Source organism: Choloepus didactylus, chromosome 15 (genome assembly GCF_015220235.1).
Source record: "Choloepus didactylus isolate mChoDid1 chromosome 15, mChoDid1.pri, whole genome shotgun sequence".
NCBI lineage: Eukaryota > Metazoa > Chordata > Mammalia > Pilosa > Megalonychidae > Choloepus > Choloepus didactylus.
This window is the reverse complement of record NC_051321.1, coordinates 15039745-15111833: the sequence shown is the minus strand read 5'-3', so window position 1 is coordinate 15111833 and position 72089 is coordinate 15039745. Positions and strand designations below refer to the sequence as shown.

Below are 72089 nucleotides of genomic sequence, written 5' to 3'. Positions count from 1 at the left end.
TTGAAGATGATTGTAAAACAAGGTAGCGTACAAGGGGTGACAGTGTGATTGCGAAAACCTTGTGGATCACACTCCCTTTATCCAGTGTATGAAAAGATGAGTAGAAAAATGGGGACAAAAGCTAAATGAAAAATAGGGTGGGATAGGGGGATGATTTGGGTGTTCTTTTTTTATTTTTATTTTTTATTCTGATTCTGATTCTTTCTGGTGTAAGGAAAATGTTCAAAAATAAATTGGGGTGATGAATGCACAACTATAGGATGGTACTGTGAACAGCTGATTGTACGCCATGGATGACTGTATGGTATGTGAATATATATCAGTAAAACTGAATTTAAAAAAAAACAAAAACAAACACAAACACAAAAGCAAATCAGTGGGAAAAAAGGCAAATCAGTCGTCTGGAGCTAGGAATGGACTGCAAATGGGACACAAGGAATCTTTGGTGGGGGGGGGTGATAGAAACATTCTATATCTTAACTGTGGTGGAGATTTTACAAGTGTATATAGCTGTTGAAACTAATCTAATAACACATTTTAAATGGAGCAGTTTATTGTTCATACAATGCACCTCAACAAAGTTGATTAAAAAAATCTAAAATGGACTTCTGGATACAGATGGTGGATGGAACTTATCCACTTTCACTCTTTCCACCAATTGTTAGTAAAAACATTTATTGGTGGTGTTGGTGTTGTTTTATTTATTTTTTTAATAATTCAATTTTATTGAGATATATTCACATACCATGCAGTCATACAAAGCATACAATCAGTTGTTCACAGTACCACCATATAGTTGTGTGTCCATTACCAAAATTAATTTTTGAACATTTTCATTACCACACACACAAAAGTAATAAGAATAAAAATTAAAGTGAAAAAAGAACAATTAAAGTAAAAAAGAACACTGGGTGCTTTTTTTTTTTTTTGCCCCCGTTTTTCTACTCATCCATTCTTACACTGGACAAAGGGGAGTGTGATCCACATGGCTTTCCCAATCACATTGTCACCCCTCATAAGCTACATTTTTATACAACCATCTTCAAGATTCAAGGGTTCTAGGTTGTAGTTTGATAGTTTCAGGAATTTGCTGCTAGCTATTCCAATTCATTAGAACCTAAAAAGGGTTACCTATATTGTGTGTAAGAGTGTCCACCAGAGTCACCTCTCGCTCCTTTTGGATTCTCTCATCCACTGAAACTTATTTCATTTCATTTCACATCCCCCTTTTGGTCAAGAAGATGTTCTCCATTCCACATTGCTGGGTCCAGATTCCTTCCTGGGAGTCATATTCCATGTTACCATGTTGGTGTTGTTTTAAAAGGCACATATCTACAAGGGCAGAAACACAGGAGAGGATCATTAGAAGCAAGATCATAATAGAAGCTGAAAAGAATGGAGCAGACTGAGATGACCAAATCCTAAGCTGGCAGTGGGAACAGCCAAGAACCAAGTCATTGCTCAAAGGTCTAAGAAATTAGTGGCCCCAGTTATTTCCGAAAGTGAAGGTAATGAGAGTTAGACTAAAATAAGAATGATTGAAAATCCATTTAAAACTATTCACTATGCAGATATTCTCCCCACCTCTCTCTGGAGAAGACAAAAGAGAGTGTCTGTGGATTTAGGGATATGAGACATTGTTGAGGGAGGGAGAAACATACCAAAACCAGGGGTGGTAAGGAAACGCATACATGCTGGAGGTTGAGATCACTGCCTATTTATACATTTAGGTCCCAGTCGGCTGGTAACCAGGCCTCCAACCAACAAGGAGGGATTGATAGAGTCTCCTTTGGATAATTTGACCAGTCTGAAAGGAAAGACCCAAAGATACTGTCCTTGAAGTTTTCCCAACTCACAGCCTGATTAGATCGTCCAACCATAGAGAAGGCCATTGTGTTTAAGTTTTCCACATGCTCTCAGAGCTTTAAATCAACATTTTAGCCTTCTACTTTTAAATATGACTAGATAACCATGATTAGAACGCTAAAATAAAGAAACAAAACAAATGAACATAAAAAACCAATTTGGTGGAAGCAGGAAGTATATGATTAGAAGTAAACCTGCAAAAGGTAAGAAAAGATACAGCAACTGTGAAACAAGAAGAGACTACCATTAAAAGAAATATTCTGAGAATTAAAAAAAAAAAGAGCTCTAAGAATTAGAAACATAGAAAACTGAAAACCTCAATTGAAAAAGTGGAAGATGAAACTAAGAAAATTTCCTGAAAAAGCAGGGGGTGGGGGTGGGGTTGCTGGAGAAGAGAAATAAAATATTTCCAGAAAATTTCCCATAATTGAAAGATGTTAGTTGGCAAATTGAAAGGGCCTTTAAAGTACCCAGGACAATGAATGAAAAAGTCCTTCCCAGGGCACATCAATATGAACGAGAAAAAGAGAAGAGATTACAAGCTTCCAGGGGGAGGTGGGGCGGGGGAGGAGGGGATGAATATGAGAATAAAAGAAGAAAACCAAAATGCAAAAACAAAAGAAAAAGGAAAACAAATACACAAAGAATCAGGAATCACAATGATTTCAGATTTCTTAACAACACTGGGAGCCAGAAAGTAATGGAACAAGACCTTCAAAATTTGGAAAGAAAATTAATTCCAGCCTAGAATTTTAGTGAGTCTAACTGTCAGTCAATTACAGAGTAGAATAAAGGCGTTTTCAATCATGCACGCCCTCAAAAAATATTTCTCCTCTTCATCCTTTCTCAGCAAGCTCTGGATGATGTGATCCATCAAAACAAGGGATTAAGAAAGAGGAAGATGTGGAGTACAGGTAATAAGAGCTCAACACAGGAGGAAGGGAAAGGAAATGCCTAGGATAATTGTATAGGGAGATCCCAAGGATGGCATGTTTAGTCTGTAATAAATAGTTGTTTTCCCTGTTAGAAGCTTGTAGTCCAAATGGCATGCTTTGTCATTAGTTAAAAAAAAAAAGAAAAAGAAAAAGAAAACCCTAACTACTCAGGCAGAGTTTTCAATTTTTTTTGTGCAAAAGAATCACTCAAGTACTTATTAAAAGTGCAGATTCTATTCACCCCATTCTAAGAGATTCTGAGAGGTCTGGGATAGGGACCCAGGAACTTACATTTTAACCATTTACCTCAGATGATCCAGTGCAGGTACATCTGCAAAACACTAGTCCAAACAATAGTACCAATAGCTGAGTGAATGTAAGCTCAGTTGTCAGATTTATGGTGTTCCCAGATTTACTCTTATTAAATTGAAATATAATTCACATTCAATAAAATTCCACATTTTAAAGGGTGTACCTCAGTGGCTTTTAGTGCAACCAGAATTATGCACCATCACCACCATCTAATTCCAGAACATTTTCATCATCTCAAAAAGAAATCCAGAACCTGTTAACAATCAATCTCCCCATATTTCCCTCCTCACAGTCCCTGGCAACCACTAATTTTCTGTCTCTGTGGATTTACCTATTCTGGAAATTTCATATAAATGTCTGGCTTCTTTCACCCAACACAATCCTATCAAGGTTCATCCATGTTGCAGCATGTATTAGTATCTCATTCCTTTTTATGTCTGGATAATATTCCATTTTATGGTTATGTCACATTTCACTTATCCATTCATCTTTTGATAGACATTTGAGTTGTTTCCAATTTTTGCTATCATGAATAATCCTGCTATGAACATTCAAGTACAAGTTTTTATGTGAATATTTTCAATTCTGTTGTGTATATGCTAGAAATGGATTTGCTTGGTCATTTGGTAACTCTGTGTTTAACTGTTTTCCATAGCAGTTGCACCATTATCTTTCCCACTAGTAATCTATAAAGGTTCCAGTTTCACTTCCTCTCCTTCTCCTTCTTTGTCATTATAGCCACCCTAGCAGGTGTGATGTGTTATCTCTTTGTTGCTTTGATTTGCATTTTCCTAATGAGTTGCCAGGATTTACTCTTACATATTTAAACCCCATTTTCCCCCTCCCATTTTTTTTGTCTGTCCTATACATACTTTGTCAGATCATGTAGCTAATACATACTAAAAATTCCCCTAAATGCTCTTTACTCTCATTTCGACAAGTAACTATGTATAGAATTCTCACCATCTGTCCTTATGTCAAAGTCTGTCCAGTATGAAGCTTCTTTACTAGATTCTTTAGAAAGAGCTCCTGGGTACAATAGCTCCTGAGTTTGTGCATGATAATTAGACTTTATTTATAACCTTTGTACTTGAAGATTAGTTTTGATAGATTTAAAATCCATAACTCACATTTTCTTAACTTGAATATCTTATGACATACAACATCACTTAAAAAGTCCAATGAAAATTAATTTTCTTTCTCTTATAAGTGATATGCTCTTTTTGCCTAAAGTTTCTGTGGTGGTTTGAAGCTATAAGTACCCAAGAAAAAACAAAACAAAACAAAAAAACATGTTCTTAAATCTAATCCATTTCTATGGGTGTAAACCTATTGGAAGTAGGATCTTTTGATCAGTTAAGGTGTGCTCCATCTCATCCAGAGAAATGGGCCTTAATCTTATTACTGGAGTCATTTATAAACAGAGTGGGGAGGAAGGGAAGGAGAGAGAGAGAGAGAGAGAGAGAGAGAGAACAAGTGAGTGCCATGGAAGCAAGAAGATGAAATCCGCAAAACCAGAAGAGAAGGGAGAGAATAGCAGACACTGTCATCTGCCTTACCACATGGCAGAGGCACCAAGAATTGCTAGCAGCCAGTCTTTGGGAAGAAAGCATCACCTTTATGATGCCTTGGTTTGAACATTTTCTTAGCCTCAAAACTGTAAGCTAATAAATTCTCCTTGTTCAAGCTGAACCATTTCATGGTGTTTAAACAGCCTGGGAAACTAAAACAGTTTCCCAAAGCAGTTTTCTTTTTCTTAAAGACTAGTAATTTCATTACTACAATTTGTCTTGGTGTTGGTCAAGACCAGTAATTTTATTACAGTATGTTTTGGTGGTGATTATTCTGGGTTGATAGTCTTAGGTACACAATATGCACTTTCAATATGTTGTTTCAAACATATTTTTTTCAATTTTTGGAAATCTCATTTGAAGTAGAGTTTTTAAATAGTTTAAATGTCCAGGTTGCCAATCACCACCCTCTCTGCTTCCTTTATTTATGTATCTGCCCCCTCCCTGAAGGTTTTTTGAGTTTAGAATTCCCAGTCTCAAGTGCTAGTTGCCATATGGATGTGATTTAAAGCTAAGAACTATGAATTTAAAACACAAATTCTAAATGGATACTTTTAACTAGTAATTTTTAATTCTTCAATCAACTTTACCTAATAGAGATACATATATTTCTATATTTCTGTGACTAGAAAATAAGATTGGTTTGCCTATGTCAGAAAATAAATCAGTACTACTGCTACACATATGGATATATCTCACAGACATAAAATGAACACAACAAGCCAGATGCAAAAAGACCACAGACTTTATGATTCCATTTATATGAAGTTCAAGAACATGAAAAACTATGTATGGTCTGAACGATGGTTTCCTCTGGGAAGGGGGTGGTGGTGATGATCAACTGGGAAAAGTATTGGAATGTTCAATACCTTGATCCACGTGGTTGTGGTTATGTGGGAATTACATATAAATTCATCAAGCCATACACTTAAGATTGATTAATGTTACTGTATGTATTTTGGATTTCAATAAAAATTTTGAAGTTAATATCATTTTATAGTTATGCTACCAATATATTCTCTGTCCTTGCCTCTGTCTATCTCTGTCTCTTTGTCTCTCTGTCTCTGTGTGTGTATACATTATATAGGAGGTTGTACAACAAGGCATTGCTCAGGACTACCACCACCAAGAACTTGAAAATAGGGTCGGTCCAGAGGATTAAACTACAACTCTATGCTTAAAATACTGGAACACAGACATGCAAAGCCACACAAGACAGGCCTAAAGGACAGGACCCCACTGGAAGTTATTGACATAGCAAACTAAGGTGTTTGTCAGAGACATACAGAAAGATGAGTCATTGAGCCTAAAGAAGGCAGGGCCATCAAAGCTCCATCAAGCAGGGACGATGTCCCAGCTCAAGTCCAACCTGTCATGTACCAGAAGGTAGCAGCCACATTCTTGTTGAGAAGATGCCAATAACAAATTATCTTTCCCACATACTAATGCACAAATTGCATAATTCTTTCCCCTTGCTCAGACTCCCTGCTCACTCAGTATTTTCTGATTGTGATTTTGGCCTCCTGTGCCATTTTCTTACAAGAAGAAACTCTGCAAACTGGTGGATGCAAGAGGCCCTTTTCCTAGGTAGTTTTTTTTCTCATTGAAAATTAATAAATTAGCATCTGGTTTACATAAGTCAGGCTCTTTTGGGTTAAATCAGCACAACTTCCTTGTGTGGGAACACTTCTGGCAAGGCCAGATGGCTGGGTCTGCAGAAGCAGGGACCAGACCGGGACTCTGGTGACTTGCCCAAAGGCCATCTGGGAAGACAAACCTCTTGGTGGCTGACTGGACAGCCTTCCTGGTGGCCTCTGCCTGCACCATCATGAACCCTGGACCTTCCCTGGGCAGTGGCAGCACCAGTGTTCTGCAACCAAGATGGAGAAGGAATGTATGCTCCACATGCCTTTGGGCAAGGGCCAACAGAAACAGGTGGCTTTGACTCTCTGGGAAAACAGTGTGTAAACCAGAGATGTTCTGTGCTGAGGGCCAGCCACAGGGCAGCTCCAGTGAGTTAGCTTTTTCAGGAATATTCATAAATATTCACCTTCAAGGCCAAATACCAGGTTTCGAGAAATTTTTATTGCAATTCAGAATTGCATCCCCCTAAAACCCTCCTAATCAAAAATGCTTTTCATTAACCAGAAATGGGAACAGTTTGAGCTTCAGTAAGGATGATAAGTACAATGGATTGAAACACACCAAATGTGCAAATCCCTGAGTTCATCATCGTGCTCAATAACAGATAACAAAGAAAAAACAACCTCATTAGTAAACTTTGGAAAATGCTTGGAGACAAACTCATTTTTCAACTGATTTAAGAACGGAGCATTTGAGAAAGAAACACACAGAGAAGTTTGGAGAGAGCTCAGAGAGGAAAGCCCCTGAGATAAGACAGGGCCCATAGAAACTCAGAGAGGAGGCCAATGGATCCAAGAGCCGAAAGCAACAAAACCCAGGAATGAAGGACCAGCAGATACCAGCCATGTGTCTTGCTATCTGATAGAGGAACCCTGGAAGCCAGTGGCCTTTCTTCAGAGAAGGTGACATCATTAACATGGCGAATAATAAAAATGTTCAAAAATTGATTGTGGGCACTAAGATGGTGGCATAGAGAGGAGTGGAATCTAGTTAGTCCCCCTGGAACAACTAATAAACAGAAACAATGAGTAAATAACCTGGAATAACTGTGAGGAGGCAAACATGACTGTTCACTCACCATACACCAACCTGAATTGGGAGGAATGCCCAAGATCGCAGCATAAAATCTGTAAGTAAAAACCGTGGGCCCGTGCCGAGAGCCAAGAGCCCCTCCCTCACGGAAGCCTTGCAGAGCTAGAGAGCAGCACTCTCTGAACAAGTGAATATACTTCAGTCCATCTCCAACTGGGGTTTTAATGTTAACTACTCAATACAGACTGTGAATCCCCAACAAGCAGACAGAGGCTTTTGGTGACAACTGACCTTTGGGGAGCCCAAAGGATCAGGTGCTATCTCTGGCCAATGGGTGAATCTGGGGTGCTGTAGACTGACCCTGAAAGGGGGCTTTCTGTCCCTTTCTCTCTCTCTCAACCTGGGCAGCTTAGTGGAGAAAGCCTCAACTGTTTTCAGCTCACAGTGCTCTGTAGTAGAGAAAGCCTCAGCCATTTTAAACTCACAGCACTCTGACCCAGACAAGGGTGGAGATAGCAGTCAGAGAAACAAAGAATCTATTTATATGCAAATGGCCTCTCTCTAGGGGGCATAGCTTCCCAAGAGGAAAGAGGAGGGGCCCAGCTCTACTACCTGCCTTCCATTCAGAACAAGACCCCAGAGCCTGGGGGAAAACAGCCACAGGCCATACCTCCTTATCCCAGTCTGGAGCCACAGGCTGACAGGCACCACCTGCTGGGCAGAAAAGCACAGGATGTGTCAATCCTCTAAGATACACCATCAGGGAAACCAGATACTGAATATTTCCTCCTTCTGGGACCTGAGCCTGTTCTTGTCTGGGAATACCTGATTGAGGTGGCGTAGGAGGTCAGATGCCTAGAAAACAGAAAACTACAACCTACATTAAGAAAAACAAAGTTATGGCCCAGTCAAAGGAACAAACTTACACTTCAATTGAGATATAGGAATTTAAACAACTAATGCTAAATCAATTCAAAAAGTTTAGAGAAGGTATGGCAAAAGAGATAAAGGCTATAAAGAAAACACTGGGCATACCTAAGCCAGAAATCGAAAGTTTGTGAAAACAACTGGCAGAATCTATGGAAATGAAAGGCACAACACAAGAGATGAAAGACAGAATGGAAATGTACAACAGCAAATCTCAAGAGACAGAAGAAAACACTCAGGAACTGGAGAACAAAACACCTGAAAACCTACACACAAAAGAACAGATAGAGAAAAGAATGGGAAAATATGAGCAACGTCTCTGGGAACTTAAGGACAAAACGAAATGCAAGAATGTATGTATTTGGTGTCCCAAAAGGAGAAGAGAAGGGAAAAGGGGCAGAAGCAGTAATAGAAAAAATAAATGAAAATTTCCCATCTCTTATGAAAGACATAAAATTACAGATCCAAGAAGCACAGCGTACTCCAAACAGAATAGATCTGAATAGACCTACTCCAAGACACTTAATAATCAGATTATCAAACATCAAAGACAAAGAGAGAATCCTGGAAAAAGCAAGAGAAAAGTGATCCATCACATACAAAGGAAGCTTAATAAGACTATGTGCAGATTTCTCAGCAGAAACCATGGAGGCAAGAAGGAAGTGGTGTGGTGTATTTAAGATACTGAAAGAGAAAAACTGCCAACCAAGAATCCTACATCTGGCAAAAATGTCCTTCAAACATGTGGGAGGGTTCAAAATATTCTCTGACAAACAGACAATGAGAGAGTTTGTGAACAAGATACCTGTGCAACAGGAAACACTAAAGGGAGCACTACAGATTGATAGGAAAAAACAGAAGTGAGCGTTTTGGAACACAATTTTGGGTGATGGTAGCACAGCAATGTAAGTACACTGAACAAATATAACTATGAATATGGTTGGAAGAGGAAGGTTAAGAGCATGTGGGACACCAGAAGAAAAGAGGAAAGATAAAGACTGGCACTGTGTAACTCAGTGAAACCTAGAGTGTTCAACAATTGTGATAAAATGTACAAAAATGTTTTTTTATGAGGGAGAACAAATGAATGTCAACCTTGCAAGGTGTTAAAAATAGGGAGGTATTGGGGGAAAAATACAATCAACGTAAACTAGAGACTATAATTAACAGAATCATTGTATTATGCTTCCTTTAATGTAACAAAGGCAATATACCAAGGTAAATGCAGATAAAAGGGGGGCATAGTGGAGGGGTGTGAGACTCTTGGCATTGGTGGTGTTGTCTGACTATTTATTCTACTTTGATCTTTTGCTGCTTCCTAGCTGTCATGTTTCCCGCCCACCCCTTTCTTTTTTCTTTTTTCTTTTTTTTTTTTTTGCTTCTCTACCTTCTTTGACTCTTCCTCCTGCTTTGTGGAAGAAATATAGATGTCCTTATATAGATAGTGGTGAGGGTGGTGAACACATAAATATGTGACTATACAGGGAACCATTGATAGTTTACTTAGGATGGAATGTATGGTGTGTGAACAAAACCATCTTAAAAAAAAAAAGGGTTGATGATGAAACTTTGAGGGCAATATACTGAGTGAAATAAGCCAGACACATAAGGACAAATATTGCAGGGTTAATAAGATATAGAACGAGGCTAAAGAATGGGGAGCGGTTGCTTAGTATGAGCAGAATGTTCAACTAGGATGAACTTATATGTTTGGAAATGGACAGAGGTGATGGTAGCACGTTGTGAGAATAACTAACAGTGCTGAATGGTGCATGAATGTGGTGGAAAGGGTAAGCTCAGAGTCACGTATGTCACCAGAAGGAAAGTTGGAGGATAAAAGATGGGAATGAATAAAACAGTAAATCTTGTGGTGGGCAAAGTCTGAGATTAACTGTACAAATATCAGAAATCTTTCATGAACCAAAACAAATGTATGTCACTACAACTAGAAGTTAATAATAGAGGTGCATATAGGGAAAACTATATACCTATTGCAAACTATATACTACAGTTAGTAGTATTTCAACATTCTTTCATAAATAGTAACAAATGTACTATACCAATACTACACGTCAACAATGGAGGGGGGTGGTTAGGGGTATGGGAGGATTTGAGTTCCCATTTTTTGGTCTTCATTTCCTGAAAAAAGACCTTTATTCTCTCCTACCAGGTACTTTTTGTTTTTATGTGCCTGAGAGTGTTCCTTGCATAAACAGGTGCTATGTCTATGTATCTATACTCAGGTGCTATGAATAATATGCTTCAATCTGCAGAGACGGACAGAGCCAGAATTCCATTTTCACCACCTCTGACAACCATTCTTTGGTAATAGAGAAACTTGCTTTACGTATTATTCTTGGTGAAGGAGGATAAGATCTAGATTGGAGCAGGTCACAGCAGAGGAGTTAGCAGATTATTCAAACTGAATCCTTATAAAGATCCCTGGCTTTAAGTTTCAACAATGTTCAAAGATTATCATTATGTGTACAGTGTTATTATTTCCAGCATCAGGACACGTGAGGTCAAGTGATGAGATGTTTGGGGAAGATAGTCAACTGTGACTATCTTCAACATCCCACCCAAGAGTGATCTAACCTTTGCAAAGCCTTCACTGATTTGGGTACTTCAAATGCATTCTCATTGTTAGGTCACAATTCTCTGTTGCATTACCTTTCCTGTTTAAAAAATAAATTAAAACAATCTAAGAAGGCAGATAATGTTTAATGGAAAAGGGCAGCATGGGCTAATGGTTGCTTAGCAACCACTAGACATTGTTTTGCTGCTTCACTCTAGAGAAGCCAAAATGGTGGCTATAATCCTTCTATAGCCCCCTAGACAGTGTATGCCTGAGTGACAGTTCCCTCTGTATCCAAATCATGTTCTTCTTTGTCTTGAGCAACAAATCACTCTTTTCCACTTTCCAAATGGGGAAAACTTACTGCCTAATTGTTGAATATGCTAATGCCTACACTGACATCTTCTCATCTATGGCTGAACTTTTGGGGTTCTTCCTCTGGGCTGTGCTAAAGTGTTTTCATACATTCCCCATTTTCCCCTTTCAGTTTCCCTTCCTGTAAATCAATTACCAACACTGGTTAAATATTTTTTTGAGGTCAAGCAAGGTACTTGACATGATTTTATTTTGGTAAGTCTCCCCTTGTCTTATTCTTGTTTCTTGCTTACAGAAGGGTGTTAGCTACTCAATTCCCTAGAGCCAAAAGAAGCCTGATAATTCTTTTTGTTGTTCTTGTTTGTTTGTTTGTTTGTTGATAATTCTTTGACCATGGGGTTTTCTCACAAGTAGAGAATGGAAAGGAGGAGAAATATGGTTATAGGAAGTACATTTAGAATTTTCAGGATTATAATATCATCAGTAAGACTGAATGAACCTGTTTTTAGAAATAACATTTCTTGAATACCACATGTCTAATGTAAGGAACCCAGAGTATTTGAATTGCTTTAACCCTTTGCTACCCCTAATTACAAGTAGATTGGAAGTAGGTCTTGGGTGGCCTTGAACAGAGAGATGAAATAGAATCTGTGTTGTATTTTGCTCCATACAGCTGCTGATTTGGGACAGATAGATGGGATTTGATTTTTCAGCCATCTATGTGGGCTGGACAATCTTGAATGGGAGAGTTTAAGCAGGGTTCTCTAGATAGGAAGGTTTTAGGAGGTCCTTGAACTCCTGGAATTGCAAAATGCAGTGTGCATGTTCACATGTGTGTCTTTCTAGAGTGAGGGTCTATAGCCCCCGGAAGGGTAAAAACCAGTGGTGGAGGCAGGGTGAAGAAAGCAGGAGCTTTTCTGAAAATCTTTGGTTTCAGAAAAATAAATTAAGTACACAAGTAGAGCAGAAATGTCTCCAAAGAAGAGATGAAAGGGCAGAAGAATTTGTTAGTTGGTTAGTACTTTTGGTCATTCATTCACTCAATAAACATTTATTGAACACCTACTGTGTACCAGTCATTATGAAGGGTCCTAGGGATACGGTCGTGAAAAAAGGAATGACAAAGGTTGAACACATATTTTGTGCTGGGAGTTTTATACACATTAAATCTTCAAAACAACAAGTGATTATATGTGAACTGAGATCTATCTGACTCCAAAGCCAGTCTTTCCTCACCCCACCTGTAGGAGCTTAGCTTTGGGGAATTCTTTGGGCAGTATCCAGGGATAAACCAAGTTAGGGCTTGGGTGGTTCCAAGCAAAGCAGCTTCAGTGTGGAATATAGTTCTGCACTGGGGCCTTACTTCCATAAAGATCAAGGGAGAGGATAGAAAATGTTCTGGCCTAAGCATAGAAGTAATAATAACAGCTAATTATGACTGAGTGCTTAAGGCTTGCCAGGCCCTGCACTAAGCACTCTACACACTTTGTCTTAACATTCACGACAACCTCACGAAGTATCATTATGATCACCATTTTACAGATAAGATATCGAGGCTTAGAGAGGTCCCATAGCTAGTGAGAGTCTAGGGTCCAGATTCAAACCCAAGTTTCATTCTAAAGCCTATGCTTTCCTATGACTATATATGTATTTGTCTCTCAGTTCATCTTTTTTTTTCCTTCATATTATTGAGATATATTCACATACCATGCAGTCATACAAAACAAATCATACATTCGATTGTTCACAGTACCATTACATAGTTGTACATTCATCACCTAAATCAATCCCTGACACCTTCATTAGCACACACCCAAAAATAACAAGAATAATAATTAAAGTGAAAAAGAGCAATTGAAGTGAAAAAGAACACTGGGTACCTTTGTCTGTTTGTTTGTTTGTTTCCTTCCCCTATTTTTCTACTCATCCATCCATAAACTAGACAAAGTAGAGTGTGATCCTTATGGCTTTCCCAATCCCATTGTCACCCCTCATAAGCTACATTTTTATACAACTGTCTTCGAGATTCATGGGTTCTGGGTTGTAGTTTGATAGTTTCAGGTATCCACCACCAGCTACCCCAATTCTTTAGAACCTAAAAAGGGTTGTCTAAAGTGTGCATAAGAGTGCCCACCAGAGTGATTTCTCAGCTCCTTTTCGAATCTCTCTGCCACTGAAGCTTATTTCATTTCCTTTCACATCCCCCTTTTGGTCAAGAAGATGTTCTCCGTCCCACGATGCCGGGTCTACATTCCTCCCCGGGAGTCATATTCCACGTTGCCAGGGAGATTCACTCCCCTGGGTGTCTGATCCCACGTAGGGGGGAGGGCAGTGATTTCACCTTTCAGGTTGGCTTAGCCAGAGAGAGGGCCACATCTGAGCAACAAAGAGGCATTCGGGAGGACGCTCTTAGGCACAATTATAGGGAAGCCTAGCCTCTCCTTTACAGCAACCATCTTCCCAAGGGTAAAACCTATGGTAGAGGGCTCAACCGATCAAACCACCAGTCCTCTATGTCTGTGGTCATGTTAGCAACCATCGAGGTGGGGTAGGCCAATACCCCTGCATTCTCCACAGGCTCCTCAAGGGGGCTCTACATATTTTTTTCCTTGCTTTTTTTTTTTTTTTAAACTTTTTTTTCTTTTTTAAATCAACTGTATGAAAAAAAAAATTAAAAAAAAAAAACAAAAACATACAATAAAAGAACATTTCAAAGAGACCATAACAAGGGAGTAAGAAAAAGACAACTAACCTAAGATAGCTACTTTACTTCCAACATGTTCCTACTCTACCCCAAGAAAGTTACCTAATATAGCAACATTTCTGTGAACTTGTTCCTACTATATCCATCAGAAATTAACAGACCATAGTCATTCCTGGGCATCCCCAGAACGTTAAATAGCTTATCTGTTCTTCTTGGATTATTGTTCCCCTTTCCTTAATTGCTCTCTATTGCTAGTTCCCCTACATTCTACATTATAAACCATTTGTTTTACATTTTTCAAAGTTCACATTAGTGGTAGCATATAATATTTCTCTTTTTGTGCCTGGCTTATTTCGCTCAGCATTATGTCTTCAAGGTTCATCCATGTTGTCATATGTTTCACGAGATCGTTCCTTCTTACTGCCGTGTAGTATTCCATCGTGTGTATATACCACATTTTATTTATCCACTCATCTGTTGAAGGACATTTGGGTTGTTTCCATCTCTTGGCAATTGTGAATAATGGCGCTATGAACATTGGAATGCAGATATCTGTTCATGTCACTGCTTTCTGATCTTCCGGGTATATACCGAGAAGTGCAATCGCTGTATCGAATGGTAACTCTATATCTAGTTTTCTAAGGAACTGCCAGACTGACTTCCAGAGTGGCTAAACCATTATACAGTCCCACCAACAATGAATAAGAGTTCCAATTTCTCCACATCCCCTCTAGCATTTGTAGTTTCCTGTTTGTTTAATGGCAGCCACTCTAATCGGTGTTAGATGGTATCTCATTGTGGTCTTAATTTGCATCTCTCTAATAGCTAGTGAAGCTGAACATTTTTTCATGTGTTTCTTGGCCATTTGTATTTCCTCTTCAGAGAACTGTCTTTTCATATCTTTTGCCCATTTTATAATTGGGCTTTCTGTACTATTGTCATTGAGTTGTAGGGTTTCTTTACATATGCAAGATATCAGTCTTTTGTCAGATACATGGTTTCCAAAAATTTTTTCCCATTGAGTTGGCTGCCTCTTTACCTTTCTGAGAAATTCCTTTGAGGTGCAGAAACTTCTAAGCTTGAGGAGTTCCCATTTATCTATTTTTTGTTTTGTTGCTTGTGCTTTGGGTGTAAAGTCTAGGAAGTGGCCGCCTAATACAAGGTCTTGAAGATGTTTTCCTACATTATCTTCTAGGAGTTTTATGGTACTTTCTTTTATATTGAGATCTTTGGTCCATTTTGAGTTAATTTTTGTGTAGGGGGTGAGGTAGGGGTCCTCTTTCATTCTTTTGGATATGGATATCCAACTCTCCCAGCCCCATTTGTTGAAAAGACCATTATGACTCAGTTCAGTGACTTTGGGGGCCTTATCAAAGATCAGTCGGCCATAGATCTGAGGGTCTATCTCCGAATTCTCAATTTGATTCCATTGATCTATATGTCTATCTTTGTGCCAGTACCATGCTGTTTTGACAACTGTGGCTTTATAATAAGCTTCAAAGTCAGGGAGTGTAAGTCCTCCCACTTCCTTTTTGTTTTTTAGAGTGTCTTTAGCAATTCGAGGCACCATCCCTTTCCAAATAAATTTGATAACTAGCTTTTCCAAGTCTGCAAAGTAGGTTGTTGGAATTTTGATTGGGATTGCATTGAATCTGTAGATGAGTTTGGGTAGAATTGACATCTTAATGACATTTAGTCTTCCTATCCATGAACATGGAATATTTTTCCATCTTTTAAGGTCCCCTTCTATTTCTTTTAGTAGAGTTATGTAGTTTTCTTTGTATAGGTCTTTTACATCTTTGGTTAAGTTTATTCCTAGGTACTTGATTTTTTTAGTTGCTATTGAAAATGGTATCTTTTTCTTGAGTGTCTCTTCAGTTTGTTCATTTCTAGCATATAGAAACATTGCTGACTTATGTGCATTAATCTTGTATCCCACTACTTTGCTAAATTTGTTTATTAGCTCTAGTAGCTGTGTCGTCGATTTCTCAGGGTTTTCCAGATATAAGATCATATCATCTGCAAACAATGACAGTTTTATTTCTTCCTTTCCAATTTGGATTCCTTTTATTTCTTTGTCTTGCCAGATTGCCCAGGCTAGCACTTCCAGCACAATGTTGAATAACAGTGGCGACAGCGGGCATCCTTGTCTTGTTCCTGATCTTAGAGGGAAGGCTTTCAGTCTCTCACCATTGAGTACTATGCTGGCTGTGGGTTTTTCATATATGCTCTTTATCATGTTGAGGAAGTTTCCTTCAATTCCTACCTTTTGAAGTGTTTTTATCAAAAAGGGATGTTGGATTTTGTCAAATGCTTTTTCAGCATCTATTGAGATGATCATTTGATTTTTCCCTTTCGAATTTTTAATGTGTTGTAATACATTGATTGATTTGCTTATGTTGAACCATCCTTGCATGCCTAGAATGAACCCCACTTGGTCATGGTGTATGATTTTTTTAATGTGTTTTTGGATTCGATTTGCAAGTATTTTGTTGAGGATTTTTGCATCTATATTCATTAGGGAGATTGGCCGGTAGTTTTCCTTTTTTGTAGCATCTTTGCCTGGTTTTGGTATTAAATTGATGTTAGCTTCATAAAATGAGTTAGGTAGTGTTCCATTTTCTTCAATGTTTTGAAAGAGTTTGAGTAAGATTGGTGTCAGTTCTTTCTGGAATGTTTGGTAGAATTCCCCTGTGAAGCCATCTGGCCCTGGGCATTTATTTGTGGGAAGATTTTTGATGACTGATTGGATCTCTTTGCTTGTGATGGGTTGGTTGAGGTCTTCTATTTCTTCTCTGGTCAGTCTAGGTTGTTCATATGCTTCCAGGAAATTGTCCATTTCCTCTACATTATCCAGTTTGTTGCCATACAGTTGTCCATAGTATCCTCTTATAATTTTTTTAATTTCTTCAGGATCTGCAGTTATGTCACCTTTTTCATTCATTATTTTGTTTATATGGGTCTTCTCTCTTTTTGATTTTGTCAGTCTAGCTAGGGGCTTGTCAATCTTGTTGATCTTCTCAAAGAACCAACTTTTGGTGATATTTATCCTATCTATTGTTTTTTTATTCTCTATGTCATTTATTTCTGCTTTAATCCTTGTTATTTCTTTTCTTCTACTTGGTTTAGGATTTAGGTTTGCTGTTCATTTTCTAGCTTCTTCAGTTGATCCATTAGTTCTTTGATTTTGGCTCTTTCTTCCTTTTTAATATATGCATTTAGTGCTATAAATTTCCCCCTCAGCACTGCTTTTGCTGCATCCCATAGGTTTTGGTATGTTGTGTTCTCATTTTCATTTGTCTCTATATATTTAGCAATTTCTCTTGCTATTTCTTCTTTAACCCACTGATTCTTTAGGAGTGTGTTGTTTAACCTCCAGGTATTTGTGAATTTTCTAAGCCTCTGGTGGTTATTGACTTCTAATTTTATTCCATTGTGGTCAGAGAATGTGCTTTGAATAATTTCAATCTTTTAAATTTATTGAGGCTTGTTTTATGTTCCAGCATATGATCTATTCTGGAGAAAGTTCCGTGAGCACTAGAAAAGTATGTGTATCCTGGTGATTTCGGATGTAATGTTCTGTATATGTCTGTTAAATCTAATTTATTTATCAGATTGTTTAGGTTTTCAATTTCCTTATTAGTCTTCTGTCTGGTTGATCTATCTATAGGAGAGAGTGATGTGTTGAAGTCTCCCACAATTATTGTGGAAACATCAATTGCTTCCTTTAGTTTTGCCAGTGTTTCTCTCATGTATTTTGTGGCACCTTGATTGGGTGCATAGACATTTATGATTATTATTTCTTCTTGTTGAATTGCCCCTTTTATTAGTATGTAGTGGCCTTCTTTGTCTCTCAAAACATACCTGCATTTAAAGTCTATTTCATCTGAGATTAATATTGCTACACCTGCTTTCTTTTGGCTGTAGCTTGCATGAAATATTTTTTTTCCATCCTTTCACTTTCAGTTTCTTTGTGTCCCAGTGTCTAAGTTGAGTCTTTTGTATGCAACATATTGATGGTTCATTTTTTTTGATCCATTCTGCGAATCTATATCTTTTAATTGGGGAGTTTAATCCATTTACATTCAACGTTATAACCGTGAAGGCATTTCTTGAATCAGCCATCTTATCCTTTGGTTTATGTTTGTCATATATATTTTTCCCCTCTCTCTATTAATATCCTTTATTGTACCCATACTGAATCTCTTTAGTACTGAACCTTTCTCCAAGTCTCTCTGTCCTGTCTTTGTTTCTCTGTCTGTAGGGCTCCCTTTAGTATCTCCAGTAGGACAGGTCTCTTGTTAGCAAATTCTCTCAGCATTTGTTTGTCTGTGAAAAATTTAAGCTGTCCCTCATATTTGAAGGAGAGCTTTGCTGGATAAAGTATTCTTGGCTGGAAATTTTTCTCACTCAGAATTTTAAATATATCGTGCCACTGCCTTCTCGCCTCCATGGTGGCTGCTGAGTAGTCACTACTTAGTCTTATGCTGTTTCCTTTGTATATGGTGAATTGCTTTTCTCTTGCTGCTTTCAGAAGTTGCTCCTTCTCTTCCGTGTTTGACAGTGTGATCAGAATATGTCTCGGAGTGGGTTTATTTGGATTTATTCTATTTGGAGTTCGCTGAGCATTTATGATTTGTGTATTTATGTTGTTTAGAAGATTTGGAAAGTTTACCCCAACAATTTCTTTGAATACTCTTCCTAGACCTTTACCCTTTTCTTCCCCTTCTGGAACACCAATGAGTCTTATATTCAGACGTTTTATATTATCTATCATATTCCTGAGGTCCACTTCGATTTTTTCAATTTTTGTCCCCATTCTTTCTTTCATGCTTTCATTTTCCATTCTGTCATCTTCCAGGTCACTGATTCATTGTTCAACTTCCTCTAGTCTTGTACTATGAGTGTCCAGAATCTTTTTAATTTGGACAACAGTTTCTTTAATTTCCATAAGATCATCTAGTTTTTTTATTTAGTCTTGCAATGTCTTCTTTATGCTCTTCTAGGGTCTTCTTGATATCCTTTGTATCCCATACTATGGTCTCATTGTTCATCTTTAGTTCTTTGAGTAGCTGCTCTAGGTGCTGTGTCTCTTTTGATCTTTTGATTTGGGTGCTTGGGCTTGGGTTATCCATATCGTCTGTTTTTTTCATATGCTTTATTATTTTCTGTTGTTTTTGGCCTCTTGGCATTTGCTGAACTCGATAGGGTTCTTTTAGGATTTGTAGACCAATTGAAGTCCTTATCTCTAATTTATCAGATCTGCAACTTCGTGGAGTACACTTTCTCTAACTAACCAGCAGGTGGCGTCCACGAGCCACCTGTTCTCCACAAGCCAGTTCTCCCCTGCTTCGTCTTTGTGGTGAGTGGGGGAGTGAGTGTTGTGGGGTCCAATTGGTGTACCAAGCTTGCATGTGTAGTTGGTGTTGCCCGCCCTGTATATGGGGCATGTTTTGGGGCAGTCAGGGAGGAGGGGTGGCTCTAACAATCAAATCTCCCTGGTGATCCTGGAGTTTTAAAGGTGCTGCAATAGTCTAATCCTTCAGTTCAGTCCTGCCACAGTTTGTCTCTGCCACTGACCCACAAGTCCTTGGTATTGGCATATGGCTCCTGAGACTTGCAAGTGGGTCCCTCTTCCAGGCTGTGCACCCCTGGTCCTCTGTTGAGGGATGACTGTGCTGTGTCACAGCTGAGTGCCGTCCCCCCAGGGTGGTTCTGGGCTGCTGGGCTGTGTAGGGAGGCTCCCAGTCTGCTGAAATGATGGCTGAATGGGGGCTTTGTTAATTCACACTGCTCCACCTTCCCAACTCTGGGACCATCAGCTGAGGTTGCAGGGAAGGCTAATGTCCTTGCCCAGTTTTGTGGTGTGTGCCTGTTATTTGAAGCACTTCCGTCACACTGGGTTGTCTGGGGCAGCTCTGGGCTATGGGGCTGGTGATGGGCAGGAGTGTTTCCTGTCCACCAGGATGATGGCTGTGAGCGGACACCCCCCTTTTCTTGGGAAGTTGTGGTGCTTAGTGAATTTTCTCAGCCACTGGATTATTGCCTTTTGTCTCAGAGCTCTCTTAGTTCTGCTCTTGTCTTGACCTGCCCAAATTGCAAGTCTTTGAAGCTTTTTATATTGGGCTTCTTAGAGTAATTGTTTTAGAAAAAGAAAAAAGGATTAAAAACAAACAAAAAAAAAGGGCCCTCCTCACAGATCTAATGGGTTATTGAAATGCTAAGGGACAAAGCAGTTAGGGCCATTAAGGAAAGGTCCACAAGGCAGAGAGATCAGCTTTTCTTTGGGATTTGCATATGAGCCTCAGGGCCTGAGCTCTGCCCTTCCCCTGTCTATATTCACCAGAACTCCAAAAATCCTCCACTTTTATTTTGGAGTTTTTCGTGCTGTTTTTTTCTATGCCTGTCTCCTCTCTACTGGGCTGGCTGCTCTCAGATTCTCAGGTGTCTGGTCTCAGTCTATCTATGGTTGGTGTTTGGATCAGTAGAATGAGTTTCCGATAAGGGCTGCCACTGCAGTTCTCCCTTCTCCTTCCCGGAGCTGACAGCCCCTCCTCCCATGGGACTGAGCCTGGCAGGGAGGGGTGCGGGTCCCCTGGCCACAAAAACTTACAGATTTCGCTGATCTCAGCAGTTGCACGTTTTAATGAGTGTTGTATGAAGTATGCCCAAAGTCAGATTGCTCTGTGGTGTCCAGTCCACGCAGTTCCTGGCTTTCTATCTACTTCCCTGGAGGAGTAACTAAAACATACAGCTCACCAGTCCGCCATCTTGCCCCACCTCCTCTCAGTTCATCTTTATGTAGATATTTAACCTCCTTGATTCATTTGGGGACTCTCTGAAGGCTGGAGCCACCACTTACACTTCTGTGTCTTCCACAGAACTGTCAGATAGAGATTAAGTAACCGTCTAAGGTTAGTCATCCTTTAAGGGACAGAACTGGGATTATAATCTGGGTTGTTAGAGTCTAGCATGTAAGTGCTTCACCATTTTAATATTTACTGGCTGTAGCCACACACACCCCACCCCTTCTGAACCTCACTTTTTCTGTAGCTCATCACCATGTGCACTTCCATAATTGAGTGTGCATCAGAATCACCAGAGGGCTTGTTACAACACACATATTGCTGGGCCCCATCCCAGAGGCTCTGATTTAGGGCTGGTGTGGGCCTGAGAACTTGCATTTCTACGTTTTCCAAGTGATGCTGCCACTGCTGGTCCAGGGGCCACACTTCGGTAACCACTGTGATGTATAGTTTACTTGTTGGTTTACTGTCTGTCTCCGCACCAGGATATGCCAGGACTTTTCTATTTCGTTCAGTGCGGTGTCCTCAGTGCTTTCAATAGAACCTGGGACATAACCAGTCCTCAATACATATTTATTGAAAACATATGGAAAGAAATGGGGGGTGAAATCCATTTCTTCCAAATTCTATCTGATCTTATCTTTGGGAAACCCTCTAGGGCCATTTTGGCAGCAGAATATCTGTGCGAGGTCTTTACTGCTACAAGGACACTGAATTTCAAAGAAGGCAGCTTGCTCTTGATGGAGCTGCACAACTTACAAGGTTTTTCACCTCAAAGACTGTTGATGCCAGTTCTGGTTATATATGAATTTCAGAAAAACACCTTCTAAGGTGCACAGAAACATCTGAGGACTTTAATTAAGCCCTCTGCCACAGGGATAGAACTTTTATGAATATGAACTTGGGATTTCTCTCTCTCTCTCTCTCTCTCTCTCTCTAGCACTGTTGGAAGGAAGCAAGTGCCAAGCAAGGGTTCAAAATGAGTTGACACAGAAACACAGAAACTTTCTTCTCTGTTTTGTTTTTTGAAAATGAAAGTGGTTTATTGAGTAGTTTCAGCCTATTTTGGGAGAAGAGCATTTAAGTTAATGGACTTAGACTCAGCATTTATACTACCTGGTACACCTCCTTCCCTATGGTTTGTGATAAAACATGCAAATTTCATATGTTCATTTTTCCGTCTCCCATTCCAGCTTACCCATTTAGGAAGGAGGTGCTGCTCCAAGACAACTATGCTTATCAATCAAAATGCAGATTTCCAGGCCCTGCCTCCAGAGATTCTGCTTCGTGAAGTCATCATAGGACCCTGGAGTTCACATAGTTCTAACGAGTGATTCTGCCTGCAGATGGTGCATGGATCACATTCTGAGAATCACAGGAATGGGGGGAAAGATCAAAAGCTCGGTCCTTTTACACTAGATGCATGGCTTTAGAGTTCTCTCTTCTGCCTTCCAGCACCTCAGTTCCTTCATCTGTAAAACAGGAGTAATGTATGTTTGGCTCCCTTAGAGGGATGGTGCAAGAGCCTTGGGTAACAGTGATGAAAGCATTTTAACTTTTCAACCTGCTAGACATTTATACAATGTGCATAGAACTAAGGTGTCACATACATTTTAAGTCAGAAGCACATAACGCTGAATTCCCCAAGTGTTTAAAAAATGTTCAGTAGAACAATCACAGTAGTTTCAAGGCTTATATTCTCAATCAGTCACGAATATTTATTAAGGACACTAAGACAAGACTTCAAATAGCTTAATCTTTAACTAGTAGGATGAGGAATGTATATATCCATCCATCCACGTATCTGTTCAACCATCCATCCATCCATCCTTTCATGCCACTTAAACCTAGCTGCAGGAGAATCACCTGAGAGTTTTGTAACAAAACAAAAGAGATCCAAACTCTACTCTCAGAGATTCAGTAAGTCTAGGTTGGGTTCAGAAATCTGTGTAATTTAAGGGTTTCAAAGATATGATTTCCATGTGCTGGGCGGGGGAGAGAAATGTCAAGGAAACTTGGGAGGAGGGGGTTTAAGCTGAGCCTCAAATACCAGACAGATTCAGCTTGAAAGGAGGAGAGAAGGGGTTCAGTACAAACATAGAAGTGGGGGATGCACAGAAGCCTTTCCCAGACAAGGTTTCCTGGGGCAAGGGAACCGCTGTGTCGAATAAAACATTACTATTACATAGATGTTAGAGTTGGATTTGTAGTTCCCAAAGTGTCCTGACCAATTACATGGATTATTTATAAATATGAGGTGAATAAAAGGTTATACTGTTAGATTTGAGAAACATTGGGTTAAACATAAATAGGCTTACTGACTTGTCAAGAGTCCTTGTGCTGACGTGCATTTTCAGGGTCCCAGTGGAGATAACAAGCAGTTTCCGAAACTTTTTTGGCCACAGAAACCTGTTTTTCTTCATAAGACAAGGTACCAAGGAACTTATTTTGAGAGATACTGCTCTCTATATTTCTCTATACATCCATGTATCTATCTGTATCTCTAGGGATATTTATTTATGTATTTCAACATTTTTCCTATAGTAGGTTTTAATTTTTACCCTCCTTCCAGCGTCCAAACCCTCGTGCAACACGAGCTGCAGGCTCAGTTAGTTGTAGGTGCTCATGAGTTTCTGAATCTTTAAACAACTCACTAGTTTTCATACTACCTTAGGGAGGGTTATTCATTAAAGTGTTTCATTCATTCTTGGGATCAATAATCACAACACTTATGATTCCAAATCCAGCAGGCTTTGGAGTCTAACACACATCTATTTCTCATTTAACCATGACAGCCAGGCAACGTGCTATTTTAAACACTTCTGACTTCCAAGTCCACCGCTCTATGCTGCTTGTCTAAGTAGATCTCCCCTGGATGGATCTAGGCCCTATAATCATGGTGTGGATTGTCTGAGCATAAGTGTGTGAACCCACCCACTCACGCTCACCTCATCCATTGTAGATGACAGACCTCCTTTTACTGGGGCAGCAAAACCATCCCCCAGCTGCTGTTGCAGCTGCTAACAGTTCACAGCTGTCCCTCTTTCAGGAGAATTGTCCTCCCCCGAGGGAGGCCACCTTGCCCAGTGAGGTGATACCCCCCTACTCCTGGGGACGGTTTACAACCACTGATGACTGATACAAAGGGGTGTTCACAGAGCCCCCACCCCACACACAAAGCTTTACCTTGCTCAGCTCTTTCCTTTCCTAGTCTATTCACTCCCTCCCTTACAGGTTTTTCCAAAAGTGCACACCTTTAATAAATCACTTAGGCAATGCTTCCAGCAAACCTGATCTAAAACACCATCTATTGTGATCATGGCTTAAATCTGGGATTTGGCCAACTTCACCAATGCCCCCTGATGCCAACTCCAACAGCCTTCTTTCCATCTTTATCTTGCTTGACAGCTCAACAGCATCCATTGCTGTTGAGACTTCACCTTTTTAAACCTCTTTCCTCAAACCATTTTCTGCAACAACTCTCTCCTGGTTATCCTTTCTTTTCAATTGTTCCTTTACAAAGTCCTTTCCTTCACCAACCTCTTAAGCATTCACACCCTGAGAAGCTGTTCTTCACCGTCTCTTCTCCTGGTGTCCCTAAGCAGTCTTGTCCATTTCTAGGATTTTAATTACCATATATATCCTGAAGACACCGTACCTGGAGGTCCCCTTTTAAATCTCTTTCCTTGACCTGTCTTCTGCAACAATCTTCTCTTCAGACCTCTGGTTCTCTATACACAACTGCCCATTTGCCATTTCCAGGACATTCCCCAGGTATTAGACATTCCCAGAATGTCTAAATATGACCTGCATTATCCTTACTCAAAAGCCCGTTCCTCCTCATCCTTTCTTTATCCCACAGTACCATCCATACTGATACCCAACCCACCCCCCGCCCTCCCTTTCATCCAAACTGTCACCAAGTCTCAAATCTACCACCTGAACACCTCTTCTCAATCCCCAGTTTTGGTTCAGGTTCTCATTTCCTTCCTGGACTATTGGAATAACTTTCTAACTGGCCTATCTTCAGTTTTGCCTCCTTCCAACCCACGATTCCTCCAGCATGAATCTATACGTCTCTTTCTTGCTTACTATGTGTTGTCCCCTCACTCTTCACAGACTCCAGTCCAAATTCCTTAGCATCTCTCACAAAGCTGTGTCAGTCAGTCCCAGCCATGCTCATCTCTTTCTGCTGCTTGACCTCCATATTCCCATGCTCTCCCTGTGCTAAACTCCTTCCTGGGCCTGGAACGTGTCATGCTGCTCCTTCTGCCTGGGATGCTCTTGCTTCATTTAGTCCCAATCACCCTTGATGATTTATCTGAAACATCACCCTTGACCGACTTCTACAGGTGGTACCTACCTTCTCATTTGAGCCTCACTGTCTCTTGAGTTCTTAACTCTACTTTGGCACTTATGCATTGTAGTAGATACCGTGCACATACCTGGTAATATGAGTGGCTATTTTGACGCAGCTCTGTCAACACGTTCAAGTAAAAATGACCACATCAAATTACAAACAGCAGTTTGTGCTATTCATCATACTTTAGCAAAGCTTAAAGTTACCACATCAAGTCAAGGTCATGAGATTGAGGCAATGTGGCAAACACTGCTATTTACTAAAATTTGTTTCCTCTTCATCCTGGGAAACAGTTAGTCTACATTTCCAGTCTCCCTTGCAGTTAGGTGTAAAATAATGAAGCTCCAGCCAGTGCAAATTGAGCAGAAGTAACACGTTGACTTTCAGGCCAGACCCATAACTTCGTAAGAGTGCCCTCTGATGCTCTTTTCCCTTCCTGTTGACTGAGATGGTGACACCCAGGGTCGCTGAGGAAAGAACAGGGCAGAGTTGCTGTCAGCCTGGGTGTCTCCAGGACTGCAGGGAGCAGAGCCCCCTATTGTCAGGAAACCTTCCTCTGTATCATGAGTGAGAAATAAAATTGTGTTGATGAGGGGCATAATGTCGCAGTAGCTAGCATTACCTTACCACGAGCAGATCTGTGACACAGCCAATCTGATGTAAAAGTACATGTTGATATCACCTCTGATAAAAACTTTTAAGCATATGATTACCAAGTAATGTGCAGAACAGACATTTGCTTTCATTCTTGAGTCTTACCCCATCTATGGCCCTCACATCCAGGTGAGTCTAGGAAATAAGAAGAAAGTCAGGGCGGCAATCCCACTTGCTCTAAGGCATGCATATGTGGATCAGCCACCAAGGAGGAAGCGGCTACAGCTAACTGCCCAGCTAGGCAACTCAGCAGCATGAGTTCTCTCAGTATTATGTCCAGTAACTCTTATGACGTAATAAAAGCTTAGTTTCTTTACAGATTCAAGCAACCTTATGGTCATTATTTCTAGAGTAATGCTATTATGCACCTGTTGTAAAATCAAAAACTTGGCTGGCCTTTGTCCCTAGTTCCTGAGAGATACCCTCTAAAGCTTTGGAATTTCCCCTCAAAAGAAGTATCTTTTGTTACTCATGGTGGCCCTGGCTACACCTGACAGTTTGTGCAAACAAGATGACTCAGAGTGGGGCCGGCTCCACCTGCTGCCTTAGGATGGGGTCTGGCAACACCAGAAATACAACCATGTGCTTAGGGTTTGGGGCTTTGAGACCTGTCACATCAGCCAGACCTCCTGGGAGGGAAAGGGGGCCGGAGACTGAGATCAACTGATTCAACCAATCGTGTCACGTAATGATACCCCATAAAAACTCCGGATACCCAAAGCTTGGGTGAGCTACCACGGTGGATAATACACATCAGTGTGCTCTAAGGGTGACATGTTCTGACTCCACACGGAGAAGACCTGAAGCTTTGCATTTGAGACCCTGCCAGATCCAACCTTATGTGGCTCTTTGGTTTCTGACTTGTATCCTTTTTTGCTATAATGAATCTCTAATAGAAAGTACAGCATTTTCCTAAGTTCTGCGAGTCACTCTAGAGAATTATCAAACGTGACGGGTAGTGGGAACTCTCAACTTCGTAGCCATTTGGTCTTTGAAGCTGAACTTTTGGCTGGTGTCTAAAGTAAGGGCTGTCTCACGGAGGATTGCCCTTAACCTGTGGAGTCTGGCCTAACTCCAGGTAGTCCAGAGCCAGAACTGAATTTTGGTTGGTGCTGGAAGAGTGCAGTACTGTACAGTCTATTTTCATGTCATAATTAACTTTACTATTTTTGTCAAAGGCTTTGGGTTTTAAGAAATCACTTAATACTTCTCAGTCACACAGATATTGTTTCTCTATTTTAAATTAGTGAGAAAAGATTATTAATTCCTTTTAGGCATAGAGAGAACAAGTCTAGATTATTTAACTTATTACATGTACATTATTTCTTTGCATTTAGCAAAGAGAAAGTCACCGATTTTCTCATCGTTCACCTAAAAATCAAGTTGTCCCAAACATAGTTTACATATATTTCCCATTGGACTGTATACTTAAGAGCACAACAGAGAACACGCTTTATTTATCTCTACATCTGCAAGAGCTTAGGACAGTATCTGACATATATTAGGTGTTTAGTATATGTTTCTTGGATAATATTTAAGGAGGAATTCAAAGAAACTTAAAGCTTCATTGTTTCACTATTCCTGTGACATTCATAATTACTTCTTCTAGTATCACCCACATTACAAATGAAAACACTTTTTATTCTGGGCAGTCATAATTGCATGCTATCCATCAAACAATAAAATGTTTATAGCTGAGGTACATTCAGTCTGAAGATGAAGTGATATATTAACTTCTTGATCAAATGCCAGAACTTACAGATGAATATGAAACAGACAACAATAATTACAGGTTGTACCAAGCTCTTGGTTTCTAAACCTGTAAGTTCAATGAACAAGTAATAACTGGACAGACACACCCTTCAGAAATTAGAGGTGGGAAAAGATTACCTCATTCCATACCTGTCACCTGGCAGGCCCCCGGCAGCAATTCAGCAGGAGGAAGGACAGAAGCCCAGATAAGGGTGGGAGCTGGAGCTTCTAGAATGATGTCAGGGAGTGGAATAGGAGGAGACCTGACTTTAGGACCACCTGGAGCCAATGTTTCTCTCAGGCACTACTTCCCTTAGCCTTTCTTTCCCTTTTATGCTATGTTTCCTTACATGAGAGACCTGGTCTGGATATAAAAGGCATGACTTAAATTTTTTTAAAAATGTCACCTCACTTGCAAAACTGTAAAGTTTTTTTTTTTTACTTAAAACTAAGAAGAGGTTACTAATACTAATAAAAAGATAATTATTGCCCAGGTAATTCTTGATTTTACAAGCACATCTAAAAAACACAGCCTACTGCATGGCATTTAGTGGATAGTCCAACACAAAGCCTGTGCATTTGTGTTCCAGGGATCAAGCTCACTAAGCCAATGTGGAAGGAGGCTACTCTGATAGCACCGCTGCATTAGAAGACATTCTAGCAAGAGTGAGCGGAAGGAGATACTGCTGAAGAAGCAAACACTTCCTCTCAACGTTAGAGTAAACCAATCGGACACCGTTTTACGTTTCCTCATGGCAATCTTGATCTGCTACACACTGCCACATTCTTGACTGGAGTCAAGAATCTCACCCCCAGTATGTCTTTTTACAGCTACAACACTAAGAATGTTTTGGGTTTTTTTTTTTTCCCTTTTAAGGTGAGTGGTATGGAGGGAGGATAAAATCATAAATACTAAAGAACCCAGTTCTGCTCAGTTTATTTAAATCTAGAGCACAACTTCAAACATGGAAAATGGGTTTTAGTATCATAGTGTGTCACAAACATTTAGATATATATTGACAAAATTATCTGATAGTTCATTGAAACTTACTCTAACACATATTCTACTTTCTCTCATGAAGTCTCCCACTAATTTATATTTGAAAACCTAAAAAGCTGACTTCATAATAAAAATTAATTACTTAAAATAATTATTGCCCTGGGTTTATAATGACTTCGACATTTCAAAGCACTTTTAGAGCCATCGCCATGTTAGAAGGCTATGATGCCATAAATACCAATCTACATTTGGTTTTGGAAGAAGATTTATGTGTACATATTTTGTCCAAATATTACTATTTGTTTCATGAAAGTCAGGCTAAGACTTCAGTAGAGTGTAAATTTTAAGCCAATGAATAAATAGTTGGCTTGAAAAAATATTAAATTGACATGCAAAGCATTTGTTCCTCTACCAGATACTAAAAATAAAAGGGACTTCTGCCAACACAGAAAAACTTGAATGGTTTTAGTTGGTTCTCAATTTGACTACTAAGTTTTACTAAGTCAATTTTCCAAAATGGGGCCTGATATAACATCATCTGTTTCCCAACCTTTATTATTTCTTTAAAAATTAACCCACAATGGACATCTTATTTAAGCATCAGCCTTACATAGTTATTTTTTTTACAGTTAGCAGAACATGTATCTCTAAAAAAAGTGATATCTTTGCCTAAAAAATGAGTATTTTGACATTTTGAAAATTGTATCTTCATATTTTATACATTAATTTTTAGCTAATCTTAAAGAATAAATTAAAACATTTAAAAGGTAACATTTTAGATAAAGGGTATCAAGGAAATCAGAATTTAAATGTGAAGTTCTAAGCTTCACATTTGAGATAACATTTCTGTCTCTCCTTGCCCTGCCCCTCCCATTTCTGTCTGCCTAAAAAAATAAGTGTGTTTAAAATATGGAGTTAGAGATTTACGGTCAGTTGCAGAAACCTGTTTAACTACTGATTTATAGTCTTGGCCAAGGTACTTAACTCTGTCATCAGTACTAATTATAGCAAACCTGAGGTTACATATTCAAACTCTGCTTTTGGTGAAAGAAATAGAACGTTCTGCTGAAAATCAGAAACATCCTGAGGGCTCCCAAACAAGAATGTACTACCAACTTACTTCTCAGAACCAATGCTGTAACACTCATATTTAGTGTTCTTTAGTAAGTTGTTTTAGCCTGAAGTACTTAGACAGTAAATCACAGTTTCATTAATGCCATGCCGATGGCCTGAAACATATTAATCCCAGTTAATAATAACTGACATTTACATTACTAATCTAACTCAGGCATTCTGGTGATAGAAAATGTACATGTCAAAGTGTCAGGGACTGGAGTTATTACTGATTCAAAAAGAACCCTTATTTTGCCGTGACCAGAAAGGACAGGACTAATGCCAATACTCTTTGGACAACACTGGGATCTAGAAACCATGTTCTCCTTTTATTGCTTTAATGAATAAAATGCCTAATTCATATGAATAACTGCTGACACAAAACTGGTTTCAAATGATGAGGCAGCAGGGGTGACCCAAGAAAACTGGCCCCTTCCATTCCCCTATATCTTTCCCCTGCCACCAATACTTAATGCCCTCACTCTACTCTACCATGTTTTGGAGCTTTCCACAAACCATGACCCAAAAAGAGTGGGGACTTGTAAGATGGCTCCCCTTATCAGATGAGTCCTCTACTACCTCTGATTCCACCATAATGCCCTCCACTCAGTTAAAATGCTCCTATCTACTTGAAAACCCTGAGACGGGCACTGAGGGGACAACTGCTGGCACTGACACAGGCTTAAGAAAGGCTTCTGTGGCTGAACTTCCGGTAAGACCTTGAAAACTAGACCCTGAAGGAGGCCACTCTGGCAAGCTCTTGACATGGGAAGAGTGGTGAAGCATGCCTGCAGAGGTCACTAAATGCTCTAAGGAAGAGGAAATAGGCAAAGAAAAATGAGGCAGAAGCCGAGGGGAAGTGCCCACTTCATGGCCCAATACATGAGAAGATCCGTAACACTTGCCTGCTCAAAGGTGGTATTTTTAATGTTCCAGGCAAAACCAACAGGTGGTGAACAGTGGATTTTTTCCCCCACAACGGTTTTTAGAGGAAAGGTTCCTATACTATAGGTGTGTCTTCATCTATGAGATATTCTAGGTAAGCAGCATATGATTATACCTACAAAATAGAACATGAAATATTAAATCATAAAATATATGGTCTGGATATCTTTTCATGATGAATTATGTAAAATTTTATTTTCTCAATTCTGATTTTTCTCAAAACTAAAATGGAAACAAGATGTGAGTTTTGCTCTCTTAAATAGCAATCAGTTATTCACTTATTCCAGAACACAGAAACATTAAACATGCCATCAATTAGTATGTTATTACTATTATAAGTCCAAAATAATAAAATAGTAATAATTATAATCATGACTCATTTTATATGTTCCTGAATTTATTTTATCAACCCAGAGAAAGTTCATGTTAGCTAAACAATAGAACCTCTGAAGAAAGCTGAGGGAAAGGTGAACTGATGAAACCCATGACAAGCAGTTCTTCACCTCTGTCGAGCACTAAGACCAGGAGGTTGCCAAAATACCACGGGACTGCCAAAGAAATCACAACCTGCCTGCTGGCTTGTGCTATGATTTCTCAAAGTCCCTTCCAGTTAGGACTGAAATGCACAACTACCGAAGAGTACGTCTCATGCTATCAATCCTCTCTTTGTCCTGATTAATCTATTCAGTCTTTCAAGGAGCAACAGGGAAGAGGAATAAACACAATCAAACCATGTTCTTAGAACGTGCAAAGTTAAATTGTCCTGAGTTATAACTGTCTGCTTAATACAGTGATATCATGTTCTCATCTAAGAACCATCTCATAATTTATTTAAAGAATGACACGGCCGAGAGAGATATTTAGGAAGACATTTCCAGGCAGAGCTGAATTTAAATCACCCTCCAAATACAAGTCTGTCCTTTTCTTTATTGAAATATTTTATCTGGATTTACATGAAAATTAATCAATTGATTTTACCAAATGATCATGACATATCAATTCTACTGCCTCTAATAGAGTCAATAATTTTATAAATTAAGGTGATTATAAAGTTATTTGTAAAAACAGTATCAACTGAGACTTTCTTGCACTTATTACTAATCCATTATAAACAAATAATCTTAAAAACAAAAATTCTAGAGTAAGTACAGTTAAACCAGTACAGATAAGAAAGAACAAGGAGTTCATTGGTAATGCTACACCAAACAGATAAAAAGTAAAACTGATTTTATACTGTAAAGTTACACAAGTAAATAATAAAGCTCCTATCATTTTTTCTTGCATACATGCTTAGATTTCTTATATAAATAACAGAATGCTCCATTTCATGCACTTCAATAGGATCAACCCCTTAGAAAAAGACTGAAAAGATTTGATAATCAACTCCCAAGTTTTATGCTTCTTTTATCTTTTATCAATTTCCTGACATTTACCATAAGCAGCAAAGTATTTTTAGTAAATTTAGCACTTAGGTCTAAAAAATGTCTTGAAGAGCCCTGGCAAGTTACATATATCCCATGTTGCTTTTGGTTTCCCATCTCTTCTTTGCTTCAAACCTAAAATGAAGAGCATAAAAATTGCAATTTATTTCTAAAATCAAGTAAACACTTTTGCTAAAATAACATGTTCAATAATTGCCCAAAATAAAACAAACTTAAAAACTTTTCAAGTACTCAAAGATTACAAAATAAATGTTAAAAAGGATGAAGAAATGCCTCCATATGTATAATCCAACAAACATTCAGCAAAGATACAAAGAATAAAATGAATAAAAATTACAAACTGGATTCACAAAATGTATTAGCAGAATTTCTACAATTACTATGAAGTTAGTAGAATGACTACTAAAAATCTTAAACAAGCTTACCCCCATGCAAGTTTCTTCTTTTTCCGAACAACCTGTGAATTTTCAGCAGCCTTCTTGGCTTTTACAAAATTATGGCAGGCAACAGCTTTGGCAATTTTTACACCAAGCTAAGAATTGCAAAGGAGAAAAGAAAAGGAAAATTAAAAAAAGGTGAAAATAATTATTCCAGCCAATATAAAAATTACAGTAATACAAATACTTGAGAACTTCAGGGAAAGAAAACCATGTCTGGAAATTAGAAATTCTTATGCTCAGGCCCCCTTAAACAACCAAAGTCTAATGAATACATAAATATGACCTATATTTCCCTTACCTCCCAACAGACCCTTTAGTTGTACCAGTCTCCTGGATGAAAATCTTCCCAAGCCGAGGCCCCTCAAGGGTCCACAAAGGTAGTAATGAGTATCTCCAAGCTATTTCAGTACTTCAGTAGGCCAAACAGGAATTTACCCCTGATAAGGCTGCACAGACCGACAGAGACATCAAGTTTCTTCGCTCTGGGCTAGAATTACAGCAACTCAGTATGGTCATACCAGTTATCTCATGCTCATCAGAAGCTCTGATTGGCAGTTATAAATGTGATTAACAAAACATGGGAAAACTAATTACTACTTCATAAATGCAACAGCTTTAAACTCACTGTTAGAAAAAGAACAAAAGGTGTGCTGAGAGGTGAAAAGCCAGGGCCCTGGGACTACAGTCCCTGAGTGTTCCCTCTGCCAGGCCTGCAAGGTCCATTCAAAACAAACCCCCTTCTCTGGAAGTCTCCTCTAAGCCAACTTAAAATTAAGCTTTGCTCTCTACATTTCTGCAGCCCTTTAGCTTCTATGCCATAGCCTTACAGTTATCATACTTGGTTCTACACAGCTCTCTGGCTGCAGAGCCGTTTCTCAACAAGCTACTCCAGGACAGGCATGGTGATAATACCCTTTAGTTTTAATGGGCTCTTATTTTTTTAAATGCCCATCTATATGGATGTCTCAAAAGTATCCGTCAAGAATCCTGGTTAACCCAAGGCTAGAAATCTCTTCCTGGTATCTTTCTTTTCTATCCCTGGACTCAAATAATGCATATACGTGGACAGGATGCCTTGGACCTGGAAGCCACTCTAAAGTCAACGTATTAAAGCCCAAGTTTTAGGGATCTGCTCACCAATAGTAAGGTATGGCAGGGGGTTAAGAGCACACAGGTAAGGAGAGAAACCAACTGAGGAAAGCAAGATTTGGCAGGCTCATCATTTCTTCCAGCTTATCTTGGAGAACAATTTCCTTTAGGGTGAAACAGACAAGTAGTAATCAGGCACTCACTAGAGTTTAAAATGAGAGCAAAAACAGATCTGATTCTGCAGTCCAGAGAAGAATATATATAAAGAATAGAAGCAAATGGAAGCAATCTGACAAGCACACCGAGGTGATGAATTGGTCAACACCAAGAAGAAACCACTCCTGAAAGAATGATTACTACTGACTGGCAAGACCCCACTTGAGAAAGCAGGCTAACCTCAGTGTCTTCTCAGAAACTCTTAAATACCAGCAGCAGCACCTGTGCTACTGTTATCTTTTTTTCCACAAGGACAAGAGTCATTCAAAAAATATTACTGAGGGCATAGATGCACTACTTTACCAGGCTCTTTTCTAGGTGCTATAAAGCATTGAAGGAAACAGGGCCTACTTTCAAACTGGGGGTTTGGGGAGAGGGATTGTCTCCCCCTCATTTGATTCTTCAGTCCATAACTGACTCTTTCAATTATGACCTTGTTCTTTTAGTTCTCTTTTCATTTCTGGTTCTTTATCATAATAAATCTAAGTCAACAACAACAACACAAATGCTATGAATCAAAGAGCTGTAATATCATCACGTAAGGAGAAAATGAAACTCTGGAAGGACATTGTGACATAATTTGTCATCAAGACAGATTTTCTTTCCACTAAAAACTATCCATTTGTCATAAATGTAAATAATCAAGACAGCACCTGTCAGGTTAGGCTAGTCAATACTTCAGTATCAAACAAATCCCCAAGTTTCACTGGCTTTACTCTTTATTTCTTGCTTCATTTTGAGCTCTCCTCCATATGGTGGGGCCAGCACCTCAACATGTAGCTTTCAGGTTCACTATAGCAGAGGAAGACAGAGCCAGAGAGCCTCACACTGCTGTTAAATGCTTTAGTCCAAAAGTGACACCCATTATTCCTGCTCACAGGCCACTGGTCAGAACTACTATTTACATGGCTCCACCTAATGCAAAGTGGCTGGGAAATATGGGGGTCCAATGGGAATTTAAGTGAACAGTAAATGTACCCAATGAACAGTCTACTGCCATCAAATACAGTTTGTCACTTGTGTTTAACATACACAACAGATCTCTCCTGCATTCATGTGCAATAGTCTCTTCTCCATTCCCCACCTCCAGAAGGTAAAACGCAGAAATCTGTATTTTTCCATTAATTCCATTCCTATATATTACATGTCAAACGCAAATTTGTTATATGACATAGTTTTGCCAAGTCCCTATAAATAATGCTCCTCCCATAATGAAAAGACCCACTCAAGCTAGTTTATCTTACATTTAAATAAAGCTTCTTTTTCTAAGAACAGAAATGAACTGAACCATATTTTCTATGTATACTAACCATGTGATAAATTCTAAAACTGCTATAAACTAAGAGATAGCTTGCATTTTTATCTGACTGAAATTTCCCAAAAAGAGTTTTCTTAATTTGGGACAGACCAACCAAAAAGCATCTTGGTGTCTGGACATGCCATCATTTGATTTAAAAGGAAGACCATGTCTTGACACGGTCATATACTCTAAACTTGTAAAAGCTTTTAGTTTTCCGAAAATGTTAAGCCCAATCCAGAACCACCAGGATCACAGTAAAGATCAGAGCATATGTTCCTTAAGACACAGTATAAACTTGTTAAAAATAATTTATTATAATGCATTAAACAAGTATTTGCATGACAGGATTCCATCACTTTGGGGACTCACTGGGTATGTAGGCAACACTTTCAAGAGACCTGTTCCTATAAAAGGTGTATTTTCTAACTGTCTTTTACCCTTGGGTTCTTCAACTGATAAAACATTAAACAAGCTTGGTCTATGTATTTTACAGAAAGAATCTTCTGGTTTGTAATGATTAAAAGTCATATACTTTTTAATATCCTTCATATACTTGAAACGAATGTGTTTCACTTATTTTTATGAAGAAAGAAAAAAGAACGGAAATAGTTGGAATTATTAAAGGATGGTAAGACCTTCTATGGAAGAGACAGATGTGAAAAAATGCCTTTCCCAGGCAAGGTGACCAACCCAAATTTCAGAATCAAAAAGAATATCATGCTGTGTTTCAGTATTATAAACAAATAATATAGGCTGACATGAATCCCACTTTTGCTTCTGTCAAAAAGAAAAATGCATCTTCATGCCCAATGTAAACATCACAAAAGCTTGGTCAATGGTTTTTATATTAAAAATTGTTTTGGGTCATCAGATAACTATAGCAACACAATGTGAAAAGAGATTTTTAAAAATGAAAATATATACAGAATTTTTTGTATGTGTAGCCAAAGTATCAGCATTTTCCATATAGAACATCCGATATTTTGCTGCATTTTAATTAAGGTGTCTAAACATTATCACAAAGAACTGCAAATTGGTCAGAGCATGCAGTAAGGAAAATTAAGCTCTAAAGGCTTTTTATCACCATATTTCAGGAACCAAGGGTGTAAAATGTTCTAATTTGGGATATATTAAAAGCCATAAAAGGTCTTTCAAAAAGATTAATGGTACTTTGCTTGGATTTAAGATAAGGGCTTTAACTGGTTGGAAAAGCAGGGCCCTGGCTGGACCCTTGAGGCATTCATCTTTACAGCCACTTGGAAGATTTGTAAAAGCGTCTGCATAACCTCAAGCAAATGCACGGTGACATTTTTTTAATTCCTTTCAATTTTATAGGTTTAGTGTGTATAAATCATATTGGGTTGTAAAATAGATATAATGGCACATTCTTGTAGCATAGTACAGATTTTTAAAAGACAAACCTTCAAAATAAAGTCATTCTCGCTCAATCTTGCCATTGTCAAGTTTGCTGGTAATCATTTGAAGCATCTGATTCAAACAGCTTAATCTAGCATAACTACAAACTTCTTATCCATTTCATAAAATATTTTACTCATCTCAAAATTACTAGCTTGTATTTATGAAGTTTCCCTCCCTTTTGAACACTTTCAAGGCACTTATTTAAAAATAGCAATTATCATACTTTAACTTTTTATGGAATAATAGGTCTCTATGAAAAATATTTATGCCATTCTCTTTTGTTCTTTAATTAAATGAAAACAGATGTTTTCTGAAGTAAAGCGGAACCATTACTGGAGTACTTAAAGTGTTAAGGTCTTTAATTTTTATATCAGTTTGGTCGACAATTCCTGATTGTCTTTACTCAAGCTCAACATTAATGTCAAGCAAGTTACCTAGGAGACGAAAGAGATCAAAGAGACAAAAACCCCTCCAATGTCTGATTAATCAAGCCTGCAAACAGCTTATTTCTTTTAGCCTGCATGCAAGTATGAAAATGAGATTCTGGGAGCCGAACATTGTGCAGATTTGTTCATTCTTATCAGAACAAAGCCAGCGGCAGCTTATTTCATGGATCATTGGCACTGTCATCAGTGCTACACAGAACGGGTGACAGCTCCTCATTTTGAGGCTTGAACAAAATTAGCAAAAAGTCGGCACAAATTAGCCTCTCATCTTTTTAGTAATATGACATTATTCATTTACTTTTTATCCAATTTTTAATTTTTTCCTTGTCAGCTATCCCTTTCTAGTGTCTCTTGCATGGTATCATAAAATGCCTTCTAAAAAACAAGCAAAGAAATAGCCAAAGTTGAAATAACATACAAAGTTCAAAAAGCAAATAAGAAAAAACATTTCCAATGACTGATAATGTCATATTTTTTTGGAACTTTCAAAAGTTTGCACTAGTACTGACAAACAGCTCAGAATACCATGCAGTTAAGTGTTTCATGAAATTGGTGGTACATTCCAATAAAGAATATCATGTGACTAATACATTTCATTCAAACCATAATTTAATACAGTATGTGCTATAGTAAAGTAAGGATGTCCACATTTGAATTGGTACCTTTCTCTCCCTTGTTACACCTGAGATGCTCTGATGTCAAGTAAATAAGCTATGCCTATCCAGTCATTTAAACTTTGACTTTACAATCAAGTCATCTTCTATTATAGGAAATAAGCTAATTTAATTGTAATCTTAAAATGTGCATGCAGAGGTCTGCGTATGTTTGTGTACCATATGTATGTGTTTACAATAGTATACACAGGCATTAATAATTTTTATGTCTACAACCCCATTATCTCTTAAAGTCAAATGGTATTTATTTCGAAGAATAATAAAACAATTCTCAGTTTCAAAACATATCAACTGCATATCACAATCACATACTATATATATGTGTATATATATATATATATATATATATATACACATCACCTTACAGTTTATTCAAAATACATATTTGTATTTGGTCCATGAGGTGTGAGAACATATACTTTGATTCATATACTCAATTTTGATTTCATAGGGAAATAGTTTACGTAACACCTGTTTTAATGATGACTATTAAGGCCTCAAATTATATGTAGATTACAGTATTCCAAAGGAAGGAGAAAAGATGTTATACTGTTGAAATCACTCCTGGATATAGACATTTATATTCAAGCAATTTACTCCATTCATAAGAGAAAAAAAGTATTAAAAAATTAACCATAAACTGTCAGATGCTTTACAGTCCCCATAAGAAAGACATTTTTTTTTAAAGAACTGCAGTACTGTTTTCAGCAATTTCTTTATCTCTGTTCTTCTAAGTAAGAAAGCTTATTAACAAGCTTTGAACTTAAAATCACATTTACAATAATGTGCCATCAACAGTTTTATAAGCTAATTAGAAAAAGATTAATTAATGACTGGCTGCTAATAAAATGGCAATCATGAAGAAAGAAACCAAGGGTGCTAAGCTTCAACTGCCACCAATTAAGAGCTAATTACAAACAAATTATATATGTGTTTTGCTGTGGGCTTTAATTTACTAAAATGGTTTTAATTAAAAGAGAAAACATGCTGATTAATTGAACTGCAGAAAAAAATCTACAGTATAAACTGTGCTTTGTCTGTTTCTTTAATTAGACTTGTAACATCTGAAATCTTTTTTTAAGGTTTGTTAAAAGCACAGATAAACATAATTAAAAGAGAGCATAAGGAATGCCATTCTAGGTGATCACCCCATCATACCCCAAAGGTAAAAGAAAACATCCTCAATGCAATGAGATCTGTGTAAGCACACCTAAAAAAGCTGACAGAAAAACCCATCACCAAGCTCTAGTCTTCTTTTTCTGATGTTAAAATGCTCCAACTTCACAGCTGTACACAATTTTTTATGGGCATGGACACATCTTCAAATGAAATGTAAAAGAATTCAACCAGGCCTCCTTTACCTAGATAGTCATAGTTTATTTTCCAAGAATTTTACCTAGGAACTAAGGAGAACAAGGCTTCAACGAATTAAAATCACCATTTAAAAGCCCCCTGGACTATGTGAAGACTACAAAATGATAAACGAAGGAAGATTTAAATTAAAAAAAGCACTGAGAGATGACCAAAGTTAATGAAAGTCAGTTCTAGACGATCCTTAACAGACCCCTCCCAAAGTAGAGGGCTCCCAACTTTACTTATGTGGCCGATGAAGCGTCTGACTAGCAAATAAGCCTATTCCAGTAGAGCTTTTCTCCTTCCCAGCATCCCGTATTTTTTTTTTCTTAACCATTGCTAATCAGTGAAATATACTGAAAAGAAAATGGTCCTAAACTCTACTCCCTAGCTGAAAATAGAAAAAAATTAAGAAAAGAAAAAGTAAGGAATAGAAGGCAGAATAAATAAAATTTTTACTGTATTTCCCTTTGAAAGACAGAAATAAAATATACTTTGCCCAAGAATTCACAGACATTTGTATGAAATAATGACTTTGGATGAAATAATCATTTAAAAAAAAAATAACCTTTTGCTTTTAGACCAAAACTTATGGTTCAAGTGCATGCTTCATACTTACCCCGGACCTAGCAACAAACATCAGCTTTCCCTAAAAACAGAATGCTGAAACTGGAGACATTAAATTTTAAATTCTAAATATATATATATATAAATAATATTTAATGCATTTTTTACTGTGTTTATACAATTCTCAGTGGCTAGAAATCACAATAATTAAGAAAATAGAAAGTACCTGCCATCCTTTAGTGGGGTCACAGGTTCCAATGATAAATTCTTATAACAGCTAATTGGAATATACTGTTCAGCTTCATATCTGAACAAACTGTTTTACCATAGAAACATGGTTGTCAAGATACTTCTACCCAAAGAAAGTATTCACGAAAACAGGAAGAAAACAATTTGCTCTCCGGATTACAGAATAAAGGGTTTAGAACCACAAGATTTGCTTCAGCTTTTCTTTTTTTCTTTTGCATGATGCACAAATCTTTCCTAAAAATTACAGCTTTGAAAATAGCACTGACTAAAAGTAACTTTAAACTTATCAAGTCTGACAGCATGTCTAGTTCAAAAATTTAAATAAATGTTTAAATTTTGAACTCTAGATATGATTATGGTCAAGGTATTTTGATCGGTAAATCTGTCAACATTGTATTATTTGGGGAGGGTTGTTTTTTATTTTTATTATTTTTTTTTGGAAGAGGTGTGGGCCTTCAAGCTCCTATTCTATCAAGACAACTCAGCACTTACATCTACATAAAACTAATAACAGAAATGAAAAGGGTGTATTGTAGCCAGAACCTTTTCAGGGAAACCAAAGTCTAACAGTAAAATGTATTAGAAAAATTCTGAATGCTAAAGCAAGAGCTACAGCATCTGAAGCATTCCAGAGATACGACTACTTTTTAAATGCTAACATAAAATGCAGAAACTGTCTCCTCAAATGTACACAGACCTCTTCAGTGAAAGCTCCTTCGGTTTTTCTAGGAAATTGCTCCAAAAATAAAGTTTAGGCTACAAATTAATGATCTGCTCAAGTTTAGAGAGCATTTAATTTACTTGGCTATAAAAGAGTACAACTAAATCAATTTAAACTTTAGCCTTTAAAGAAGATCATTCCTACCTTTTTACTTTAAATATTCTTACCTTCTTTATTTAAATCCAAGAATTTAAGGAATCTACTTTATTTTTTAAAAAATTAAAATTAAATTCTGGTTTACTGTACCCTGCCAATATAGTATTTATTTATATCTACAAAAAGTATTATTAAAATAAGATACACTTTAGTTCTTATCACTTATACCTGTGATACCTGGTTAGACTGTAAATAAATGATGCTCAGCGTACTAAAGGCTGAAGCCACTGCCTTTGGTCCTCAGGAATTTGATCTTATTATTCCTCTAAATTGACAGTTTGGGACCTCAGCAAAGATGGCAATGGATTACAAGAAAAATATATCACATGCAAATATTAGTATCATGCAAATTTTTAAAGAAAACAGTATGGCTACTCATTCTACATTGCACAAATTGGTTATAATTTTACAACATGAATACTAGTGTTTTCAAGGAATCAAGTTTTTTGGTGCTGCCAAAGACAACCCTATTTCAGCCACTTAAAGAAAAATCAATCTTTAAGGGCATAAACCACACAAAAGCTAAAACAAAAATCACAGGCAGCCTCTCATCCCTGTTCATTTCTGCTCTGACACTGTACAGGTATAATTAAAATCAACCTGAGCACTATATCTAGTTAATATAGGTATGACTCATTCAATGGTAGAAACTCATTGTTCTGTTGCCAAACCAAGTTGGTTTTTATCTATCACAGGTTAACATGAAGATGCCTAGAGAAAAATTCTCTTTCCAACAGGTGAGACTCAACCAAACTGCTGCCTACTTAATTAAATCTAGGCTTTAGCACTTAATTTTAAAATATGTGTTGCTACTGGTGTCTATAAATTGGTATGATCTGGATTGTAACAAGGATCATGTGTCAGAAAGACACAGTATCAAAGGACGGCAGTTTTGAGGATAACCGTCAATGAATAGAAAGTACTTCCAACTCAAGCCTGAGGCTAACAATGCCAAAAATATGCTCAGATACTTGTACATATATAACATTTTTTTCTAAAGCTCACCTTTTTTCCACCAAATTAGAAAAGTTTCATCAGTAGGGCACAAACCTTAGTATACTTTCCCACTTCATCTCTCCCCCAAGATTGTAAACAACAAAGAAGTATTTAACAAAGAGGAGGGTTGGTCCCAAAGCAACCACAATACTACATGGCAGAACCAGAGATGACAGTCATACAATCTAGGCTACAAAACATGTGAACTTGAGCCATCCCCTGAAACCAGATTATATACACCCTTAATGTCATCATTAATTTAAGGGATGTGATTCTAGAAAAATCTGCATTGGCTGTGTCCTGACAAAAGTGCACTGACAGACTTATTTTGGCATACACGTTTTTGAGGAACTGTTATCAAGTCCTATTTTCAGATGTGGTTCTTCTTTTTGCTTTATTTTTCTCAATACTAAGACTGCCCTATTGGTTTCACAGGCTTATAAATGTTAAACATCAAAAATTAGTTTCACTTATTATGGTTGGTAAAGGCTTTAAGAACTCTGGGATCTGTGCCTCTGAGCAAAGGCTTTATCAGCAAGGCCCAGTCACTGCTTCTTGAAAAAGGAAAATGGTACTGATTAAAACCCAGTATACCTGATTTCCAAAAGGACACCTACCATGCATGTATACATTTAATTGATAAAGGGTTTCTGCCCCAAACCCACAATTACTTCTCAAAATCCCATCTATCATATCCACAGTGACTGGCACCAAAGGGATAAATGTGAAAAAAATTAAATCTCAAACTATTTATTCAAGAATTCAATCTTGATTAATTTAGTTATTCTTCATGGGTACTTAATTAACATAGCATCAGTATCTTTCCAACGTTGGTGTCTAAAAAGCAAACATTTTCCAGACGTTTTCCCACTTATCCTGGGAAAAGAATAGGGACCAAATCATTGTTTCTCCTTTGAATCAGAATTTTTAAATCCCACACCAAATAAATTTATTTTACCAGAACAAAGCATTATACTCGTTTAGAAGTAAAAAGAACACTTGAGAAAAATTTTTACTATCCTTATGTGCCAAAAATATCATGTATTTCTAAAGTAATGTACGTGTTATAAATCGCATAACAACCCTTTGTCATTTTAGACCATACCCACTGGTATAAATGGAACTATCTAGTCAGTATTATACAATTCTCATTTTTAAAAATAGTAATATGACAAAACAAAACACAAAAACAAAAAACCTAATATTCTCAAAGGAAATACATTTCTGAAGTCTCTCAAGCACTACTTCTGCATGTTTTGACAAGCAACTTCAATTGGCACAGAGAAAGGAAAGCTCGCCAGTGAAAACTAGTGAGATAGGCAAGGTTGGAGTTAATATACAACCACTGGTGAGGAGAACTCAAATGGTGACCCCATCCCACCCCAGTGTATCATTTAGGAAAACTATACCCAATTCTTAATTGTCCAGTTTTGCTGAGAGATTTAACATGGATACATAAAAGATTTTAGAATCCAATACTTTATTTAAGCCACACATTTGGTTTGCCAGAAAAAGATTAAAAACTATAATCAAAAAGTGTTTTAAAAATCTAAGGTCATTTGACAACCACCACAGTAGTAACTGTCTCAAGCAAGAAATGCATCAGCAACGGATGCTAAAACTAGTGAGTAAAAGTATGATGAGAAATAGGATATTAACATAGTCTCAAATTATCTCCCCAAGAGATACTTACTAATTACAAAGGGAAAAACAGTAACTTTACAGTGGAGAAATCTGGTAGACACCACCTCAGCCAAATCATCAAAGTCCCATCACCAATAAGTGGGACAACAGGTATCATGTGCCTCCCGCTACCTTGCCCTGAGAAGGACACAGAATCACTTCTGTGATATTCCTGCCAAAAATGTATAGCCTGAATCTAATCATGAGAAACATCAGAGAAACCAAAATCCAGGGCCATCCTCAAAATAACTGCCTCTACTCTTCAAAAATGTTACAGCCTTCAGAGACAGAGACAAAGGAGGAACTACTCCATATTAAAATAGACTAAAAAAGACCAACAACAAAATGAAATGATGTGGACCTGGAAAAAGAAAATTTTCTTTTGGTATAAAGGAAATTAGTGGAACAACTGGTAAATTTAAATAAGCTGTGTAGAAAAGAAATAAGCTGTGGTGCTAATAACTAAAAAGAAAAAAAGACTGTCACTGACAGATCAGGTGGAACCCACATTTTAATGTAGACTGTGCTTCGCCTGATTTTTTCTTCCCTTAGCAAGGCAAAAATCTGAGGAAACTTACTGACATGAGAGCTTCTGGCTGAGTCACAGTTCCTTTATTGTTGGGAAGAAAGCACAGATACACAACTCTTGGGTCTTCCAAAAGGAAGGCTGGACAAGCAATGACCATGGGGCACTAGTTTGCTGAGTCCTGTGATCTTTAAGAGACCTTTGAAGAGACAGGAATGCACAGCATTTCTGAAAACAATCAGGGAAGCCAAACCATAATGCCCTGCTGGTTTCTACTAGGTTCCTACCTTTAGCTTTGCTGGAACTACCTAACAGATCCACAGACCAGCCAGCCACATGCTGGTAAAGGATCTTCTAGACAGCAACCAATAACAAATACCCAGAATTTTTCAAGGGATTCAAAAGACACTTGTTCAACTTACGGCACAACATGAACTATTTTATCACCAGTGATGCCATTAAGTACCAGCTCTCTAAAAGGTTTTGTTTCTGACCCAAATAAAGTGGATATTCAGATCAAGCTACCACCAGCTTCCACACTCCCTAAGTGTGACCCAGACTAGTTACTGATTATTGCTGCCTTACGTGCTTTTCAGTCCCTGAAAGCCCCCTTACACCTCGAGCCACTCCTCACTACCCACACCATGCTGTACTACTGTGTCCCCTCCACCCTCACAGCCATGAAGGATATCTACCCATCAAAGCAACTTCCAACCCCACAAGCACTGCCCCTCCCTCTTCATTCTCTGACATTTTCATAGTCAATTCCCCAAAATATGGAGATTAGATATATTACCAGTATATAATTTGTATCTTGTGTGTTAACTAAACTTGCAGACTGGCTACGAAACTTAATCACTATTTCTAACAGCACTTTCATGAAAAAGTAAGTTCCAAGTACCAGAAGAGTCCACTTACTAACAAACAGTAGATGCTATGTTTGTTGACTAGAATTTTAAACATGATCATTGGTCCACAGCTGATTTGTAGAGATAAGAAACTTACTCAATTGAAGACACTACTACAATAACCAACAAAACTGAGATCCTACTGAGTTTGTACCACCATTTCACACATTATCAAATTCATTTTATTAAAATGAAGTATCTGTACTTTTCTAAAATAGAGTAATAAAATATTATTATTAAAATGAAGTTATCTGTACCTTTCTAAAATAGAGTAATAAAATGTTATTACATCCAGCGACTGCTATATTAAATGAAATCAAAATCTGGCTCCTTTAAAGATGAAATAGAGTAACTATCAAACTGAAAGCATAATAATTATCATAAGTTGGGGGGGGAAATGTAAGAAAAAAGCAAACATTAAAAATACTTTTTAAAAATGCCAGTTTATTTTGGAAAGGCCACAAAACTACCATTTATGTTATTTCTTGCTGATGCCCATAACTCAAGCCCACAGCTTTACAATTTCCTTTAGATTAGCCATTAATATACATATAATAATATATACACATTATACACAGACATATTTAATTCGACAAGTGATTTTAAGAGGCTTAAAGGGAAGACGTAATTTCTGAATCCCTAAGCCTCTCCTCTGAACGTGTTTTTTCCCTATGCAAAAATACAAACCTGACAAGATACTTAAGGCCAGCAGCCAAAAATTTAAAACACAAACGAAGAAACACCACAAACAAGGCCATCAATGGTAGTTTTTGAAATCTGATGATGGCGGCTACAACAGTATTCTCACAGAACAATTTACTATAATAATAACTTCACCACTAGTTTCAGTTTAGGAAGAACATTCACCTGCAGGTGAGTAAGAAGGAATAGCGAGCATGGCCAGGAGTTGACAGAGATGACCTATGACTTTCTCTGTGCAATCAAGCACCATGGAGAAGTTACACCCTAAGAATGAAGTGAGGAGGTAGAGATCCAGGACTAAAAATAAAAGCTATGGTAGAACTTTTTTCCTAGCGAGGACAAAAAGGAATTACAAACAAAAACAAAGAATCCCATATGCCAATATGAGCTCTTTGGTCTATATGAGGTATTGCCTGGAATTATCTAGATTCTCAACTGGGGAAAGCGCCCTCCAAGGGGTGCCTGTCAGAATCTTCTGCTGGTCTTATAGAATTGAAAAAGAATATTCAATTTAACTATTAGTTTTATTCTATAAACTACAGGGAAAAAAAGGCTGAAAATTCTTTAGGGCTGATGGGGGTATGCAGAATACGCAATAAGAAAGCATCTGGGGGAGGATTAAGAAAAGGTTGAGAGCTGTAACTTTAGAGCATATAGCTGCCTTCGAGTTAAACTGAATTGAAAATGCAAATGGGAAAAAGAAAGCTAGCCTTTTAATCATAACTGGGAAAAAACTTTTCTGACCTAGGTGAGATCTGGAATTGAGTATCAATCATGGATTATTTCCAGAAAGGAAAAATCTTAGATCAAATATTTTAATGCTGAATTTACTCGTGATGATAAAAAGAAGGTATATTCATTTTAGAAAATTTTGAAATTAGAGAAAACACATAATCAGTTTAACTCACCTCTCGAGTAGCTAGCTGGTTGCTGAGTTCCTCGGCTTTCTCAATATTCCACTCTTCCACAGCCTGGTCTATGCTCTTTTCAAGACCTGACTAGAAAGAAAACAAACCTAAAAATTAATGGCAGATAAGAAAGGCAAACAAACACTTGCTGAACAAAAACTATATGCCAAATGCTTTACATACTTGGACCCTTTAATCCTCACAATAACCCCATGAGATAGTTGGAACTACCCCCAGTTATGGATGAGAAGGTGATTCAGAGATATTAAATAACTTACTAGAAATCATATAACTTCTTGAACTAATAAATCCACATCTTTGTGACTCCAAAGTCTATGCTTCCTCTTAATAACAGTAAGTTGAATAATAATAGTTAAAAATTTTCAAGTGCATATTATGTGGTAAATCCTAGTGGTTAAGAAAGCTCATTTAATCCTTATAACAACTCCATGTGAAATAATACTCTTATCCTGTTTCAGAGAGGAGGAAACAGAGGCTTAGATGTGATGTGTCTAAGGACAGAGTCAGTAAGTGGTAAGGCCACCACAGAACTCAGATGTGCCCAGACCTGCATTCTCAACCATTCTTCTGTCTCTTTTCTCTACCATCCATTCCTGTGGCTTGAGACCTTCTTTTACTATCCCCTCATATTCTTTGACTACAGATATTAAGCTGGATTCTAAACATAGGGAGTGGGGGTTACATATAAGAATGACTTTACTTTCCTATAGAAATGTTTTTATTCACTGGCTGAAGATACTTCAGGAAATCATAATTAAAACTGTCATGGGATTACCAAACGGACTAGATGGGCATCATCTCACTTTTACGGAAAGACACTTAGACTTAAATAATTGAGTTCTAGCTTGCGAAAATAGTTACTACAGAAAATATAAATTATTAAAATGGTCTAATATATGCTTCTTCTAAGAAAATTGTATCCTTATATAATGGCTTATCTAGTGTATCCTTTAACTTCCACATTTTCATTGAACATTCTCTCTCTTAGATTTGTCTCTCTTAATCTAACAAGAGAAGTCTTTAGAATGCTTCTTCCATCAGCACACTGCTTGATTATACCAGTTGTTCTTGCGTAGCCTTTGTTAAAATGAGATTTAAAAAATAACCAGAATATAATTTGCCTAGAAAGAATATGGAATGAAGACCAGTGAGGACATAGCTGATGTCAGCTGTCAAGTGAAGGCTGTTTCTTCTCACAATCCCTCATCCCATCTAAGGCCCAGGGAGAATGACAGGCTTTTTTTCCCTTGCTCCTTTGAGACCTTCAATGAATAGCCCTTCACGGCCTTTGACCCTAGGCCACATAGCTCTACAACTGCCAATTTCCCATTCTTCTCCTGTAATCATTTATAGTCTTTCACTGTCTTATATTTCTGCAGAACTCCTCCCCTGATGGTCCAAACAACACCGTGGACTCCCTTTTCCAACATCCTTCATCTTAGGTCTGCAAATAGTGCTAGTCTGTGAACTATTTATTTGGGTCCACGTAGAGATAAGGAGCTTGTACTAATGCAAATCAACTACAAGCACAATTTTGTTCAGTTGACCTTTTTTTGGAGTGGAGAGGGAGGATAAAATTTTCTCAGTGATGGAAGGAGCACACTGAGTTACATTCAGACACAAGCTCCTCAACTCTTCAAAAACCAGTATTTTGAGGAGTACTGCTCTAGGCCATGTTATAGGCATCACCTGAAAGCCCCACCTCCCAAATGTCACAATCTGGAAATCTTCTCTCTGAACAAACACTTTCTATCACTCCACTTATCGCAAGTTCTCATATCCAGTGAATATAATTCTGTCTTCATTTGGAACACCATTCCCTGCACTCTCATATTTATTCTTACAGTCCCAAGTCCCTTTCTGAATTCTCTTCTCCTCCCTCCCTATCCTGCAACTCATGATTAATCTTTTCAAACTACACTCTAAGCCAGTGGTTCTCAAATTACGAGTCTGGACCAGCAGCACCAGCATTATTAGCTGGGAACTTGTTAGAAATGCAGATTCTCTGAATCAAAAATTTGTGGGCTGGGGCCAAGCAATCGATGTGATTCTGGTGCCTATTTGAGAACCAATGCCCTAAGCAATAACTTCAATCTCTTCCAACATCTTACCCTGTATTTTGCTATTCCCAGACCCTAGATTAACCCAACCATCTCTTTTTATTACTTCTTTATGCAGATGTCCCAACAATGACAGAGAAAAAGAATTTATTGGCTTCACTAAAAGCAGTTTTTCAAACTCAGTTGGATGGGCTCTCAAGTCTGCCCTTGAAAGTTCCCACATTCCCCGGAGAAGTTGTTACATGTCTTTTCCGTTTTCCCGAATACCCTCAACATTATCTCCTTCCCAATTTCACAGAGGCCCAGGGAAGGAAGGGGGTGGTGGGGACCAAGATCATATACATCCTTTCTACACTCTTTTTCTCATCCACCTCAAAAAATACATCTTTTCCATCCTTACCACCCCTGAGAAAGAATCATCTTCCTTTCCAAGACTAATCCTAACCTGTGCTATTAATCCTATCCACTTACATGTCATCGGGAACCTTGCTCTTTAAGTTTTCTCCCCTTTCTCTCTTTCCTTCATCTTTCCTTCACCCTACAAATAACCTTATCCTTCCCATTCTGGACCAGGGGCTGAATGGGCCAACACAGTTGCCCCACTTTCCCTCCCTCTGGCAAACTGCTTATGTTGTTTCTTCATCTCTCCCCTCAAAACAGTATCTCTATCAGTTGCCTCCATGTCACCTCCCATTCAGTTCTCTATTTCTTTTGCCCTCATCTTTCTCCTGAAATTGTTATCTTTTCCAGTTATTAGCAACATCATCTGTTCTACTTCTACTTGATCATCTATTATAATTATTATAGTCCTCAAGGTGTTATGATTGGCTTCTTTTACTTCTTATTCACTCTCCCCCAATAATATACCCAGTCCCTGGGCTTCACTTACTTCTTATAAGCTGATTTATATCTCTAAATAATTCAAAACATCTGACCTCTCACCTGTACCAAGCCCTACACCTCCAGCTACTTGCTAATCATCTTTGTATTGAAGGTCTTGCAAAAGTAGGGTCTTCCCATTTTATGTCTTAAAAATAAGCTCATCAGTTCTTGTGCTTCTCTTCAGGAGCTGTCTACCCACTTAACTCAACCCTGACAGATTCCCCAGTTATCTTCAATGTCTCTCAATCCCTTGCTCCTATTGTAACTCTACTTTTGAAGTCTCTCTCATTTTCTCCCTTTTGTGCCTCTTTAGGGCTTCTTTATCTTATTTGGAATATAATCTTCTCCTAACAGACCTTCTATCTTTCTAAAACAGACATCATGTCATTACCGAGCTTAACACACTATGACTTCTTTACTCCTTCAGAATACATCCAAATCCCTTCACAACTGGGTCCCAAAATGCTTTCTCAGGCCCACAGTGAGCAACATTTCTATACTTCCTAATCTCTGGCCACATTTACCATTCTCTTAATGTTCCCTGGGCCTATGATGTGCTTCCTTTTGAAAACTCTTAATCACCCTTTAAGACTTATGTCAAATGTTGCCTTCTCTGTGGTCAGGCCCCTGACCCTGCCACACCCTTTCCCGTGCTCAGTGCCTAACTACTCCCCACTCCATACTGTCACTGCACTTCATGTCTCCTTCAGCACTTACTGGGCTGACACACTTTAGCAAGTTACGTCTCTGCCTCCCCTCTTGGGAACTATGCTCATTAAGGGCAGACACTGTATACTGCTAGTCTTGGTGTGTCCCAGCATCCAGCCCAGTTCCTTGCACACAGGAGGTACTCACTCAACCTGTGTTTTGAGTTAATATTTACAGCGTAGTAAGCCACATTTGAACTAGTATTGAAAGGACCCATCCAAACTGGGAATATTTATTACATATCCACTACTTTGAGACCTTCCCAAGAGAATTCCACAACAATAATATTGGGATAATAGTACTCCTACGGTTAAAAAAAGGTCACATTTTATTGCATGGTTTTATATATAAATCTATCCCTCCACTAGAATAAATATTCCTTGAGAGCATGGAGTAAATCTTCTCCATCTTGGGCTTCCAGAACTTAGCACAGTACCCGCACCTGAAACTTTATATGAATTATTTATTTTTATATTAGAAATAAAGTTGCTTTACTTAAGAAAAGCTAATACAATGGCCTCTGCTTCCTGCACAGACTATTAAGTATCTCCTCAAATGCCTCTGAGATATTTGAAAACAAGACATTAATATCAAACTTCAATTTTCCCTGCACCTATAAATTCTAGCCAGGGGTAACCTAATACCTCCACCCAGAACTTTATCACCTCCAATCCTTCGTATCTCAGTAACCTGGTCACTAATAGCATCCATACTTGAGCCTGCCCTGCTTATTCCATAGAGCAACACTGTTTATCTAGCCTTCCTGAGATTATATAAGATCTAGGTGCAGAATTTCTTTATTTCAGGACCTGGAATGAGCATAGATCGGTGAGTAAGAAGGAATCCACTCTTTTTTTTTTTGCCACCAATGGCCATGAATAAACTGCTGGTCTGTTTACTGAGTCATTTTGCTTCATCAATTTGCCAATTTCCTTTTGGCTCCTATGGAGCCACAGATAAAAGTTAATATCAGAAAGGAAAAAACAATAATACTATCCTCTTTTAGAAACTTATAAGAACTGTTGAACTTACAGGTATAATTTTCATTTAAAAATAAATCAGCTAAAATTGCAAACCTAGCTTTTTGCCAACTCTCCTTCTCCGAACCATTAAGAGTAGCCACTGAGGAAGATGCGTGACATAGCAGAAAGAGCTAGAAGTCAGGAGCTGTGGTCACAGTTCAGGGTAAATGTGGTACTTGACTCACAAGCCTGTTTCCTTAAAGAAAATGAAGGAATTGGCTTGGATGACCAAAATTCCCTCCTTGAAATAAAACCCTAAAATTCTATTTACATTTTTAACTTGGTTTTTAGCTCTTACAAGTTTTCAAAGACTTCAACAATATTTATCAATAGATATAACATTTTTCTCCCTTTCTTTCTGGCAATTTATTTAAGTAAATAAACTTAGTTCACTGTGGCTCTGAAAAACTACTGGTTCCATGTGCACACTCAAACTTTCTGCTTCTGTAAGGAGACAACTCTCCAAATACATTATAAATGTTAATATTATAAAAAATATTCTTACATAAAAAATTTAAATCACCTTAAGAACGTAAGTTAATAGTTTACAAAAAGCATGGCCAGTAAGAGCAAATCTGGGTTCAAATTCCAGCTCCTCTACTTACTAGCCAAGCAAACCTGGGTGAGTTCCTAAACCTCTTTGGGTTGCAGTTATCTCACCTGTAAAATAAGAATAAGGCCACATACTTTGTAAGATTATGCTAAGAGTTGAAGATAATATATGTTAAATGCCTAGCACAGAGTTTAGAATATAGTAGTCATTATATCCAAACATAAGGATTATTATATCTAGCTATAAGGATATCAATACAAGAAAAGGCTTATCTCTATATGGCTACAGACCACATCATAGTTCCTCAAGAGCTCAGACCCAAGCACAATGTTCAACTATGAGGAAGTAGTTTCATGAAATCAGGTTCGAGTATTAAGGCTTTTAAAAAAAGTTTTATATTGGACCCAAGAATAATCTTTACTTGAATTATCCAAGACAGCTTTCATACCACAGAGAAGTGGCAGGAGACAGAGGAGCTGCTGCTTTACAAGGCAGATACACGGCAATACCTAGGTGTGCTGCCTTTCAGCTGGAATAAAAATTTGGCTTACCATACATCTCAATACAGATAAAATACACTGAGGGTTGGCAATTTGGACACAGCTAGAAAATTCATCTAGAACCAGCGTCTACCAGGTTCCCATGAGGCAACAAGTAACCTCTCATTAATAAAGTTTTGCTGCAGATGTCAAGAAGGCATTTCTACAGATAACTAAGAAACTGATGGGTACTAGGTTTAACATTATGAACTAACCATCCATATGTACATATGTAGAATACCTTTTAATATATGATTAAAGTTAAGTAAAATTGAACCACAGTATATTTCTACTGAAATTTCACTATTAAATATGTATTTATTCAGGTAATGCATCCAATTTTTAAAGCTAAGTACAAATAAACAGTCCATATAAGTTTTCTGTACCGTAATTAGATCTAAATTTTTTTTAGGGTAATCTCTCCATAAAGAAAGGGAAAAAAAGAGCTAAGAATATAATGTTGTTACTTTTTTTATATAAAACATATCAACCTAAATTATTTAAGGCAGGTAAGTATAAACTAAGTTGGGCTATTACTTGGGAAAAATTCGTATTTGGGACCAAATGTCTTGGATTTAAAGTTTCATTTCACTTCTTATCTGCTCTGTTTGTTTTTTAAGTAAATCACACTGTGCTTCAGTTTCTTCATCCATATTATGAGAATAATATTGGCCCTAACTACCTGCCCCACAGGGATCACGTGGGAATCAAGAGAGAATGCTTTGAATTGATACCAGAGGAACTCCCAGGTACCACCAGAAGCCCCCTCCTCCTTCCTGTCCCCCAGACACTCAGGGTAGCCAGCCTTTAATCTGATCTATGTATTGGAGTTCCATGTACAATTCTGGTTGGAAAAAGCATTCTGCCAAAAATATATATGTTGTAAAAAAGCTACACTATACAACAGCATAGCATATACACTCTACAACAGAAAAAACAACTAAAAAAAAGGATCAAAGACATTGTGTAATCTCTAAAAATTATTAAAGCTATCTCTGGTTTTCATCCCCAAAAGCAACCATTAGGTATATTTAAAGCTACTTAAATAATGACTACTGACTGACTAATCAAATTGATTCAACTACAGAATACTTGAGAAATTTATAATGAAAATAAGTAAAATTTATTCTAAAGACACTCCCACATAGATTCAAAATAATTATGTATGATTACAGAATTATTAGTAAGCCCCAGAACTGCTGCCAGAAACACAATCATAGCTGTATTTAATACAAAGAACACTTTAATACATCTTTGGATATTGGGAAGATTACATTATAAAAATACAAGCCTGTCTGTATTGTCTGGGAAGCAGGTGACAGCTATCTTGTAAATACACATCCCTGGCTGAGCAAGTTTTAGCTTGGCAGTGTTCCAAAAAAAAAGGCAAAAAGAGAAAAAAGAGTGCACAATAGACACACGATTAAGAAGTCTGTTTTGTTTTGCCATTCTTGAGGGCTGAGTGAATAGAGAATGGAAAGGCTCTCTGTGATATAACAGATCAGTCTCTGCTCCAGAGAAATAAAATAATGTACTGGAAAATCCAAGCCAGTTTTGTCCCAACTACATCACAGATTTTCATGATCCTCTCTAGCTTTCTTGAGCAGTAGCTATTATCTGTTGGACTTACTTTTATTCTAAGCCTTTATCTTGGTGTCTCCAATGTGGACATTCTTTAAGTTTATTCACACTTTCTGATTCATGGTAAATTTTTAGCACCACAGCACTGCGCATGACAGCTAAAGGGGTGTCACATAAAACAGTGACACCACCCCCCAAACCAAAGGATGAGTGTGAACCTGCTGGCACACAATTATGCTAAAATACCAATAGAATACAAAAAAAAATTGACTTCACTAAATCTTCCCTTTCTTTTTATGCTTGAGTTTAGTTAGAGAATACTAAGTCCTGGCAAAATCCTGGGCACATATAAGCCTGGCCAGCATCAGTTTTCTTGCTTATAGGACTGATATAACTTTCTTAGCCACACTGCATTTATATGTATTATATATAATAATGCTTACTGTTAAGAAAACCCAAACTTATAAAAGAGATCAACTGTGAGTGATTACAGAAGAGCTTGTAGCAGTCTTCCTGTAAACAGCAACATTTCTAAAATGGTGTTTTACTTAAAATTTTTTTATAGAACATATCTAATGCATGTGAAACTGAACCCTAGTTCCTAATACTGACTTGCTTAAAAGCTTTTCTCTGAAGTTTAAACAATTGCACAAAGAATACTAATATCCTTTAATAAAGTTATCCCATACAAATTCCAAATCCTAAACAATGTATAAGGGTAGTCATATCTGGCCAGTATCAAGAAGGTACAATTTCATATATGTAAGGAAATAATATAGCTCTAATAAAGATAGATTGCAAAAACCACTTGCTAATTACTGCTTTTTAGAATGGCTAAAAAGTTCTTTTCATGGCTTTAACTTCACCAAGAAACAACTTAGATATTTCAAAGTCAACATAGTTATGACAAAACATACCAAATGCTGTAAATAACTGAATATCAAAGACAACCTAATTCCCAACTAAAACTTAGAAAAAATTTCCTAACAGAACCAAGATTTAACTATTCATTCCCTCAAAAGCCCAGTCTAGTCAGGGTTTGGGATTCTAATCTGACAACCTGGTCTGGCAAGGCAGGTCTGCCAAAAATGGCACATGGATCACTGTTGTCATCATTATCTTTCTCCCTGATGCTTTAGAACAGATTCAGCACAGTCAAGAAAACCTCTTCACAGGATCCTGCCTCTCAGCCCACCACAATAATAAGGGTCAAGAGCATGGCAATTATACTTTAAAATGGTTACCATTACCAGCTCCTTCTGCAGTGGTCCCAGAGAACTGAGAATGTTGACATGAAACCTAGTAGTGTTTTTTTCTTTTTAAGAAATGTAGCATTTCTGTACCTGCTTGAAGATTTATAAAAATGAAATCACTCAGTAGCAGTAAGATGTGGCAGAAGGTGATCCTGATTTCAATTCCTCTGTGTTCTAGGGATTACTCTAGGATAACAAGGATACTTTGCAAAGTTGGATTCCAAAGATTCACATGCAAAATTCTACTGTAACTGTTCCTTAATGTACACACCCTGAAGATCACAATCAGAGATTTAAAATCAGAGGTTTTTTCTAAGAAAATATTGATGAATCAGAAAATGGATTTAAACCCAAAGATGGATTAAAATCAGAGGTTTTTTCTAAGAAAAGATTGATGAATCAGAAAATGGTAAAGGTCTCTAAGCATATACAGTGGTCTATAGCGCTGATCCATGAAGGTGGCATTTGCCTACACATACAAAGAACTGACCTAGGATACAATGTACTTGGGCTCCTACTCCTGAAGAACAGTTCCCCACCCCACCTCCCCGCCCTGCCCTTGGCCCGTGCCTATAGCCTTAATGGTAAGCACTGGATTTTCATGCTCCTGGAGTCTGCCAACATTCCCCTACGTGAATATTTAAGTTACCCATTCATTCAAGAATCTACTAAGTATTACTATCATCTACAGACTGAAGACTCCCAAATGTGTATCTCAAGCCCAGAACTCTCCTCCAAGCTCCTGATTCACTTTGCCAACAGCCTGCTCTATTCCTGCTCACAGATGTAACTCATGTACCCAAACTGAACTCTGGATAGCCCCACTCTAAATCTTTCCCCCATCCAAGTTCTGCCCTTCTCCAAAACTAACATCATTATTCACACCATCGCTTAGGGCAAAATCTTCAATTGCTTTCTCTTCTGCCACACACCCAAAACCCTCCCCACCACACACAAGCAATCCTGAGGCAATACTGCTGATTCTACTTCTACAGTAGCTCTCAGATCCATCTGCTTTTCTCCATCTTAACCAGTACCATTCTTGTTCAAGCCACCATCATCTCATGCCTAGAAGAGTCTCTTAACTGATCTCTTACCATCTACTTTTTGTCTCCCTGCAATCAATTCTCCACATAACAGCTAGGGCAATCTTCTAAGCCATAAATTGGATCATGTCACTCCCTTGACTTAAAACCCTTTAATGACTTTCCATTACGCTGTGAATAAAACCCAAATTCCTTCCTCTGCCCTTTAAGGTCCTACGGTTTGGTACCTACCCACTCCTACCTGCCACTGCTATCTTATCCTGGACTACCCTCCTCCTCATGGACTCAATTCCAGGCATGCTGGGCTCTTTCAGTTACTCCACTGTCCCGGGATGATTCTTTCCCCATGAGGATCTTTGCCCGTGTTACTGCCTCTGCACTAGCACTCCTTACAGAGATGGTTCCTTCTCGTCCTTCAGGTTTCAGTGAAATAGCACCTTCGAAGAAAGGCCTGCTCTGACCAACAAGCTACAGTGCGGCTCCCATTTTAATTTCTTCACAGCACCAAGTTCTTTTCCTTCTTAACAGTTTTTTAATGATTTGTAACTATGTTTACTTGTTTGCGTTTATTGTCTCTTGTGTTTAAAAATAAACTGGTATCTAGCATTCATTTTAGCACACACTGGGCACTTCTAACTCTTTAATGAATAAACTAATGAGGACAAGTACCTTTGGTAAGCCTAATCACAAACATCCCATTGGCTAATACAAGACACAATAAAAAAGATCTTACCTTCTCAATTTTTTTCTTTTTTACAGGGGGGTCAAACCTTTCATTGACTCCAAAATACTGAGTGAGTTCCTTCCACTGGATTTCATTTGGTGAGTGTTCACTGCATGAAGATATATAGGTTAAGATTTATACAAAATATACTCATTTTTATTTTTACTGTTTTTAATTGGTTACCACAATTATATTACGCCTAGTTCCTATGTTTGATCAATATCAGAGATAAGAGATTCAACTATTTGTAAAAATTCTACAATTCTGCCTAGAATAAATATTTCAAATTCTACCTACCTATGAGATGCCTCTCCATTGTTCAATTTATCTGAAAAGAATTCACAAAGTGTAAATACCTAGGTTATTTCAAAATACTGTTATTTCAAAATTATGTTCTTAAAATATTGTTTAACTCTATTAGTCACAACTTAGCATTAGCTCTATCGACAATTAACCTGAATTAAAGCAAAACACCTTTCCTGGAGCGTTTTCTTTTTTTCCTCCTGAATCTTGAGGCTGAGTTTTTCTGTTCTGAATGTTTTTTATGCAATTCTTGAAATTTCTACATAAAAGTGGGAAAAAAATTAAGACGCAAATATATTTTAAAGCAAAACATGCATTTAAGAAAATAACAAATGTGTTAATAAAAGCAAGTATATTCCAGCTTTTGTAAAGACACAACTTAATGAAAGTAGATCAGTTCTTCTGAGATTCTTACAAGCTGCCTTTTTATCTGCATTTTTCTCAGTCATTTGATAATCTGAGAGTGAAACTCCATGACTTATACAGATAACAAAAAGATAAAAATAAGATAGAAACTCCTCATACATCATGTTAGGCAAAGTAGCTAATCCTAGTCAGTGTTTTTTCTTTCCTCCTTCTATGAAAAACAAAACAAAACAAAAATGGAAGCAAGGTCTAACTGGCCAATGGTCTGACCACAGACCCACAGAACAGTAAAAGTATTCTATCTTCCCAAGAACACAGACACTCTGACCATGGCAGACACACACATGTGCACACACACATCACAGGCTTTGCTAAGGATACATTAGAGAAGACCTACATTCCACATATTTAATGAAATTCCAGATGGACACTCTTCATATGCATTTACATTTGCCTCTGTTTCAGTTTTTGGTCCATTTGTAGGGAACTCTGAGATTTCTGATTTTCTAGTGGCCTGATCTTCTTTATCTTCCTGTAAGTTAAATCCAGAGTTCTCTACTATGGCTTCATCTTCAGAGTTTGACTCAACGTCACTTTCATTTAGGCCAGGAGGTAGCAGCCCACTCCACATCTTTTCTTCTACAGAGAAAAGATGAATTTAGATATACAAAGTAGCTACAGAAAGAGTTTTTTAAAACCATTAAAAGACACAACAGAAGCTTAATAATTATATCAATGGTTTAGGACCAGCCCTTTAAACTATTTTTTTTTTTTTAATCTAAAAGTGGGATGGAACCTCTATATGAAAATAATTAAAATCTTTGCTTGTATAATAAAAGCACTTTTGTCTAAAAAATGAAATTCAGTAAAAGCATTCACTGCTCAAGAATGTTTTTAAGAGCCTAACAACATACACTGGAGGCAAATTTGAAAACTCTATTACTTTATTTCATGCTGTAACAATTAGAGGGTAAAATAAAATTGTTTGTTTCACCTACATTTGAATATTTAAAACTTTCAGGGTGCTTACTGTCTAAAAGGAACAGGAAAACAATGATTCGAAGGAAAACTTTTAAACTCTAAGTTGCATGGGGAAGCAGTGGTGGCAAAAAGGATGCCCTAGTTTTAAATTTTATACTGTTTGCTAAAACAATACTAAATGGAATATAATTCTAACAATTTAACAAGTAGAGATTTTCTGAATAACAATACTATGCATGGGGAGCCAGTATCCAAGTTCAGGATAATACTTAGCATTAACTAACTATATGGCCATTGGTAGAGAAAACTATTAACTACTAAGTTTAATAGAATGATAAAAACAAATTAGAGTTGTAATCACTTGTTAAAATTACAACTGAGTACATCTTCACTAGTGATCTCCATGGCACAGTCCATTTTAGCATACATTCTGAGCCAAAATACTGAGGCATACTGAATTCAAAATATGTCCATTAAAATAGAGAAGTTGGTTGAACTGTTCATGATATACTAACAGCCTGAAGAAGTAAAATGGAAGGACAGAAATCTTTTTTTTTGCAGGGTTTTCTACCCCACATTGTTATTAACCTAGTAAGAAAATCATCACCATTCACACTGAGATAAAGGCATCAAGTGATTTTGCATTACTTTGAACAATGGATTTCTGATCTCTTTTTAGGCCTGCTCCCATGTCCAAAGAATGAAATCTTACTTTTTGCAGATTTGGTTCAGCCTCAACAGTTGTTGATTCTATGAAACATCTTCACCAAAATATTCTCTCAGTTTATTAAGAGGAAGGGCTCTGGCATCTAATGGCTCCAACTGGAATCTTGACTCCACCACCCACTAGTGACATGAGGAAATCATTTAGTGTATCTGACCGTCAGCTTCTTCATCTGTAACGCAAGGATAATTATCCTGTTAACATGGGTTATTCTGAGGATTATATGAGATAATCTATGAAAAGAGTACAGTGTTTAAGTTTTAAGGGTTCAATAAATATTGAGGGTTTTTTTTTTTTTTTTTTTTTGCTATGATTATTTCCATGGCCAGTTATTACAATTTTACAACAATTTCTACTATAGGTAGTGTGGTCCATAGGTAGTTTTGAAATTTCTAATGTTTGAAGTTTATTCACTTAGTATATCTAGTTTAGAAACATGGAACATCCTTCTACTTGTTTGATTTCCATAGTCTGACATGAAGTTTCTATAAATCATTTTTGGTGTTTCATTTTCTGATGAGCAATAAACCCAGAGGCAAATTTACCTGGAAGATAATGGAGCTTAAGTCAAGGCCCTCATTTGCATAGGTCTATCTAAAGCCCTGTACCCAATTTTCTGTTTATAATTTTGTACTCTTTTTTTTCTCTTTTAAGCAGACATTCAAAATTACATAGGCTCCAGCCCCCATAACATTTGGATCCATCCCTAAAACCTGGCCTGTGAATTTTAAAAGTTGGAATGGAGATAGCCTTCAGATACTTTGTTAGCACAAAGGACACTTAAAATACCCCAATAGTGAAAAATAGATGCTATGCCATTAATAAAAATACTTCTACTCTTCTGAGGAGTGGGGCAGTAATTGGCTCCAACATGACTTTACCAATAGAATATAATCTATCTCTGGGCTCATTATTCATTTCAGGACTTCACGTTAGTAACAAATTTCAGATTTAGATTTCTTAGCATAATTGAGGTTCTATTTAAACCATAGTTTCCTTTCCCTGTCATATCTCTAACATGCCCACAGTATGCCAGACACCCTTCAAAACCCTGGGGACAGCAGTGCACAAAATAGGCAAAAATACCTAACTTGATGGAGCTGATATTCTACACACATGGCAAGTTTCTGTCCATCAGCTGCCAAACATCCCTCAGCCTGGACTTCCAGTTTTGATTCCTTTTGAAAGGCATGCACCTCACAGACACAGGTCTCCCACTGGACCTCTGCTTCAACATCCTAGCAGGAAAACAGTCTGTGCTCTGGGTGCCCAAAAGGCCTTCACCCCAAGGAGCAGTCTCCGTTGCCTTGGAGAGGGCACGGCTTTCCTCATCAGCCCTAAACAATTATCCATTTTCAACTGACTTCTGGACTTTTCAAAATTATCTATTTTTACCTGTCACTAACATGATGTTAAGAGTTGTCTTCAGTATGACATTTGCCTGGTGTGACAGCTGTTTGTGTGTGCTCAAAGCAAAAAAGAAAAATTAAAATAACATTTGAAAAGTGAAATCCATAAAATAAGGCAAAACCCAAATAAGGTATGTGTCTGAACTTAATTCCTGAAAACCGTTAGTGATGTGTTATTCTGTGATTTTAAAAAAATTACACTGGACTGGATTTAAAACAAAACAAAACAAAATAAAATAAAATAAAAACAAAAAACAAAAAAAAATACAACTGATATTTGGTGGCCACAAACAACAGCTTCCACTCACTCTGTCCTTCACCATGGAGTTGCCCAGGTGAGAAGCTGTTCGACTGCCAAACAGCCATCATGGAGTAGCTGCTTAGTCACTTTTGCTTTGGGGTCATGTTTGAAAATATCATCTTTCGAGTCTCAGAATATATATGTCATTCATACATTTTCCAATTGGCACCATGTCAGACCTGTTACTCCTGTTCTGGCTGCTCTAGAGGATGACTTTCTGCCTTTCAAAGTGATTTCCTTTATTTTAAAGCAAATAATCCCAAATTACCCTTTAAATGTGGTAAAAATTCACTCAGCCATTCTCAAGACATGGAGTATACAGAAAAATGGATAGAAACTTAATTTTTTAATGCACATTTTAGCAAAGCCCATATAGCAGTCCATGTACCAATTCATAAGCTTTCAATTTTTAGTTTGTAACTCAAATAATTTTAATTATTTTAGTCCCAAGGAAGATGTAAATAATTCAGGATCCTTTTTTTTCCTATGGTTTTGAATATCACCTTCTTTTTCATTTCATATCCCTCCACCTATGGGAGCTGAGATTTATTCCACTCTACAATTATTCTACAAAAAGCATTCCATGTGCACTACACAGAATGTATCTTTAGTCCTGGGCTGATACAATTTACTATGAACTGAAAATACTTATGCACCATCCTAGTCTGAATGGCTGCATTTTCTTTTGCCCTTTAAAGCCAACCAGTCATTATTTAGGACACTTGGGCAGACAGCAATGCATCAGAGAACAGGACATGATTCAGCAGCATGTAATATAAGATTCTTATCAAATTTTATGAAGACAGTAATGGAGGTCTAATAGTTAATTTCAACATTCAAAAAGTCCAACATATTTTATTTTTCCTCTCAATGAGATAGTATCATCCACCTTGAGGTCAGAAGTTTAATTCAGAGAAGCAATATTCTTTACCTTATGTTCATCAGAGGTCCTGACTGGTAGCTATAGTCTAACTTTTATTAAAAAAAATTAATAAATGCAGTTTAGTAGACACAGACTTACAAAATATAGCATCCATGGAGATATTAAATTATAATAAAAAGGGTATAGCGGGAAAAACACTGTCTTGAATAGCTGAGGACTGTTTTCCAGGCCTGAGCAACATGCAACTCAGAGAAGTCTCATTCTTAAGCTTTGAAATGAAAGGTTTGATCAGATCATCTGTGAGATGTTTTGCAGCTCTAAAACATTTCTTTATGGATCTTAATATTATGTGTGCCCCAGATGCCCAATCACCTCACTCCTTGCTGCAACACTCCTTGCCCTCTCAGTCAGATGCAATACTTATTAAGCCCCAGGACCCAGCAGGTAAGGTTTCTCTCCTCTACCTAGCAGCCACAGCCAGAAATGACAGTTTCCAGAAGGACCATGCACTTCCGACAGATGCTCTGTAGAAAGGAAAGGGAAGGAAACCCCAATTATGACAGAAGAAACAGAAGCAAAAAGAGGAAACAAAAGCAGGTCACTGCTATACAAGGCATACAAACAATTTGACGGGCACTGGTTTACCATTAATCCTCACAATGCCCCTTCCACTTAGGAATTAACATCTATACCCCTTTTACAGATGAGGTAACTGACTTGCTTAATGCATTGTTACAGACCTCATGCACTGTGATCTGCTTATTTTATGAAAAGAGAACCCTACTGGTTTAAATTACAAACTTTAAGTGGAATTGTATTATTGAAGACAGAATTGAGAGTGGGTATGAAGAATAACACTAGACAGTTATTGTAGACTTGCTATAATTTGGTTAAGAATATTTTTCCTCCCTTTTCTAAGTACAAGAGAGCTATGTAACTTGCTATACTAACTCGCATCCATCAAAGTCACATTTAGAGGTTTGAGTGATCATATTTTCTGGAAGACCAGGTGGCGGCTCATAACCAAAATCCAAAAGATATAATCTGAGCAGCTCAATGGATGACTCCTGTTTCTAATAATCCAGAAATTCAATTCCATTTTCACCCCACAAAGCTATCTGATTCCCCATGTTTTGTATTCAATTTGAAATCATAGAACTCTGAACCTCTCTGAACTGAATTTAATCTTCTTTGCATAATAATCATAAATTACCACCCACCAATCTGAAGATCATGTTAAATAATGCTAAATAACAATCGGTTTCTGTGACTTGGAATTAGTTAATAACTACAAATAACTACTAAATAAACTATAGAAGGATTTAATTAAGGGGACTGTTTCCCTGCTTGTCTAGTCAAGGCTTGGAAAAGTGGGGACAAACACTTCCCCAGACCAAAAACCCTGCATGGAAAAATTTACAATTAACTAATAACATTTCAAGGCTCATCTTAAATCGGATGTAGCTGAGAATACTTACAAGGTCCAGGACTCGTGCAAGAGAGTGGCTCTAGAAAAGTACACTTTTCCCTGCTTGGCTGCACGACCCGGAACTCTGCAGGCTCTCTGGCAGCAGTGCCACACTCCAATCCCAAAGTGGAAAGAATCCTCTCCAGGACACAGGACTAAATCCCGCAGATTCCGGTGTAGAATCCCTAGCCTGCTGACATTTCCATTAACGGTAGGTGTTTTCCGGGAAACAGCAACTGTAAACATGAGCTGTTTCCCCGACGGAAAACCTCCTCACCCCCTCTCCCTTTGCCGGGGTGGGACAGAGAAACCCTCTCCAACTAACAGGCTGAGAAAGGCGCTGCGACGCCCTTTTCAAGGAAAGCGGAGGCTAATTCCGCCGACCACCCCCGTGGTCCAGGGTAGAGGGCTTTTCTAGCCCGCTCCGAGGCGCCTCGGCCGAGAAACTGTGAACCTGCCCAACCTGGCTCGCTGGTCTGCCGCACAGGACACCCCCCGACACGTCCCGCCGAAGCCCCAGGTAGCCCGAAACCAGCCCCCCAAGAAACCCACTCACCGGTTAGGCACCGGCCGCCCGGCAGCCATCTTAAGACGCCGTCAACATTCTGCGTTCTCATTGGCTCTGACATCTCAGCCAATGGGCTGGGGCCGTTCTGGCTACAGGGTCGCCGTGGCAACTGGCCTAGCTCGGCACTCCTAAACTGAAATAAAGGAGGTGACTCATTTGTTTCTGTTTTTCCTCGTTTCCTTCTTTCTTCTGAACGGCTTTGCAGGCTTTGGCCTTTCTTCCCTTCCTACGCCAGTGCTTCTGAGTGGGGAAAGTGCTGGTTTAGACACTGAACTGAGTTCATTGCACAGGGATGAAGAATCGCTGCAGACGCTCTCAAGGCCCTTCTGGAACGTTTTCATTCATTCATCCTTTTGCTCTCCCTCCCATCCTTCCTCCTTACCCCCCCCCCCCGCCCCCCGTTTCTGCACATACATTGTGATCGCCCGCTCTGTACCAGGCATCGTGCCATCCTCTGTTTAAGCAATTCCCGGCCCCTGCTCTCATGGAGCTTACCGTCTGGTTATGGAGTCCAGACTGTTTCGTTGACTAGCTGTGTAGCCATGGCCAAAAGTTTATTGTGCTTTACCATACCAGGCACGGTTTTAGGTCTGGGGGAAGAAGGGGGTATAAAATGTAATGTGATAGTGATGAGGTCAGGCTATTTTGGAAATGCTTCCATTTTCCGAAATAGTAGTTTTCTGAAAGAAAAAGACCGTTACGGGTCCCACAGTAGTTTTAAGTCTTAGCTATTTGTTGTCATTGTTATCAATAAAACGTTTCTTTGAAGCATTCTAAAAATTTGTTAAAATTTTGCATTGCACTCAATATATCTGGGCTTAGTATATAAAAAACGTTAAGCTTATTATTTAACTATTCACTAGTCTTCCAGAAGATGTGCCAAGATGTGGAGTGTTCTATTGACCCCAGAATCAGTAACACCTGGACTTACAGGCTTGGTACTGGATGGCGAAATCCTTTCTAATGCTCATATTCTGATTAGAAGATTCTAGAGTAGAAGTGGGGCTAAGTGATTTAAGAGTCTGAGTGAAACCCTCCTAGCTAAATGTATCCAACTTCTTAATAGGGTTTTCCTTAAATCCAAATCCTTAAAAAGTTAAACTGTTAGACATATATTTTATAAAAATATCCAGACTTTGTTATCAGGAGAAAATCAACTTGGGTTCATCATAACAATCCTTTACATTTGTACGGTAATTTGTAGTTTACAAATACTTTGATATATGATAACTCTGTTGATCTTTAAAACAATGAGAGATAGGACAGGTGGTATCATCCTAATTTTGTGACTCAAGAGTTTGGCCCAGTGTTGCAATGAATTGGAACCAGGGCCCAAACCAGGTCTGCTGATCACTCCCATCAGCTGCTAAGTCTGGGAGATGAAGTTAGGAGATGATGTCATAGTCTTATCTCTTCTTCTTTTAAGGTGACAGGAAAATGCATTTAGAATAAATGTTAAAGATTAAAAATACAGCTTTACCATTTAAATGGGGGACTTTATTGATCTGGAAAATACGTTGAAATGAAGCACCTCATTCTCAAAAGGATTACGTAAGATTGACAGTTCTCTATAAATATGTAGGCTAGAAAAGATATTAAAGGGAGGTTAGTCCAGTGTCCTCATTTGATAGTCAAAATCCTGAGACTTGGAGGGTTGTATGGTTTGCTCAGGGTTTCTTAGCTAATCTGTCCAAATGCTGGAAAAGGACATATTGCCTAACCTGTCATTACTTAATTATGGATTTTGTGAAAAATTATAATAGACTATGTTAATGGATTTATATTAGTACAATGTGTTACCCTTTTTTAACTTGAAATCACTTTTCTTGTGATGAAATATTTGAGTCTTTTAAATCAAAGTCTTCACTTTCTTTCCTAAATTAGACATTTGTATATCTGACATAAAGTTGATCCTTTAACTTATGAAATATTCTTCTCCTTTCCCTAAAAAATTAAAGTTCTTCCCTCTTTTAAGAGTTAAGAATTGGTGTTTTCAAAGGAAAAGTGAAATATTTTCCTTTAGCTTGTTGTTAAGGTATAACAACTTTTTAGTTGTTATTGTGGTGATAGAATATTACATACAAAAATATTTGGAGGGAGCTTTCTCCTGGTTGGTTTTAAATCATTATGCTACCTAAAAAGTTTTTAGATTCTTATTATGAGCTCTTTTGTCCACCAGCATTAATTGATGCAGTGTAGATATAAAAATGTACTGAAAGATTAGAAGTGGATACTAAGTGATTTACATAATCTGAGCAGTTAATGAATTTGCCAATTATTTTTTTAAGGAGGGGATAGCAAAATGATTCTTCCCTATACTTAAAAGACTGGCTGGCTTTAGCTGTCTTCATACTTCCTAGTGATCGCTTTCTTGCACTGTGAAGTTTTTACATGAAGATGTTGAAATGGATACCGTATTATTTTATAAAATGTTTTCTGTATGACAATAAACTGAAAACATGTGCCAACTCTTATTTTGAAAATAAATTGGGTCAATTTAGATTAAAAAAATACAATTATGTCTTTCAAATAAAAGTCTCTTTGATCTTCAAGGCTCAAAAAAAAAAAAAAAAAGTTAAGCTGTTAGAGAAAGGATTTGTATGAAAATGCTTTTGTAGATGTTGTATTTGGAGCTTTTAACTGGTGATTGTGGAAGTGTTACCAGAATGGGGAAAGAGAGGGCTGAGGGGGGAAAAACTGAGGCATGGGGTAAGAAGGAAGTAATGTTAGCTAGTCTAAGAACCATCTGGATTGTTTCTTCTATATTCCATCATAGCATGCTCATGACTTAGTGCATATAAATGTGCAATGGATGGAGGAATGACATAAGTACTTCAAACATTTAAAAATTCCAGATTTCTTGTTAAAGGTTTTTGGAAAGTCCTACTTTCAAAAATATGGATTTTAAAATCAGGTTTTCAGTGTTAACTGGAGAAGTCACAAATAACTGTTGATTCCATGACATCATTGAATTCCTACAATAAATAAAAATAGCTCAGACTTTTCTTCTGCTGCTGGTTGTAAGACTTTTTTAGTCTTTGAATATTATTTTGCCGGTTTTCTGGGGAAATATCAGTTATTTGATTTATTTTAAGCCATAAATTTACCTTCCCTCCAGCAAATTCCTGCCCTGGAAACCTGCCAAGCCATGCATTTTGTGAATGAAAATCTTATCTGTGGAGATTTCTATGAAACATAGAATTGTTAAATACCTTTAACTAAATCATAGTGAAATACCTGGTGCAGCTAGTGAAATTGTGCCTAAACTGTATTGCATCTGGCACTAATTTCAGACATGTAAGTTTCATTTAAATTCTCAAATGTAATTTAAAAATCACAGTGGTTTTTTCTTTAGCAAGAAATATTATAGTTTCTGAATAGTTTTTCATTATATTTAATAATTTTTTATTAGTATAGAGATTACAAGTCACACCATGTTTTAAAAGATTAATTGTGGGGTACTTTTTGGTGGCTGCCAAATCTATGATTGATGAAAAATTCCCCCAAATATAATGAAATCCCTTAAATATTCCTCAGTTGGATGAAGTAAATATACCTTTGGTGAACATATAAGAAATGTGCTTCTTGCTGAAATGGAGAAAGAATAATTAATTTCCTTCTGTACAAAACGCCTCCGTTCTGCATTGAGGAAAAAATGATTTAGTAAGTTATGCAATAGAATAGAATCCAGGTTGTTCTAAATTTCAGGAATTGTGTTGATATCCTTCATGACTAGCAACTTATAATTTCTCTATCTGGATTTGTTTTTAAACTTTGCAAACTGAAGCATCTATAAACAATGTTAATCTTTCTCGAGTATGTTGAAAAACTAACATGATGACATTGGCAAGAGTTGACATTTAAGGAAACAAAATTTCTGTAACATAGGATGTTGCCAAAGAAAAATATTTTTTTCTTTAGTGGTCCTGAATATTACTTTCAAACTCTTCAGGTGAAATAGGTTGCACCAAGGGAGAGAGGGACAAAAAAGAGGGAGGTTTGTTGATCACTCTTGTATGCTAAGTACTTTGCATCTATTATTATTATCATTACTTTATGAGGCAGTTATTATTGTATGCTTTTTACAGATATGGAAACTAAGGCCTCAAGAGTTTAAAAAAACTTGCAAAATGTCACACAGCCAGTACAGTGCTGTACCAGGGTGATTAAGTTTCCAAGGCTGCTCAAGCAAATACCATGAAACGGTTCGGTTCAAACAATGGGAATTTATTTGTTTACAGTTTCAAGGCTAAGAGAAAGTCCAAGTCAAGGCATCTCAGGGTAATGCTTTCTTCCCAAAGCCTGGCATTCTGGGACTGGCTGCTGGCGATCCTTGGGTCTTAGCTTGTCACATGGCAAGGCTCATGGCAGTCTCTTCTGGCCTTTCCCTTCGCTTCTGGGTTCTTTTGGTTTTGGCTTCTGGCTGCTCCCTCTCTGGTTTTCTATATCTGAATTTCATTCTCTTATAAAGTAATAGGATTAAGACCCATCCTGGGCTATACCTGAACTGAAGCAACCTCATCAAATGGTCCTACTTACAATGGGTTCATACCCACAGGAATGGATTACATTTAAGAGCATGTTTTTGTGGGGTACATACAACTCCAAGTCATCACACAAGCTGGGGAAGTTTCACTGGACTCTAAAGCTCAAGCTTTTCCCACTGTCGCAAACTACATCTTTAAGGGGAGGTTTCTGATAAATCCCAGCAGAATGCAGTCAATAAAGTAGAGATGTCATTATCCCTAGGGGATGGTATACCTAGTAGGAGCTCATGAAAGGGGAGGCTATAGGAGCAAACTGTCTCCTCTTCCTCCTCAGTACCTTAAGCAAGTGATCAGATCCCATCAGAGGTATCCTTTTTGATCATTCCAGATTTGCTACACTGAAGTCTATGTTGGTATCCCCTTTCCTAAAACCTTCATCTTCCAAAACACCCCATCTCCTGATTAATCTCTCTAAATGAAGGAATACATATAAAGCTTTTAACGCAGAGCCTGGCATGTGGTTTCCTTCCCTTAATTATAAAAATGAAGGATGGCATAATGTTGCTAAGTTATCGGATCAATTTGTGCTCAATGCTCAGCACCATGCTAGAAATTAGAGAGGATATGAAAGAAGCATATGAACTGACCTGGCCTGTAGAGAAGTTTGTAGTCTAACTGAAACATAGAACATTGTTATAAATGACGTATTTTTACATCATAATTACAAAATTGTGAGATCCATGATATAAGTAAGGACTACAGAAGTCCTAAGATTGGAAAAGTAGCTAGATGGAATTTAGCACTATTTCCTTTGCCTGGAATACGTTTTTCTTCTATACCTGTTGAATTCCTCTTCGTCCTTCAAAACCTAGATCATTCCTATTCATATTCTGCAGTTTTGTGAATTCACCCCAACCCTTAGAGATACCTCCTTTACTATGAACTTCCATAAAACATCTTTAATTAAATCTTTCAAACACCCCACAAACAACATGTTATATGTCACCTCTCACCTTCTTTCCACCTTCATCACCGCATCCTCAATTTATCCTAAACAACAACAACAGCAGAGCTATTCCAGGTCAGTGGTGGTCCTCTGGGTGGCCTCCAGGTGGTCCTTTTTGGGGGCTGACCTGATACATCTTCCTCTTGGCTTAGAGAGAATCTAAAAAGTGCTCTCTACCTCCCATTTGATCCTTATAGTTAAGAGTACCAAAAACTCCAGATCAGTTCATCTCTTCCTCACAGATACAGGTATATCATCTGAAACCCTCTTGTCCAGTTAAAATGACTTTTAACCCAGTCATTTCAGGATCTTGTCCTCCATCACCTCTTTTGTGACTCATAGACACCATTATTCACCATACTAATCAGGACTGCCAAGCACAAGGTGATGATGTACTTGTGAAGAAAAAGAAAGCTGTAAGTTTTAAAGTGAAATAACAAAAGAACTAACATCTCACCTTGAAGGTTTCCAGAAGAACTCTTCAGAATCTTTTCCAAAGTTTCCATCTACTCCCTCATCCTAACCCATATTGCTTTTTCTCAAACACCAGCATTCAAGGTAAAAGGAGATAATTTCTTATTCAATTCTATTTATTTATTTTGTTTGATTTTACTGCAGTGTGACTTTATTTTCTATGGCCTGAAAACCTAACCACCATTTAAAATATTGTCTCTGGTGCAATAATTATTCTGAATTTCCTATAACTATTTAGAAATAAACATGTAAAACCGCATATTTGTTATATTAGGGATGACCTGAATGATCTACCTCACAGAATCTTGGTCTTCAAAATTTTTTTCTAATTGTTTTCTGTTTGTTACCTTTGGGTAAGTTTCCTTACGTTATTTTCAGTTAATAAAGCACACTTCACTCTATGGCCTAGAGTTATAGATATATTCTCAGCCTATCCAAGCAAATCAGATACTGAACCACACAGACCCCTTGCCATACTGCTCTCCCAGCTCTGAGTCTTTGCCCACCCCTAAAGAAATCCCTTCCTCCTTCCCAAACTCATCTCCGGGTCCTTTCTAGAATTTTATTTTAATTTATATGTTGTCTTTTGAACTATACCTCTTTGTCTTATTTTTTTTAATGGTTGCTCTAGGGATTACAGTATCTATCCTTAACTTTTCACATTCTACTTAAAGTTAATATTTTATCACTTCATGGAAAATGTAGAAACCTTGGAATTGTACAAGTCCATTGACTGCTCTTGACTAGTCTTTGATGTTGTCATTTGTACTACATCTACATACATTGTAGATTCTGTAATAAATACAGTGTTGTTGTTTCTTTCTTTAAACAATTATATGTATTTTAAAACAATAAAGAGGAAAAGAAGAGTCCTGTATATTTAATATTTCCAAAGCTCTTTTTTCCATCCTATAGAGCTGAGTTCCCATCTGCTTTCATTTACCTTCATTCTGAAGAACTGTAACATTTCTTGTAGTGTAGGCTTGGTGGCTAAGAATTTTCTTAGTTTTCATTTATCTGAAAATATGTTTACTTCACTGTTCCAGTTTGCTAATGCTGCCATTATGCAAAATACCAGAAATGGATTGGCTTTTATAAAGGGGGTTTATTTGGTTACAGAGTTAAAGTCTTAAGGCCATAAAGTGTCCAAGGTAAGGCATTAAACAATAGGGTACCTTCACTGGATAAAGGCCATTGGCATCCAGAAAACCTCTGTTAGCTGGGAAGGCACGTGGTTGGTGTCTGCTTGTTCCCAGGTTGCTTTCAAAATGGTGTTTTCCAAAGTGTCTCTGTGTCAGTTTCTTGGGGCAAACTCTGGGGTAGTACCTCCAAAGCATCAGAAAATCTGCTTTCAACAGCCGTCTTCAAAATGTCTCTGTAAGTTGCAGCTTCTCCAAAATGTCACTCTCAGTTGCTCTGCAAAATGTTACTCACAGCTGCACTGAGTTCCTTCTGTCTGTGAACTCCGTTATACAACTCCAGTGATCCAATTAACATCCACCCTGAATGGGCGGGGTAACACCTCCATGGAAATTATCCAATCAAATGTTTCACTCACACATGATTGAGTCACATCTCCATGGAGACACTCAATCAAAGGATTCCAATCTAATCAACACTAATATGTCTGCCTCCACAAGACTGAATCAAAGATAATGACATTTTGGGGGACATAATACATCCAAACTGGCACAGTCACCTTCATTCTTTTTAAAAAAAATCAGGTTTATTGAGGTAAAATTTGCATACAGTTAAATTCATCCCTTATAGTGTATAATTCTATGAGATTTGACAAACACATTTTCATGTAAACTCTGCCACAATCAATATACAGAACAATTTCTTCAAAAGTTCCTGCATTCAACTACTTCCACCCACATTTCCTGGCAACCACTGAAATGTTTTATGTCCCGGTAGTTTTGTCTTTTTAAAAATGAAGTTGTATAAATGAAATCGAACAGTATGTAGTCTTTGGAATCTGGCCCATTTCATGTGGCATGGCACATTTGACTTCATGTTGTATGTGTCAGCACTTTGCTCCTTTTTATTGCTAAGTAGTATTCCATTGTTTAACTGACACAGTTTGTTTATCCATTCATCAGCTGAAAGGTATTTGGATGGTTTCCAGTTTTTAACAATTCTGAATAAAGCTGCTAAATTCATTCACATATAGGTTTTTGTATGAATCATGGCTTTCATTTCTCTTGGGTAAATACCTACAAGTGGGATTTCTGACTTGCATAGTAAGTTTGTGTTTAACTCTAAAAAATTATCATACTATTTCCCAAAGTGACTGTATCATTGTGCATCCCACCAGCAATATATGAGAGTTTCAGTTGCTCCACATCCTTGGTAAGGACACTTTATCTCACTGTGGCAACAAATTTCCCTAATAACAAATGATGTGTATGCCTTGTCTTGTGA

At 37.7% G+C, this 72089-nt stretch overlaps 1 protein-coding gene across 3 annotated transcripts; it reads right to left on the bottom strand.

Moving 5' to 3' along the window:
- Nucleotides 1–31320: 31320 nt before the first annotated feature.
- FAM204A (family with sequence similarity 204 member A) lies at nucleotides 31321–63740 on the bottom strand. Of its 3 annotated transcripts, XM_037804891.1 has the most exons (10): nucleotides 63687–63729; nucleotides 62035–62186; nucleotides 59058–59241; nucleotides 57762–58003; nucleotides 57170–57257; nucleotides 56993–57023; nucleotides 56705–56804; nucleotides 46307–46396; nucleotides 32379–32485; nucleotides 31321–32067 (listed from the first exon to the last, which is right to left on the bottom strand). In XM_037804891.1, exons 4-10 carry the CDS (start codon nucleotides 57993–57995, stop codon nucleotides 32016–32018), a joined length of 702 nt encoding a protein of 233 aa, XP_037660819.1. In that variant the 5' UTR covers nucleotides 57996–58003; nucleotides 59058–59241; nucleotides 62035–62186; nucleotides 63687–63729; the 3' UTR covers nucleotides 31321–32015. The 3 variants fall into 3 exon arrangements, with proteins under 3 accessions (XP_037660819.1, XP_037660820.1, XP_037660821.1); XM_037804892.1 differs by lacking the exon at nucleotides 62035–62186 and having other exon boundaries at nucleotides 63687–63740; XM_037804893.1 differs by lacking the exon at nucleotides 63687–63729 and having other exon boundaries at nucleotides 62127–62173.
- Nucleotides 63741–72089: the final 8349 nt, after the last annotated feature.

What these genes read in the sequence shown, in the direction of transcription:
- FAM204A (XM_037804892.1), bottom strand. Translation starts at nt 57,995, where the DNA reads ATGTGGAGTGGGCTGCTACCTCCTGGCCTAAATGAAAGTGACGTTGAG. An exon ending in TTTCATTAAATATGTGGAAT is followed by an intron (nt 57,258 to 57,761) that starts GTAGGTCTTCTC and finishes ACTTTTATGTAG; the next exon opens with AAATTTCAAGAATTGCATAA. An exon ending in AAGAAAACGCTCCAGGAAAG is followed by an intron (nt 57,024 to 57,169) that starts GTGTTTTGCTTT and finishes AATTCTTTTCAG; the next exon opens with ATAAATTGAACAATGGAGAG.